We start from the raw sequence: 69995 nt of genomic DNA, 5'->3' as shown, positions 1-69995 counted from the left end.
AGCAGAATACTGGGCTGGGAGGTAGGAGCCAGGCTTCCACCACTATGTGGCCTGGGGAAGAGTCCAGCTTCTGTCTGGCCGTGGTTTCCCACCTGCAGGGATTTGGGGCAAGTATGAGGACTGATGAATGAACAGGATTTGAAGGAGCTCTGTGGGCCATGTAGTGTGGCACACATATGTATCTTATAAACCCCTCAGTAGCCATGCTTGGGGGTGAAGGTAATAAACTTAAGGTCCTAAGAGACCCTCTAGCCCCACACTTCATAAGATGAGGAGACGAACCCCTAGAGAGGGACAAGGATGTGATCAAGTTCACATACAAAGCTCTTTTACTGATTTAAAGTTTGTGCATTTAGTCAGTTTAGAGGGACAGGGGAGAGGACCCTGAACTTGTTCTCAGATTCTTCCCCTCAATCTGGTATGTTAGGCATCCTGGACAAGGCCTTGCCCCATTCTAAATCTTAGTTTACAAATGTATCCAGTGAGCACACTGATCCCTCCCACTGGAGTGCTTAGAATCTCTGACTTTCTGACTCAGGGCACCTCATGGCCTTTTGGACACTTGACCCTGGACCCAAAGTTCAGTCCTGAGTGGAGCAGAATCCTTGATTGAGTGAACTGACCTTGGCTCCTTTCCTGAATCCCAGACAGACTAAACTCTTGGGTATAAGCAGCTGGGCAGGGATGATTTATTGTCCAGACAGGATGGGGAAGGCAATGGGGACTCAGGTGCCAGGCAGGGGCAGGTGGCCCTACTCTGGAAACAGGAGAGAAGAAACATATAGAGTGTGGCCTCTGGAGCTGAACAGACTAGGTTCTATGATCAGTTCTGCAACATACAAGTGGCGTGACCTTGGGTGAGTTACACAGTCTCTCTGAGCCTCAGTTTCCTCATATGTAAAGTGGAGATGATGCCACATACATCATTGGGTTGTGTGGATTCCATGAGACAGCAAGTAAAGCACTTTGTATGTTCTCGGTAAACTAGTAGTTTGTATTATTTTACTGAATTGCTGGGGATTCTGGGGAGATGTGGGCATGGCTGTGGGTCTAGGGAGGACTCTGATAGCCCAGAGACTGGCTGTTCTGCCCTTCACACCTGCATGGCTTCTCCCACCCCAATCTGGGAGCCCCACCTCTTCCTGGCCCTCCAGAAATTAGGTCCCCAGCTGGTAAAGCGATAGGGAATGGAGGAAACAGGCTCAAAGAGGGTAAACAGCTTGGCCAAGTCATGGGCGCTCAGCAGCAAAGTCAGAGTTCCCGCCTTGCTCCCTTCTGAGAGTTCTGGAGCCCAGCAAGGACTAGCAAAGGCTGGGCAAGAGCTCATGTGCAGGAGCCCTTAGCATCCAGTGAGCAGGGCCTCCTGGGCAAAGGGAAGGGGTGGGATGGGGCAGGGCAAGGCAGGGCAGCAGGGCAGGGGCTGGGCAGAGGGCAGGAAGTTGGCTGGCAGAGGCTTCCATGCTCATTAGGGGTGATAGATGTTGAAGGGCAGAGCAAGTGGGCAGTGCTGAGCCAACCTGAGGGGCCCGGGTGGGGGCAGTCTTCCTCGACCCCGTATCTGCTTCCTCTGCAGGGTGCCCTCCCAGGACCTTGTCAGCACAAACGAGCAGGGTTTGCTGGGTCCCGAGGGAAGCCATGGGAATGTCATGGGCAGAGTCCCTCATCCCCACCCCAGGACTTCTGAGCTTTGAGATTCTGAATTCCCATCCCCCCGCTCCTCTTCCCAGGCTCGCTCTTCTGTGCCAGGAAGGCCAGAGTTTCCATGGGAAAGTATGGCCTGTAGCCTGAGAGTGTTTGTGACACCAGCTACCAAGCCAAAGAAAACTATAAGTGGTTTCTGGCCTCAAGTAGAGCTTTGCAGATTCTGGCTCTGTGGTCTCCCTCCACACTGTGAGCTAAATCCCGAGTCCACCAGGGAAGGAAAGGCGGCCTGCGAAGGGAAGAGCGCAAGCTCAGGCCCAGAGCCTGCCACTGCATGGTTTCTGAGCAACAGTGTGACTAAAGCAGAAGGTGCACCTGGGGATGAGGCGGGAGAGGTTTTCAGGGATAAGGCCAGTGCAGGCCATTCCACAGAACTGGAGCTCTTCAACTGAAAGCTCTCCAGGGGGCTGTCTTCCTGCCATCCCGTGACCTCCAAAGGACAGCATCTGGCTCTCTTTACAGCTGGAGCTGCTGACAGTTGCAGAACCTGATGCTGAGCAGCTCTGTGCCTGTCCTACCCGCCATCCTCCTGCTGCCCCAGCCAGTTAGCCCCCCAGGAGGGTTTCTCAACCCTGGGACTACTGACACCTTTGGGACACTGGACTTGTTTTGCAGAAATTCCATACGCACAGTGTTCAGGATTGTCGCCCGCTGCAGGCCTGTGGCATCACCACCTGCAGAGGGCGGGCAGTACCACCAAGAGACCTGCAGGGAGTGAGAAGATGAGCACTTTGACTTGCCTGTCCTGGGCTGGGAGCCTGCAGGGGTGGCGCTGGGGCCTGCGGATTCTGGACCCCACCACCTCCCTGGAGACCCTCCTACTCTTCCACATACTTTCAAAGCGCAGGCCCTGCAGGGATCTTAGGGTGGCCAGGAGGCAGGGGTCCCGGATAAGGAGTCCCCACTCTGCTGGAGCTCCCCACATTCACAAGCCTCTGCCTTCCCTGTCAAATGCATGTGGATCCCTGAGCTTCTATCAGTTCTTACTGTGATTTTACAAACTAGCATCTAGTGGTGAATTTCAAGCAAAATTAGGGCACAGTCTCTGTGTCTTGGAGCTTTCCAACCTCACCCTTAGCCTTCCTAAAGGGCTAATAGTGGAGAATCAGGCAACGTTTCCCCCAGGAGGAGCTGTCTCCACCTCCTGTTACCCTTCTCGGCACAGCTGGTGACGTTCTGCACGCATCGTCTTGCTCTTTGCTTTTTCACCCGACAAGCAACTGTGGCATCTTCCTGTATCAGGACAGGAAGAGCTATGTCGTACATCCCTATGGCTACACAGTGGCCCATGAGTGAATGTTCCATAATTTGTCTAAATGGGCCCTGTTGATGGACATTTGAGTGGATGCCAAGTTTTGGTATTACTAAAAATGATACTTCAGTTAATAATCTTGTTCAGATGTCATTTTGCACAAGTATGAGAAATTCTGTAGCTAACTTCCTCAGCAGTGGAGTTGCTGGCCTAAAAGGTCAGTTACGTTTTTCAATTGTAATATCAATAAATACTGCCTCATTGCGTTTAAGCAGGTTGTACAAAATTATTTTCCCACTAGCCGAGAAAGAGAATGCATAAGCAAGTGCTTCAGTGCGGGGAGCCAGGTATGCTTTTCAAGAAACACACCGAGATGGGTTCCTAAGGAAACACCTTTCCCAATGAGAATACCCAGAATTATCTCTGCTTGTTCTTATTTTCACGTCCAATAAATCCCCACCGAACGAGTGGAAGAAGTTTTTCCTCATCTGGGAAGCAATGGCGCCTCCACCTATGGTCCCCTCAGCCTTTCTGCAAAGGGTCAAGGGTAACCAGAGGGCATACTGGGGGGGTGGGGATTTGCGGAGATCAAGTCCAGGTCAAGGACAGGACAATTTGGGGCTGTTCAGCTTGGGTAGGGCAGATAGGATCAGACCCCCATTGCTGTCCCTTGGGTCCCACCAGGCTGCTCTGAGAGCAGGCAGCCAGGCCTCTGGGGCCCGAAGGCAACAAGAATCCTCAGGGTCATTCTGAAAATTTCAGCTTGGTGACAGGATGAACTTTCATGGTGTCAGAGCTGAGCCAGCGTGGAATGGACTGCTCACGCCTGCAAGGCCTGTGCAGAATTGTCAGGGAGCCTCCTGCCAGGGGCTTAGGGCTTGGGCCAGGGGCCTCAGGGCCTCCAACTCTGATGGCTGTGCCTCCCAGATAACAGGGCTCTGTAAAGGGCAGGCCCGGCAGTTACTGGCAGAGTGGAGCAGGGGTTGGTCACACACACAATCAGTGCCCCGGCAGTAATCTTTGCACACTGAAGCCTGTCCAGTAAATGGCGGGAGCAGCACTTGTTAACTCAGTTCCTCTCCTTCCACCCTCAGCCCACTTTGCCTGGAAGCTGCTAATGACAAACAGCTCTCCTCTCCCACTCCCTCTACAATATCTAGTGGTCTCCCTGGCACCCGCCATGCTGCAGGACTGACCAGACCAGGGCAGAGCTGCCAATGGGCAGGGGAACAGGTGGGTGGATGGCAGTGAAGGTCTGACATGGGGGGAGCAGAGAACCACCAGGGAGACATTTGCATTGTACAGAGGGGTTAACAGGACTAGGGCCAGTCTCCAGGTCTGCACGCTCTTTCAACCACCCCTGATATATCTTGCAAATGCTCACTCCCAGGTCCTAAGCACCAAATTCTCTCATAGGGAGTTTTGTTAAAATAGGGCTCTTCAAGCATAGTGGCACCCCTGTGTGGCCCTTGATGGTGTCTGAACTATACCAATTATAATTCAATGTATCAATTATGATCATCCTGTCCTGTAGTCTTGGTAATTCCATGGCACGCATGGACCTGAGCTTCTCAGCAGTCCTGGGAGGTAGGTGGGACAGGGTCAGATGTCCGCATTTGATAAATTAAAAGCCAGAGAGGGAAGCAATTTGTCCGAAGCCAGCAGCGAGTCTGAGACACAGATGGCACCACAGTCTCCCTAGATGCCTTCAAACGCATATCTCCATCTTCATAAGAGCCTGAGGCTCAGAGAGGGGGAGTAAGTTGCTCAAGGTCACACTGGTGATGGCAGAATCAGGGAGGGCCTGAGATCCAGCCCCGACTCACCAGGTTGCTGTCCCTGCAGCTGGTCAAGACCGTGGAGCTGGACCCCTCCCGGAACTACCTCGCTGGCTTCCACCCCCACGGGGTCCTGGCGGCTGGAGCTTTTACCAACCTGTGCACCGAGAGCACCGGTTTTTCTTCACTGTTCCCCGGCATCCGCCCACATCTGATGATGCTGAACTTGTGGTTCTGGACCCCTTTCTTCAGGGATTACATCATGTCAGGGGGTGAGTCTTCCCACCCCTGGGTAGCCCAGGAAGATGAGGGCTGGAGGCATGGAGGAGGGATCTTAAGGAGGACTTCTAACAATTCTGTGCTTAATCCAAGAACATGTGTAGTGGAGAAGGAGGCTAGACCCAAGGAAGCACTTCCCACAGCTCCGTGCCCAGCAAGGAGCTCGGCCAGGGGTTGGGAAGAGGGGGAGGACTCAGTCCCAGTCCTCAGGGAACTCCCAGTTCGGGGGGGTGGAGCCCAGAGCATATCCTCCTCCACCATCCCTGCCCCCTTCACACCATACTTGACCTTCTTCCTCTCCCCAGGGCTGGTCTCATCAGACAAGGAGAGCGCCGCTCACATTCTGAACAGGAAGGGAGGTGGCAACCTGGTGGCCATCATTGTTGGGGGCTCCCAGGAGGCACTGAACGCCAGGCCTGGAGCCTACAGGCTGCTGCTGCGGAACCGCAAGGGCTTCATCAGGCTCGCCCTGATGCACGGGTATCGGGGGAGAGGGCTCTCGTTCAATTGGAGATTGGCAAGGATTGTATTTTAGTGGGAAGACAGCAGAGATTAATGCAGATCCTATTTTGGCAGGGAGATTTTTTTTTTAATTAATTTAATTTATTTATTTTTGGCTGCGTTGGGTCTTTGTTGCTGCATGTGGGCTTTCTCTAGTTGCGGCGAGTGGGGGCCACTCTTCATTGCGGCACGCAGGCTTCTCATTGCAGAGCACGGGCTCTAGGTGCCCTGGCTTCAGTAGTTGTGGCGCATGGGCTTAGGGGCTCCGAGGCATGTGGGATCTTCCTGGACCAGGGCTTGAACCCGTGTCCCCTGCATTGGCAGGTGGATTCTTAACCACTGTGCCACCAGTGAAGCCCTGGCAGGGAGATTCTCAATCCATTCACAATGAAGATTCTGTGTTGGTGACGATGTACTGTCTCATTCCCAAATACCCAGAGAAGAGTCTAGAAGGGAGATTTGGTGATTAAAGGGACTAAGTGTCAAGGGTCATACTGCTGAAAGCTTGCATTAGATCTGAGACGGAGGGGATCTGGGAGAATGGAGTTTGGGGCATTGCTTAGAACTATTCTCCTACCTTGGAGCTTCTTTGAAGAATACAAGCTAACTGGGGCAGGTCAGACTTTTCCAAAGTTTGCAAATGTTTTTTTTCTATCTGGGAGGACTCTCTGCAGCATTCTAGTCTCCCTGTCATGTTACAACTGCCAGGCAGTGGTCCTGAGAAGAGCTGGGACCTGCCCACAATCACAAAGCAAGGCCATAGCAGGACTGGGAGACACCAGAGGCCTCCTACTTCCGGCCCAGGGCTCTGTTCTCTACCCTAATTCCTGGTCACTGGGTCCCTGCAGGAAGCTAGGTGACAAGCTTGCACCTTCTTGCACCTCCTAACCCTCTCTCCTGTCTCCCTCCAGGGTAGCTCTGGTGCCGATCTTCTCCTTTGGGGAGAATGACCTATTTGACCAGGTTGACAACTCTCCTGGCTCCTGGTTGCGCCGGACCCAGAACCGACTGCAGAAGATCATGAGAGTCTCCCTCCCGCTCTTCCATGGCCGTGGTGTCTTCCAGTACAGCTTTGGTCTTATGCCCTACCGCCAGCCCATCACCACCGTGGGTGAGCCAAGACCCAGGCTGGGATGGGGAAACCTACAGGGCAAGGGGCCCAGGCTGTGTGCTGCAAGGGGACATGCACATGGGCCAGACACATCTTTGACCTTGTGGAACTCACATTCTAGACTGGGAAACAGTTACACAGGCAGATATAAGGCAGTCTGGGAGGAGAACTCTAACAGAGACACAAAGAACAGTAGCCACTACTGAGTACCGAGCACCTGCTGTGTGCCAGGCACTGTATTGGCTCCTTACATGCAGCAGCTCAGTTATCCCAACAACCTTGGAGGCAGGGACTGTCATCCCCATTTCACTAATGGCAAACTGAGACTCAGAGAAGTTAAATCATTTCCAAAAGAACACCCTGCCCTTGAGTAAATAAGTTGAGGTTTGGTCAGGATCTATTTGACTTTTTTATTATACCAAAGAAGGAGGGTTTAATTCTGACCAGATGATCTCATAAGGCTTATTGGAGAAGATGGATACAAGGGAAGGGCATTCCAGGTGTTAGAATTGTGTGTAAAGTAGCAATCAGCAGGCTATGAAAGAGAGCCTGAGGGATTTTCCTGTAAATAATGGGCATGGGCTTCAGTGCATGGACTTAGCACCGTCTTTGCAGCTATTTGGACAGCTCATTTGCTTTCTTCTTGGATTCCACCTAGGTTCCAATGGCAAAGCTTGTAGAGAGAGGTCTGTTCATCTCCAACCACCCAGTCATTCCTTAGTTGAGTACAGACTTGGTTAGTCCCCTACACCATGACTTTCTCTGGGTTGTGTGGTAATATTTTCATGAATATAATTCACATGTGCTGCCTCCAGAGCCATTCCCAAGAGAAGAACACAGCAGCTTCTTCCTGAGCCAGGCAGAACCAGAGGAAGGAGGTACATAGGGCCTCCCGATCCCTCCCTAGAAAGGGGGCACTGCAGGCCAGCATGGAGAGAGAGGGGTGAAGAAGGGCGCTTGGGCTGTGGGCCGCCTCCCCCCAAGACATACAGGCGCTTCCCATCACGGTATCTGAGACTCCCAGAGCCACCTGGCCTGGAGGTTAAGAACACACCCCCAGGGCTTACCACCTGGCACTGATTCTTCCTGGCTATGTGACCTTGAACAAGTTACTTAACCTCCTTGAGCCTCATCGCCTGACCTGTCAAAGAGGAATAATAGCAGGTTCTATCCGTATAGGATTGTTAGGATGATTATAGGAGATATTGCTTGTAAATGCCAGCTGGTGGTATTGTTAATATATCAGAATCTTGGAGTTGCCCTAACATCTTAGAACTTATCACCCAAAATAGAATTGAAAGTGAGACAGTAAGAGCACTTTCCTGCACCGATGACCATTGTGGTGTGAACCCCAAGGGCACTGCAACTCCGGTGGTTCCTGCTCTGGGCCACCTCACTCCTTTGTGTCTTGCAGTGGGGACGCCCATCGAGGTGCAGAAGACACCGCATCCCTCACAGGAAGAGGTGGACAGGCTGCACCAACGCTACATGAAGGAGCTAAGCAACCTCTTCGAAGCCCACAAGCTCAAGTACAACGTCCCCAGTGACCAACACTTGGAATTCTGCTAGTGCCTCCCCAGAGGAGGGGCTGCCCCAAAGGGCAGGGCTGGCATTAGGGAGAATAGAGGGAGGGGCTGTGATCCCAGAAGGCTTCGCGGAGGTGTCCGTTGAGCACATCTCCAAAGCCTTCGATGACTCCTGCGTTTCTAACCCATGCCAGGCCCCGAGTCACAACTGGCAGTGTGGCAGAGGAGACCATACTCTGGCATCGGTGATTTGCACTCCTGCTGTGACCCCTCTGCAAGGAGCCCCCTCCTTGGTCTGCCCACCTGAGAAATGGGAGAGATGCTGGGAGGGAATAATGTACGGGTTCTCTGTCCTCTGTGGTCCTGTCACTCAGTGGGCAGGAAATATTACCAGGTTTTTCTTCCTCTGCCTTGAGTGATAGCTGCAAGAAGCCACCAGCGGCAGCCCTTTCTCCTACAATTTCCCTCATCCTGCATCCTGCCTGTCCCAGCTCCTCCCTCCCTGAGCTGGAGAGGAGGGCAAGGCCACAAAGCCCCTGCACTCACCCTGGGCACCTTTGAGTGTCTGAGTCCTCTGAGCCCTGAAATGGCAGCCAGAGGGGTCCAGAGGTAGGGAAGGAGAATTGCACTCTGTCATCGGCTGAATGCCCGGGAGCGGACTTCTTCGCCGTCCTGAGTCTCAGTTTCCCCGAGTGACTAGGATGACCTCTGAGTCTCAGCTCTGACGTCACATGGGCTGAGAGCTCCATGAGGCAACTCCTACTCCATCCTTTGTAAGTTCAGCCCTGACCTTGGTATAAAAAATGGGCTCCATAAATGTCAATTCATCAAATGAAAGATTCTGTTTTACTTTTTTTCTCATATTCCCCACTTCCACCTGGGAGCGCTGGTCAGAGCCTCACCTTTGCCCCGCAGCCTGGCCCCCCAGCCCTGCTGCCCTGTCTCCCCTTCCCAGATGGTGGATCAGATGGGCCAAAGAATGGCATGTTGCCTCTTTCTTCCTGACCCGTCTACTCCAACTTATCACTTCTGGCCTGTCCTATGGGAGAGAAGGGAACTGGTTATATAAAGATACAGGGTAGCCCAGCCAGAAAACAAAGGCCAGACATGAGGAGTGAATATTCCTATGTGTCTACAAGCAGGGTAGATGGGGACACACCCCTGATGAGAAGAACTCTGGGTTCCTGGGTCTGTGACATGTGTCATTAGTGAAAGGACAGGATGGTAGGGTAGGACCAGTACTGTGAACTCCCACACCTGGAGCAAGAAAATAAGGCCTTTTCCCTCCAGAAGTTATAATCACACCCATAAGTACAAATGGGGGGCGTTCTGAGAATGTAAATTTGGGCATAAGCCTGGCCCAACCCTTTTCAATGACTCTGGGCAAGTCACATCTCTTCCAAACTTCAGTTTTATCATTGGAGAAATAAGGATCACAATACCGAACTCGGTTTTCTAGGTATAGATAGTATTATGACGTAATTAGCCATTTCATGTCCTGTGAGGTATGGTAGGGAGTAGGTGTAATTAGGAGTCGGGTCATAGATGTGCCCAGCATCTCATGATGGCCTGTTCTGACCCTATGAGGTGGGTGCTATAGGGTCACAAGAGAGGTGGGAATCAAGGGCATTGGGGTTCAGAGGGGGAGTGATGGTTTCCACCAGGGGAAGACGGAGGAAGTGGCAGGGGGGCAGGGCTGTGAAGCAAGGGCAAGATTTGCCAAGGAGGGAAGGACCTGCCCACTGGGTAAGGAGCCTCTGCAGACCTTAGTGGCTGAAGGAGGCAAGGATTTATCATGTCCACACTTCTGTGGGTTGGCTGCTGGTTCTTCTCAGTCTTCTTGCTCTCCCACCTGCCATGTCCTGGGACCTGCTGATCCCTTTCCCCAGATGCTCTTTCTCCTCCACCCAATCAAAGGTCACCTCCTTTGTCAAACCTTAGGACACCGCACCCACCCTCGACCCTGCTCTCTGCCCCACTGCCCTGAATCACGGTTGGTTACCCATCCTGTGGGCTAGCTTGGAGGTGAAAAGGCCATGACCATGAATGGGTGAGTGATCTACCATGTTCCCAGGGGACTGGGAACCCCGAGGCCAGACCACATCCTTGTGACCGTCAGTGCCCTGGGACCTGGGGACCTCAGCATCCCTGGTCAGCCTGGGAAGTTGTATAAACGACTCACACCGCACCTCCTCTTGGGCCCTACAGGCCAGGCCTGGGCAAGGGTGAGGGTGAGTCTGGGACTTGCTCTCAGCTGATTAAACTAGTTCTCTGTTGCTGTAGATCAAATACTCTAAAACTTTGCTGCTTTACACACCACCATTTAGTGTCTCACAGTGTCTGAGGACCAGGATCTTGGAGGGGCTGTGCTGAGGGTTCAGGCTCATGTGTCTCATGAAGAGGCAGCCAAGCTATTCCCGGGGCCGTGGTCTCGGAGCCTCGAGTGGGGCTGGAGGATCCACTCCCAAGCTCGCCCCCATGGCTGCTGGCAGAAGGCTTCAGACCCCCGCATGGGGACCTGTCCAGAGGGCTGCCAATTGTCAATGACACTGCTTATCCCAGAGTTAGCAAATCACGAGGGAGGGGGAGAGAGAGAGAGAGGAAAAAACCAAATGCCTTCTACAGTCTAGTCTCTGAGTCACAGGCCATCAGTTCTGCCTCCTAATTCCATCACTTTGATGAGAGGCCCTGAGTCCAGCCCACACCATAGGAAGGTGTGACACCTGGAGGTGAGGTCACTGGGGACGACTTGCTGGTGCTCCCACAGCAACAGCGACAGCAACAGCGCAGGACACTGGACCGGACAAGCCCAACGCTGTGGGTGCTGCCGGACGCAGTCTGCCTGGAGGAGGAGGCTGAGCTGGCCACACAGCAGGGCCCCAGGTGGGGCAAAAGTCAGAGGTGGGAACCATGGCCATGACCCCTGACCTGGCTGGGAGGCGGTACAAGGTGACCATCAGACTTAGGGCACCTGAATGGGAGATGGGGGGAAGGGGAAAGCCTGGCTGGGGCAGAGGGAAGGGGATCCTCCCTCTTTCACAGCAACCTTGCAGGCCCCATGTCGAAGACATCAGTCACACGAGGTAGGAGCAGAGAGCCGGATCTCAGAGGAGGGCTGCCTGGAGAGCTACCCAAATAGGAATATCCACACTGGACTTTGTGGGAACAAAAATGTCCTTTTATGTGTTGAGTGCTGACACTGGGGTGTTTTTTAAGTAGTTGACCTCCCCATCGATACAGCGAGCCAGGAGCTGCACAGCAAGGGTCCAATATTCCACAGCACCTGCTACCTGACACCCCCTCAGGGCTCCCAGCCTGCCCGAGGGGCCTTGCCTCGGAAGATCTCTCACCCAGCACACTGGCCAACTCAGACAGCCCGAGGACCACAGGACTTGTCAGGCGTGGTAGAGAGGCTCAGAGGCCCTCAGGGATGGGCGGAGCTGCGGTCTCCTCCTGAAATCAGACTGCCCTTTGACCTGGGAGAAGTTCTCAGACATCCTTATCCACCGGGGACAAAGCCTGCTGGGGCCCAGCCTGCTGACATGGCTTACCGGTGCCGATGACGGGTGGGACAGGGGTCAGCCAGCACAGCTCTGCCAGCAGCCACGTGGCCCGGCCCAGCCTCACCCTCTCAGGGGGACTGGGCTTTGCTAGGTATCAGGAGGGGGCGAGGCGGGAACATGGGGGCTGCTGAGCGAGCAAAGCAGAGAGGAGGGAGGGGCAGGGCACTCGTGGGTGAGAATTACTGGGGAGGGTCAGGGTCGAGGTGAGGTTTAGGGAACAGGAGGCTGAGGTTTAGGCCTTTGTGCAGCAAACTTCTATTGAGATAGAGGTGGGGCAGGCAGACAGGGTCCCTGACGATGCCTCCTGGGCTGCCGTCTGGGGGAACTGATGTCCAGTCAAGAAGTCAAGAATTGATCCCCCAGGTAGGAAGGAGCCCTGGGAGGTGCTTGAGCTGGAGCGGGTCATGGGCCGGGTCAGAGGGGCAGTGGATGCCTTGGGCTGAACTGGCTGTCTGTCTTAGTGACCCCAGGGGAGGGCAGAGTCAGGTCCCTGTGCCACTTTCTAAGAATCTAGAGTCCAGGTGGATGCTTCCCAGTTGCACTCTGTCTCTCTTACAGATGGTTGGCAGGGCCATGCTCCCTCCTGAAGCTCTGGGGGAGGATCTGTTTCCTTGTCTTTTCCAGCTTCTAGAGCTACATGTATTCCTTGGCTCATGGGTCCCTTCTCCATCCCCAAAGCCAGTAGAGAAGCATCTTCAAATCTCTTTCTCTGTTCCCATTGTCACATCACGTTCTCCTTTCTAGATCTACTCAAGTCTCTCTCTGCCTGTCTTATAAGGATACATGTGATTCCATTTACAGCCCATCCAGATAGTCCAGGATAATCTCATCTCAGGATCCTTAGTTTAATCACATAGGCAAAGACCCATTTTCTCCACATATAAGGTCATATTCGCAGGTCTAGGCATTAGGACATGGATATCTTTGGGGGGCCACCTTTTTAGCCCACCACAGATGCCAAGCAAACTATTCATTCTCTTGGAGCCTCAGATTCCTCGTCAGGGAAAGTTCTGTATGCAAATGTATGTAAATTAGGAGACTTGATCTGCCCCTAAACCACAAACTGGGGAAGGCAGACGCCTGAAGAGCATCTTGTCTTGGGCAGATGAGTCCTGACCCTACTCCTTCCCTGTGTGCTCCTCCGCTCCAAGCTAGCCAAGGTCCATGGCAGGCCAGGGCTGTGTAGGGAAAGGAGCCCCAGCTGGGAATCCTATGACTTGCATTCAAATACCAGCTCTTCCAACGAGACCTCCAAGGTCACTTACCATATCTGGAATATTTTGCGTTTCCAAGAAACTCATGTATGTTAGTCCTGCCTTGGGAGAGGGTTGGGCAGGGACCTCTGAGGTCCCTGTGCTCTGAGATATGATGATTACAGACCTTCACATTCGTGGTATCTTCCTATTGCTAAAGAATCTCGGTCCCTCTCCTAGTAACAGCGATGATTTTCACTGAGCCCCTGGGAGAAGGGCCATCTCTCAACGGAGCGGCAGAGGCTGCTGGAGGTCCATTGTGGGCGGAGGGGAGAGCATCCTTGTTTCTCGCTTGCTTCCATCCAGGCCCACTGGTCTAGACCAGGGTCAGCAAACTACACTCTGTGTCTGAACGACCTATGGGCTAAGAATGACTCGTACAGATGAACGTCTGCCATCATTTGATTGCAGGAGATGCTGACTGAGGCCCAGTTAGGTGAAATGCCACTCTCCAAAAATTCTGCCCTTCTCAAGAGTAGACCTGTAGTACAAAAAACTGTATTCAATTATTTACTCTGATTTTTGTCAACTAAAATTTTGTGGACATTTCTTTCCTCTTTTGTTAAATAAATACTGCATAAAGTCCTCCATTTCCTCTTGGCCTGTAAAACCCCCATCAGCCCCCACTAATTGGCTGCCCTACATTCCACTCAAATCACTCTCAAGCCATCCCCAGATCCACCCTGCACTTTGGAGCAAGAAGGACCTCCCCAGTGTAGGTCTGACAACATCAGTCCCCTGATGAAACTGCCCAGTGGATTCTCTGTGCCCTCAGGATGGCTCTGGCCCCTTAGCCGGCTTACTGCCCTTGCAGTGTGGGCTCTGCCTTCCTTGCCAGCTAGCTGCTCCCTACCCTCCTCCAGCCTTGCTGAGCTTCTGCCAGTTCCCTAGGACATCGAGCTTCCCCTAGTGCCAGCATTTTGCAACAAGGTCTTCCCTCTGCTGGAAAGACCTGTTACCCAAATGTCATTCGTCTTGGTCTTTCAGGAGTCCTTTCAGACACCACCTCCTCCAGAAAGCCTTCCCTGATCCCACCCCCTCCATTTGGTCGATTCCTGACTGTATTTCTTCCTCTTCAACATCATCCTGTCAGATCAACCCGCTTCTGCAGACTTTCAGGGTCTTCTAATCTTGCTTATCTCAGGTAAAAGATTTGCTTTACACCCTTCTTTGTCTCCTGCATGTTCTGTGTCAAAATCCTTGTGTGGGTTAATGATTTTAAAGCCCCACAACGCCAGGCTGAGAGTGGAACCTGGAGCTGCCAGGATACCTCACCCTAGGGTTAGCTCCCATCTGGAACAGCTACTCTTCCCTGGCCCGGCCCACTCTGGTCTGCTGGTCATCCTCATGCTCATGAACTAGGCTGACACTCAAGGGCCTAGGCCTGGGCCAGCTTGGGACTTCAGTGAAGCCACCGGAGAGGGAACTGGTGCATGAATATCACTCCTTCTTGCTAACTCAACCTCAGCTCCTGATAACCAATGCTTCCTTCTCTCCAGGGCCACCCTTTAAAGTATGCGGTTTATACCATTGACCTCAGAACCAGCCAGGACTTTGCAGCTATTATAGAGCATAGGCTCTGAAGCCAGAATACCTGGACTTAAATCCTGGCTATGCCTCTTACTAGCTGTGTGATCCCGGGCAAGTTTTTAAACCTTTGTGCCTCCATTTCTTCAACTGTAAAATGAGACAAATTACAGTAGTATCTACTCCATAGAGTTGTTTTGAGGCTTCAGTAAATCCACACAGGTAATATACCTGAAACCAGAACTGGCAGACAATACGCCCTGAAGTTTAGCACCTGTTACTACCTGCTGTAGTTCATGAAAGCCGCTGCTTCTCCTTTTGGAAAAATAAGGACTGCGCCACCCTACCTCCAGTCTTCCAATGCTTCCCCCACAGAACATCACTTCCCATCACCCCCCAGAAACTACAGGTTCCTCCTGCAGTTTCTCTGAGATGCACTGTCATCTCCTCAGTGCAAAGCGGTTCAACAGTGATTCTCCAAGAGTGGGCTTCAAACCAGCAGCTTTAGCGTCCACCCAGGAACTTGTTAGAAATGCAGATTCTCAGCCCCATCCCAGACCTACTGAATCAGAAATTCTGGGGGTGGGACCCAGCAAGCTGTGATTTACCAAGTCCTCCAGGTGATTCTTTTTTTTTTAATCTTTATTGGAGTATAATTGCTTTACAATGGTGTGTTAGTTTCTGCTTTATAACAAAGTGAATCAGTTATACATATACATATATACCCATATCTCCTCCCTCTTGCATCTCCCTCCCACCCTCCATATCCCACCCCTCTAGGTGGTCACAAAGCACCAAGCTGATCTCCCTGTGCTATGTGGTTGCTTCCCACTAGCTATCGATTTTACATTTGGTAGTGTATATATGTCCATGCCGCTCTCTCACTTCGTCCCAGCTTACCCTTCCCCCGCCCCGTGTCCTCAAGTCCGTTCTCTACCTCTGCATCTTTATTCCTGTCCTGCCCCTAGGTTCTTCAGAACTATTTTTTTTAGACTCCATATATATGTGTTAGCCTACGGTATTTGTTTTTCTCTTTCTGACTTACTTCACTCTGTATGTCAGACTCTGGGTCCATCCACCTCACTATAAATAACTCAATTTCGTTTCTTTTTATGGCTGAGTAATATTCCATTGTATGTATGTGCCACATCTTCTTTATCCATTTATCTGTCAATGGACATTTAGGTTGTTCTTCCATGTCCTGGCTATTAGAGCTGCAATGAACAATGTCGTACGTGACTCTTTTTGAATTATGGTTTTCTCAGGGTATATGCACAGTAGTGGGATTGCTGGGTCATATGGTAATTCTCTTTTTAGTTTTTTAAGGAACCTCCATACTGTTCTCCATAGTGGCTGTATCAATTTACATTCCCACCAACAGTGCAAGAGGGTTCCCTTTTCTCCACACCCTCTCCAGCATTTATTGTTGGTAGATTTTTTGATGATGGCCATTCTAACTGGTGGGAGGTGATACCTCATTGTAGCTTTGATTTGCATTTCCCTAATGATTAGTGATGTTGAGCATCCTCTCATGTGTTTGTTGGCAACCTGTAACTCCAGGTGATTCTGATTTACAGGAAAGTTTGAGAACCACTGCAGCGGAGTGTAGCATAGTGGTGTATTTTGTTAGCTCTGGCCCAGAGTGACTGCACCCTCCTCCAGGAAGTTTTTCCTGATTTACACAGAAGCCCCTTTCATTGACCCCCCCAACTTCCTCCCTGCATTGCAGTCATTTGTGCCCAGAGTGCCTCCCCAGATTGCAAGTTCCCTGAGAGCAGGGTTGAGTCTCACCTATCTCCGTGCCCGCACTGGCCTTTGCTTAGAAAGATAAGCTAGATCAAGCACACCGCATCTCCAGTTTCCTCTGACTGAGGCTACTATTACTGGGCTTCTGCTCTCTGGGACCCTCGCTCACATTGTGGTTTTCCTCTGGGTATGTTTTCATCTCCGTGCTGGGATGCCTCTTTGTCACTCCTAGTGTCCTCCAGTTTTAATGGTTACTCAGGACATTTTACCCTTCCCTCCCCCATTATGTTTGTTCAAACCTGTTGGACAGGTTGCCCCATCTCCTGGTAAATCTGGCCTCCCAATTTCTGTTCCAATCATAACTCTTCTATTGATAACATCTGTCGAGTACTAGATGCTAGGCCCTGTGCTGGGCACTTCGTTCATTCTTTTAGCCCTTACAACAACCCTAGGAAAGAGATACTTTACTTATTCCCACCTGGATAGAGCATAGGGATACTGAGGCCTGAACACAGTACGTAACAATCACATGTCATCTGTGTCACCTTGTGGGCTTCTGAACAAGGCTGCATTTGAAGAAAAGAGTTCACTGCTAAGGAAAGCTGGGAAAACTACTGATGAAAAGTAATTGTCTTTTTAAAAATATAATTAACATATAATATTTGTGGGCTTCCCTGGTGGCGCAGTGGTTAAGAATCCACCTACCAATGCAGGGGACACGGGTTCGAGCCCTGGTCCGGGAAGATCCCACATGCTGTGGAGCAGCTAAGCCCGTGAGCCACAGCTACTGAGCCCACGTGCTGCAACTACTGAAGCCCACGAGCCTAGGGTCTGTGCTCTGCAACAAGAGAAGCCACCGCAATGAGAGGCCCGTGCATCACAAGAGTAGCCCCCGCTCGCCACAACTAGAGAAAGCCCACGTGCAGCAACGAAGACCCAATGCAGCCAAAAAATATATATGTAATATTTGTTTCAGGTGTACAGCATGATGATTTGATATATGTATACTGTGAGATGATCACCACAATGAGTCTAGTTAACATCCATCACCATACATAGTAATTGTCTTTTTTTTTTTTTTGCGGTACGCGGGCCTCACACTGTTGTGGCCTCTCCTGTTGCGGAGCACAGGCTCCGGACGCGCAGGCCCAGCGGCCATGGCTCACGGGCCCAGCCACTCCGCGGCATGTGGGATCTTCCCGGACCGGGGCACGAATCCGTGTCCCCTGCATCGGCAGACGGACTCTCAACCACTGCGCCACCAGGGAAGCCCAGTAATTGTCTTTTAATGTGTCTGTTTCTTCCCCCAGAATGCAGGCTCCCAGAGAGTAAGGACTGCACCCCCAGATCAGCACAGGGCTAGGAGGGTCTCCAGAAAGGTGAGCAAGAGGGAGGGATGGATAAAAAAGCACGCATGAGGAGCTCTCAGTGTGAGGGGAGATTTACTCCCCATCCCTTCCCTGCAGGGGAAAGGTCCTGGGAGACTTGAGTAAAATACTTACAGATGGAATGATGCAAGGGGCACTTTCTGTATGTTTTGCAATAAAAACTTGCTAAAATGGGGCAGGGATTGTTCTGAAGGCTGGTTCCCAAGTGTTTCAGGCCTATTCCTCTCCAGTCGTCCAGACCTGTCCCACAAGACAGGGCCAAAGGCCACTACCGAGCCCGTACCCCCAGGTCAGGCATTAGAGCTGGAGGTCAGTGCTCCTGGGTTCTTGTCTGAAACCTGAACTTATCTTCAATCATCTCTTTGTGCTTCAGCCCTACCTCCGTGTCACCAAGTCCTAGATTCTAAGGCCTCAGCATCTCTCCAGCACGCCCTTCTTTGCGGTACGTGGGCCTCTCACTGTTGTGGCCTCTCCCGTTGCGGAGCACAGGCTCCGGACGCGCAGGCTCAGCGGCCATGGCTCACGGGCCCAGCCGCTCCGCGGCATGTGGGATCTTCCCGGACCAGGGCACGAACCCGTGGCAGGCGGACTCTCAACCACTGCGCCACCAGGGAGCCCCAGCCCTCCCTTCTTACATTTCACCCACCACTGCTTTAGTTCAGTCTACATCCTCAGCACCTCTCCCTTCCTTCCTCCCTCTCTCCTTCCCTGCCTCCTTCTTCCTTTCTTCCTTCCAACATTAGCCAAGTCCCTCCTGTGAGCCAGGCCCGGTGTCGGGCACTGGGACACAGAGAGCACACTAATTCTACCTTTGCCCTCACGTAGCTGCTTCTCTGCAGGACATGTGTATGGACACTCAGAGTTATAGATGCTCTGAAAGAAAGAAGCTAGGGGTCTAATGGGGACACAGAGGTGGAGAGGGCCCTCCTAGGGCCATTACCCTCCAGACCCACTCTCCACCTTTCTCTACCGTAAACTCTGCCTGGATTCTCTGTATAGACTGTGTCATTGGGCTCCTTTACCTTCTGGCCATTGGAAAGTCCTGGCAGAAGATGGGAGGGAGGGAGGGACAGAGAGTGAGTGACCTTGCTAGGTCACTATGGGCTGTCTGTGCCACAGCTGCCATCAGGCAGCCCTCCCCACACACCTCCCACTCCAGCTGGCCTCCTCTCTTTGCCCTTCAGGCCACATGCCCCCCAAAATGTCACTGGCCTTGGGGTACTGCACCACCCCTTGAATTTTTCCCTGTATCCTGCCTACAACTTCGCAAACAGTCTTTGTATTAAAATTTCCTCAAATTACCCAACTGCAGCTATGCTGTTGCCTGTGGGGACCCTGACTAATACAGGGCAGAGGTAGTCAGGAAGGGCCATGGAGGTGACACTGAAGGTGTTCTTACCTGGACAGTGATCCTTCTAAAGCCAAAACTGACCTTATGTCATCCCTGCTAAAGCCCTTTGTGGCTCCCCATTTCTCTGAGGATAAAGTGCAGACTCCTTAGCCTGGCACCTGAGACTGTACACCATCTGGCCCCGATGGACAACCAGCATGTGGTGAAATCACTCAGACGGGGGACAGGAGAGATTTAGAAGGGAGGGAGGGAGTCCCGGGAGGGAGGGAGTTCCACGCCCCAAAGCAGCCCTGCCTGGCAAATTCCTGGATGGGGAAGGAGGAGGTGGGTGACATGTGGCACTGCAAAGCCACACCAGGCCCCCCTCCCCTTGCCATCACCTCTGTCCTCCAACCCTCCAAGTGAGCCCAGCACCGGGAATGAGTTTGACCCAGACAAGCCCTAGCCTTGGGCCATGAGAACTGGTTCAAATCCCAGCCCCAGCACTGACATCTGGCAAGCTTTTTGGGTCTCTGAGCCTGAGTTTTCCCAACTACAAAATGGCAACAACCTCACAGGGCTATGAGAGAAGCTTAAAGGAGGAAAAGGATGGGAATTTCCTTTTGTCAAGCAGTTCCTGTGTCAGGAACTCCCCGTCTCCCCCATCCCACCCCAGCCTTGTGAAGCAGAGAAAGCACATGGACTTGGGGCTCAGGAAGACTTGGATGTGAATCCCAGCTTCGCTACTTAGTCACCGTCTCATCTTGGACAAATCCCTTTATCTCCCTGTACCTCATTATCAAAGCAGGGTGGTAATCACTCCTGGAAGGGTGGCTACGTGGACCGGGTGAGCTCACACAGGCCAGGACCTGCATGGAGCAGAGCGCTTGTAATTGTTTGTTTCTGCCTTTCGCCCTGTGCCTCTCTTAGGACAGGTGTCCTCTCTGCCTTGCGGACCGGCCACTCACCTCCTCCTCTGTGCAGTGGAGGGGCTGAGGCTGCCATCACTGTTAGGGGTCTCAGAGGTGCCAGTATCCAACCCCTCACAAACCATAAAACTGCACCCATAATTCCTAATGGCAGCACAACCTTCCTGACTGAAGGGGGCGTTGGGACGTGCCACCTTTGGGGGAGCCCACCCTGGTCAAACCCAGCTTGGTGGCTTGATTTGACCTCTCCATCTGGGGTTTGGCCAAAGCACTGTGGGAAAAGCCCTGGGTTGGGACATGATGCAGGAAAGGTGACCCAGGTCCTGGAGCTGTCCTGCCCACACTCTGGCAGGAGCAGCAGAGCAGTGCATTAGGACGGGCATAGAGGGGTGCTGGAATGAGTGGGGAGGGGCCAGGAGAACTCAGTGCCTGGTATGAGCTCCCCATACCCGCCTCGTGCAGGAAAGAGCAGTCATCCCAGGACACAGAAAACTGCTAAGAAACATCCTCTCTGGGTTACTCTACCTCTGGGTCTGGTTTTCCATCCAAGCCAAAGTGGAGTGAGCTGTTTAAGCAGGAGCCCTGGGCATGGCAGCTGGGGACCAACGGGAGGGAGTTGTCACTCTGTGAGGTGACCCAGAAGGAAGCAAGTGCCCCTCTCAGCCCTCGGACTTGCCTCAGCATCCTTTGGTGAATATTCCCATGTATGTGAGAAAGGCCCAAATTGGACTATGTGTTATTGCCCCATCCCAAGCCCTCACACCACCAAACCACCCACCCACCTGATCTTTCTAACCCTCCAATCTAATCAAGGTGCTCTGGTCATACTCCTCCTTTTGTCCCGTCCCACAGGGTGAAGCCCAGGTGGGATTACACGGCCCCTCAGATCTGGTCCAGTCAACCTCTCCAGCCTGATCTCCTCCCCTGCCTGCATCCCTCTTCCAGCATCCTTCCTCCAGCCATATCAGGGTGTTCATGGTTCCCACCTCCAGGCCTCTGCCTAGGCTGTAGCCTCTGCCTGAAGGCCTTCTCCTTCCTTTCTGCTGGGCAGAATCCTACTCTGCATCTCAGGTCCAGCAGCAAATGTCATCATCTCTCAACCTTCTCGATTACCATTCCCTCCTCGGTGCTCCCCCATAGCACTTTGTCCATGACTTTGTTGTACTTATTCACTGGTCAGTCCACTGTTAACTGAGCCACAAATCGGAGCCAGGCCTGCACCGGGGCACAGAGTGATGAAATTCCTGCTGATCCTGGGATAGCTCCTGGCCCACGGGAGAGGCAGACACTGCAGACAGTGACAGCACAGAGGAAAGGACGGAACTCGGCACAGCCTCCCACATTGCACTGCACCATAGCCTGGCTGTCTTGCTGCAACCACTGACTTGGGGACACTGCCTCTGGGTTGGGGCTCCTCAATGTCTGATTACCATCTGTGTCCCAATGAGAGCCGGGCCCAGGAAGGCGCACAGGAAAAATGTGCTGAAGTAGATGAACCTGGGATCTGAATGTTTCAAGGGGACTTGGTCTTGATCCAAAGTCTTGCCATTTCAGTAGCTTACTTTCATAGCACAGTGGTGACACCCTTCTACATTCTGTGGTTTCATTTGCTCCTCAAATATGGGATAAGAACCGTCACCTCCATTTCATGATGCAGAAACTAAAACCTGGGCTGGGAAGATGACTTGCCCGAGGACACACTGCAAGTCAATGGGACAGGAAAGGCCAGAATGCAGGCCTCCTGCCTCCCAGCCCAAGCTCTGCCCCTTAGATCATACTATGAGGGGAGTGGGTGAGCCATGAGTTCTAGCCCCAGGCCTCCTCCACAGGAGACCCTTCTGGAGAAGGCACAAGCCACACACTGACTTGGGGTCCTTCCAGGCCAGTAGGAGTCTTGCTTCCAAGGGGACCCAAAACACCTCTGGGGAGAGGACTGAAGAATTCACAGCACCTTCAGCATCCACCTTGTTGCACTGCTCTTTCCCCAGAAATACATCACACCTGTCCCAACCTCCCAGCCTTTGCACATACCAGACCCCTATGTCCCCTGCAAACCTGGAAGCCACTAGCTTTACCTCAGTTTCCTAAAAGGCACCAAGCTCTTTTCAGCATCAGAGCCTCACCACATGCTGGTCTCTCTATCTGGAATGCTTTTCCTTCTACTCAGCCAACTCATGCCTCGGGGCTCCATGACTTTTTCTCAAGGTTTACTCCTATGGCCTTGAGTGGGTTGAACAAACGGCAGTGTTTCTAGGTCCCATCAGTGGCATTTGTCACATGCTGCCTTGGAACTGTGACTTCTGACAAGAAGAGATGGTAAAGACTTCAATGGCAGAGACTCCCTCTCCTCTTATGCTGTGAGCCCACACCCAGTTTGCTCAAGCTGTCCCCAAGGAATCCGTCTCTTCACTCACATGCTTTTTGCCCACACACCTCCCTTTACCCTCCACATCCAATAATTCATTCCACCACATTCCAGTAGATCTCACCTCCTCCTGCACTTTTCTCCAGACCAGGCCTTCTTTCCATCCTTCCACCACCATCCGAGCTCAGGGATCATTCTCTCTCACCTGGGTCCCTCCCGCAGGCTCCTCACTGCCCCCTAGCCTCTAGCCTCTCCCCACACTATGGCTGAAGGATTCTTAAAAACATAGGTGACCACTGGCATTTCCCTACTCGAAGCTATACCCCCTAATGTCTCAAGAGTGGCAGTCAAGAACCTTCCTAAGATCTAGTCCCAGTCTCATATCCCACAGCTGCCTGGGCTCCAGATACTGCAGGTGCCCTAACCCTGCCCCAAACATGCTGCCTTTTCTAAGACTTTATGCCTTACCCCTACACCCTCCGTCGTCTACAAAACTACTCATCAAAGGGCAATGAAAATAATTTTGGAACACTTTCTATGTACCTGGCACTATACTATTTTTTTCACTTTACCTCATTTAGTTCTCAAAGCACATCACAAAATAAGTGTTATTGTTCCCATTGTACAGATATGGAAACTGAGGTTCAAGAAAGGGAGGGCCAGAACTGGGCTCCGGGTTTGCCTGATTCCAGCTCTGCTGTGCACTAATCTCTCTGGGAAGTTCACCCAGCCCCCGGCCCGCAGCCCGATGAAAGGACCTCTCTCCTCTTGGTCTATAGCCAGAGGTTTCTCTCTTGCCCTAGCATTGCTGCCAGCATCCGTATGGCTGCCTCTCACTAACGTGAGCACCCCCAGGGCAGGGCCGAGACTGACTGGTTTGGGTCCCCAGCACTCAGCAGTGTATAGATTCTCGGCGAAGTTTCTACAGAAACAGATGGAAAAGTAGAGGCAGCGTGAGGGCTTCAGGAGCCCACCCCTACCTAACTAAGCCCGATACAACCACCAATCAGAGGCGGGACCTCAGCATCTGTAGCCAAGGCGAGGCCTTGCCCAGAGCAAAACACAAACCCACGCCCGGCCCCGCCTGTCCTGCCCATGCCGGGGCTCCCGGCCCAAGTTCCTGCTGGCGGGCTGCACCAACCGCCGCGGGGGTGCGGCGAGGGGCGGGCGGAGGGAGCGGCAGGAATAACCAGGCAGCCCCTTGCAAGGAGGACTCGGCTTCGCGGGCCGCCCACCCGCGCCGAGCAGGGGCCTCCGAGCAGCTCTCCCGCGCCAAGCCGAGCCCGGCGCTCCCCCATCCCAACGCAGCTGGTGCGGCAGAGGTTGGAACAGCCGACCCCGCCCCTGCCGCGTCGGCCCCGCCCCCTTATGAGGTTACAAAGTGCCGCGCGCCGAGCCGCGGGCGCAGTGGCCGTGGCCGTGGCCGTGGCCAAGGCTCCAATTTCGGCCGGCGCTCGGGCCCGTCTGGCCGCCCACCCCCCGCTCCCCGGGCCGTAGCCGCCCCCGCGCTCCCGTGCTCGGCGCGAAGCCCTGGCCCAGGCGGCCGGGGCACGGGCCAGGGGCGCGGGGTCAGGCGGCTTCACGCGGAGCCCCGACTGCACCGGCTTCGCCATGAAGACCCTCATAGCCGCCTACTCCGGGGTCCTGCGAGGTGAGCATCGGGCCCAGCTGACTGGAGGGAGAGCTTTGACTGAGGAACCGTGCTGTCCCGTGAGAGCTCTCGGAGCTGGGCTAAGGGTCTGGGACATGAGCTGTTACAGCCCAGGGTCTGCAGGGCCTTGCGGGCTTTCTCCTGGGGCAGTGCAGCTGCCAGAAGGTTTTCAGGAAAGGATGTGATGAAAGGCTGTAAGGCAGGCAGGAGTGTGTTGGTAAGGTGGCGGCACGTTGCTGGAGGACAGGCCGCTATGGGGGCCGAGGTCCCAACCCCTTTCTTTTCTTTTTGGGATGGTTTGCCGCCCTCTCCCCTACCATCACTACCATTCTTCCCCCCAACTCACCTGGGTCTGAGATGAGGTTAGAATAATGGTTACCGGGTCTGATCCAGGCAACCTGGCATGGTAGTCATGTGGGCGCATTCTCCACTCTGGCACTCATCGATTTTGGGGACCTCTGTTACATCACTTCTCTTTCTCCAGCCTGTGAGATGGAGTGATAGCTGAGAACTCCTCTCCAAGCCCCAGCATTGCTCCTGGCCCCTGGCAGTTCCCACCCTCTCTCCTCACCTGGTGGATTAAGCTGTGAGGCACTGGATGGGGCAGAGCGGCAAGGGTTTTGCAATCCCCTGAGGCAGCCACCAGACAAGGAACATGCCTGGCTGGGGCAGGTGTGCTCGCACTGTCTCCTTCCTCACACCCATTCTTCAGCCCAGGCTTGGGAGCCCACTCAGCAGCAACTGTGAGCCTGGCACACTTAGAAGGTGGGGCAGAGGACCCTGGGTGCCCTCCAGTGTGGCCCGGGCCCCTGTTCCACCGGTGTGCAACTGAGGCCCTCCGTGAATCAGGGGCAGAGTGGAGATCAAACTCCAGAGCTTTGCCCCCTCAAGGAAGAGCATCCCTTCCATGTCCCCCACCTCTCACCTGTACTTGGAGAAACTGAGATGGGAGGAGGCATGACCCACCCAAGGTTTCCTTAACAGGTGCCTTGGCCAGGGGATTAAATACAAATCCAGGAGAGCCTGGGACATTCTCACAGCTGTCCTGGTCTTGCTTGAATCCTCCCTCCCTCCACCTAAGTCTTTATTCTGCTTGCTGAACCTCTCCTACTTAGGATTTTTCTTCAGTAACTAACAGTAGCCTACTCGACCCATCTTCATTATAAAAATAAAACATATGAATTATTGGAATTTTGAAAAATATAGAAAAACAGGAAGAAAATTTAAAACTCCTGGTTAATTGACTCTCCAAAAATAGCTTCCTAAGAGCATTTTAGTATATTTCTTTATAGTTTTATTTGTACACATTATTTAGATAAAGTTCAAAGCGTGATGTAGATATAGTTCTGAATCCTGTTCTCTCCCTCTTAATGTTAAATCATGAGTATTTCCTTCTGGTACTCCAAATCACTTATAATATTCTAGTGGCTGCCAGGTAAGCACCCTGGAGCTGTATCACAGGTTAACCGTGTCTGGGGCATTGGCGTTGTTCCCCGTGTGACTGTTGGTGTGATTATCTGCCCCTCTTGATCTGGGTGCTGCTCGTTGCCCTTGGAGAGGTACCGAGCTGCTGTCACCATCTTCGGCACAAGCAGCCTGAGCTGCCCCAGACACCCAGCCCTACAGCCTCTGACAGCCCCTTCTCTAACTTTAAAGAGCTTGTCTGTTCACTGTGCCATTTAATGCCCACAACAGGGGAAGGAAGGGACCTAGCCATGTTCATGCTTTTGAAAATGCTTTTGTCTCCAGAGAATGGGATAGGGATGCTCTCTGTGGTGGTCCTTCCTGGAGATCCCCTTCCCTCACCTCTGCTGTCCACAGGCTGTGAGCTCTATCTTCCAGGAGCAGGCGACCCTGACCTCCTCATTTTTGACCTAGGATTTGTAGTTCAGGAGGACTTCCAGTGAATGATTTTGACCAAGTCACTTACTATCCTGTCAGGAGCATTTCTCCATGTTGTTATCAGGTCTTGAAAACATTAAAAAAAGAAAAAAACTGGCTGCAAACCGTTCCATCATGGGATGTAGCAAGGGCTGGTATGAAATGCAAACCAATTACTTTAGGTGTCTGGGCTCCGCTTTGGTGAAAGACTTGGGTGGGGAAGGGAGAGAGCTGAAGGAAATCTTGTGTTATCTGGCATCTCCATTAGACCTGCTTTCTACATCCTTGGTCTTTGAAGACACTCCCCAGTGGCCTGGTTTGCCTCTGCCAGTGAGGTCCCATTGTTGGGAGGTGGTGAACACCCTGTTGGTGGTGGTATTCAAGGAGACCCATGGCTTCTGTGAAGGGAATACCTGTGATGGGTGAGATTGAAATAGATACCTTGGTGTCTGGTTTCTTGACCAAAAGCAAAGGCCAGCTGTGGGTGCATGGGTAGGTGCGTGTGTGCTGGAAGTGTCGGGGAGACAGGCGTCTCTGTTGGTATCTTCTAATATCTGAAGGATTTACCTGTGCCAGGGGTGGAGAATGCAGAGTTAGTCATATTCGCATCCCTGCCTTTGCCCCTGGATGTGAGGCTCTTCAAGTCAAAGCCCTCTGGTGCCTGCCTCTATCCCCAGGGTTCACCACAGGACCCAGCACGAAATGGTGGCAGCCCAGTAAAATCCTGAGCTGATTTGCTCTGTGAGGCTCCGAAAAGCAAGGCCAGGAACAGGGGTGGCATCATGGGGGGCAGATTTGATGTAATGGAGGAATCCTTTCTGATAGCTATTGAGGATTGCAACAGGTTTGGTGTGGGTGGGGATGGAGCTCTCCATCACTGGGAGTGTGCAAGCAGGATCTTGGTAGGAGGTGGAACTAAGAGGCTGGATTGTTGGAGGCTAACTCTGGAACTCAGGATTGACAGTCACCTAACCCAGTCCTAAATCATAGGATGAGAACATCATTCTCATGTCCCTCCCTCTCCCAATTCTTTATAGCTTTCTTTCCTTGCATACACCACTTCCCCAAATGCACAAACGCCACTTTGGGGCTATCTGCGCTACTGAGGGCTCTTCTGGGCTGGGAAAGGAGAGCCAAGAGTAAAATTTTATTAGCAGCCTAGGTGATTCACTAGCCAGTGTGGAAATCCTGCCACACCCCCATCCTCCCACCCCTGATTTCAGCAACAAGTACTTGAGTCATAAAATCAAAGCTCTCTGGGAACGCTGCATCTGGCACGGCCCTCACATGACAGATGGGACACTGAGGGGCCCAGAGAGAAGGGACTGGACCAGGGTTATCAAAGCCAGGGTTAGAACCCAGATCCATCTCCCAGTCGTTGGCCACCTTAAACCAAGAGAGAAGTGTGGTGAAGCCGTGAAGGGCTGCGTGCAGGGCTCTCGCCACTGTAGGTGGTCGTTTCTTGAATGAGTGTAGGTTGCTCCCAGACCATGATGGGAGTGGCAGATCACCCCTTCCCAAGCTTTTTCAGGAAGCTCCCCCAGCTTGCCTTGATGAGTACATGCACCACGAGCCCCAGAGTTTTGAGGCCAGGGGAACAGCCAATTGCCCCTCATCGTACTCCAAACCTTCCAAACTCCTCCTTGTGGCCGTGGAGCCCCCTGTGAGCAGTCCTCACGGCCTCACAACCTCGTCTCCTACCATGTCGTGCTCTAGAACTGCCAGGGGTCTTCCAGTTCCCCCAGCATTCCCACCAGTTCAGTCCTACCTCAGGGCCTTTGCATGTGCTGCCCTCTGCCCAGGTCACTGCATGGCTGGCTTCCAACCATTCAGTCTCCTCTCAGAGGCCTTCTCTGACCACACCATCTGGAGAGCCGCCCCATCTTGTTTTATTTTTTATAGCCCCTCTCATTACCTAAATTCTCATGTGTACTTATCTGTTTAGGTGATTGTCTCCCCCAGAAGAACGTCAGCCCTTTGGTAACAGGGACCCTGTCTGTCTTTCTCAGTGTTTGTCCCAGCATTTAGCACAGTGCCTGGTGTATAGTAGGTGCTCAGTAAATATTTGTTGAATGAATGAATCATTAATGGGACCTCAGCCCTCCTGAGCACTGCTCCTTCCTCTTGGCAGGAAGCCCTGCTTTTTGCTTCAGTGTGATTTCTCAATTCTCCCTCAGGCCTCCTCTGTGCCCACCCGTGCTGGGTGCTGGGCCTGCAGCTCTTCCCTGCTCTGGAGACACCACAGTCTCACGAGGAGCCGGTTCCAGGGCTGAGTGCTGAGGGCAGGGGGCTCACCACAGTTTCCCCCATTACTCCAGGGCTTAGAAGCCAGAGAGCCAGGATTCCAGCCCTGGCTTCACTTCTGCTCTGGGTATCTCACTCCCCCTAAATGGAAAATAGGATCAGAAAATCTCAAACTCTCAAGGATGTGAGGGTTTAGGTTAACACGAATGGAAAGCGCTTTGTAAACTAACTTGTGACTCGCCTGTTAGTCCTTGTCATTCATTTTGTGTGACACGTGCAACAGCCTCCAACACTATGGAGAGTGGCAGACTCAGCTCTGGGACATCCAGGAAGGCTTCTCACAGTGGGGACTCGCGTGTGGGCCCTTCAGTTTATTCATGGAGCACCTCTGTGTGTCAGACTCTGTGCTGCACACAGGTCAATCCATGGTCCCTGACTTTGAGGAAGTGAGACTAGGGGGATGACAGTGCACAGTGGTCCACATAGTGAAAGGGGAAGGAAGCATGGGTGGAGGCCTGGAGGTGAGGGTTAGGCAGCTAAATCATCCTGGGGTCAGGGAAGGCTTCCCGGAAGAGGCGACAGTCAATCTGAATATTGAAAGATGAACAGGTGTTACCAAGACAGGCAAGAACCTTCAGGTACAGGGACCAGAATAAATAGAGACATGAGATTTGTGTGGGAGGGAAAGTCTGACTGCAGGGTCTCTGGGCTACCAACCTGAGCTGAGGTCCTGGTGTGCTGAGAGACACGGGAGATAGAGGTTGCTGTATCCAGGCCTGGGGTGGCTCGCCTATGCCCTTTGCAGGGGCTGGGGGTGGAGATTTGAGAGCTGCTGGGAGAGGCCCCTGGTGCACAGAGCTTCTTGGCCTCCACCACTTCTGGAGCCTCCTGGGTGTGGAGTTGCTGCTGGCAGTTTTGGGGGTTTAGGGCTACGAGTCTCAGTATCCTCATCTATAGAACGGGCAAATGCATGATAAGAATATCTGCCCAGGTTATGGTGCAGACCCAAGGAAGCTGAACACACAGACCCTTTGGGCAAATCGACAGAAGCAGGAAATGTGAATTCATTTCACTATTAGAGCAGATTTAGGGGCCAGGAGGCTCACCCGGCATCTGCTTCCCGTGTGACCTTGGGCAAGACCCTGCCCTCTTGGGGCCTCAGCCTCCTCGTCTGTACAGTAAGGAGGGCTGCATAAGGCAGCCCCCTTGGGTTCATTCCAGCTCTGCTGCAGAAGTGTGATTCTGATCGTGCCCCTGACGGCTGTGGGATCCTGGGGGTCAACCTCCTACTCATTCTTGTCCCCAACTTGTCCTTGTGAAAATGGGCTCATGTCCTGCTTGGGGCCCAGGTAAGTGCCCCAGAAGAACCTAGCTCCCCACACTTGCCCATGTATTGTGATAAGGGCCTATTTTGAGGACTCCTTGGTGGTGACATACCCACAAGTTGGTGGTGTTGCCATGGCAACCCCTCCCACTTCAGTAGCTATTTTTTTGATGTGTCAGAAGGTGGGGTAGTAGAGAAAGCAGGCCATTGTGGTCCTCAGCAGTCACCTCCAGGGTCCTCCAGGGACACCTTTGGGTCAGATGTCCCAGTGGGCCCTGTTTTAAGGACACCTAATTTGCTTTAAGGTTACCTACTTAAAGAACACCTAACCCTTAAAGGGGAGATTATTAGTCTTTCGAGAAAAGAAATCACCAGTGTATTGGGACCAGGTGAATGGCTGGCTAGTTGCCTCGGGGCCCTTAGCCACCATCTGAAGCTGGTGGAGGGAATGGAAGGGGTGGGCAGCAATTTTCCCTGCTTTCAGGATGGAGCCCAGGACTCCTCAGCCTGGCATTTCCAGTCCTCCATGGCTCACTCCCCCTGCACGTTCTCGACTAGCTTCACCCATTCACACGGTTGCTATGCTTCAACCTGGTTGAACTATTTGCAGTTAATTCCTCAAAGTTGTGCGCTCTCTCCCTTCCAGGCCTTTTCCAGTGCCATTTGTGGGACTCCAGTACCTGGGGTCCTGACCCTGCACCCCCCTCCTGTCAGCCTGGCAAACTTACTCATCCTTTACATCTCACCTGACCCATCCATGACAGCATCCTCCAGGCCAGTTGGGTACCTCCCGTGGATTCCCCGGCCCTGGCCTACCCTCTGTGCCTCGTTGTTCACAGCCCTGTCTCCCCAGCCATAGCTGAGGTGGGCAGCCCCGGGGCGGAGCTCTTCCTCCTACAAGAGCCCAAGAAGCAGAGGCAGGGCAGGGTGGCAGCTCCCACCCTAGAGCAGCGCCTAGCCTGGCCTGTGAAGGATACTCAGAAAGTACTCGCTGAATGAATGTTAATGTTTGGCCTCCACCCTTCTCTCCCTCCTTCTGGAACCTTCCACCGTTGCCCCTGCCTTTAATCGTGATCCCTCCAGCTAGAGGAGACCTTTCCCTCCTGATTCCCCAGAAAGTTCCCGTTTGACCCTCTGCCGTGGCACAGGTCCATCATCTCTGTTCTTGTCCAGGCCCTGTTTATTCATCGCAGGTCCCTCGAGCATCCAGCTGGCAAACCTTGACCAAGCATCTGCTCTGTGCCTGACCCCATGCTGGGCACAGGGACCCAGATGAGCAAATGCACACTCTCTCCCTGAATGAGAAAGGCTGAGTGCAGGATGAGGTGGGGCACATGGGGTGGGGGAGGAGGGCTTCCCCGAGGAAGAATCAGCCGGGAAGGATGAGGCCCATCTCTGACGGACCAGCTTTCAGGGCCTGGTAGGTACCCAGTAAGTGTGAGCTCAGTGACTGAGCAGATTGGGCCTGGAGGTGACAGGACTGTGTTTGGAGGGATGGCAGGCAGGGCCAAGAGTGTAGGGAGACTTCCTCGAGGGAAGAAGGGTCTGGCTGAGCATGTGGTAAGGCAGAGAATGGGCACAGCTTCGTGTGCAGGGCTAGTTGGAGCCCAACCCAAGGCTGGGCCTCTGAGATCAACAGGCATGACCCTGCAGAGCCATGACTGTCCCCCATCATCACACGTGAGGACTCCTGCTGAAAGGTGCTTGGCGGGGAGGGGACCCGGAAGAGAGCTTGCCTCTGGCCTTGAAGATGTGGCATTTCTTTGGCACTTGGACTAGCTTCCTGGACCTCAAAGGGTCTGCCAGGAGTCAGAATGTCCATCTCTCTGCCTCTGGCTCCCCTATACCCCTGGGCCCAGCCCTCTGGAGTAGCTTGGGGCGACTTCCTCACTGTCCACTTGGTAGCTGCTGGACCAGGGCAGAGCTTAGGTCGGGCTGGGCCCAGGTGTGGCATCCTTGGGGCTGCAGACGTGAGCAGGGTGACTCCCCCACTCGGGAACCTGTGGCGGCCGTCCACATCCCTGTGACCTCTCTGGCACCTTTCTAGCTCTCTAACAGAGGTGCCAGACGCTGTTTGCCCCTTTGCCGTAAGTTGTTTGGATTCCTCCCAACAATTCTGGATCATAACAGAGGAGGATGCCGAGTCTTCGACAGGGGAAGTGACTTTCAGGGTCTCACACTAAATACTAGTCAGAGCCAGGGTTTGAATCCTAAGTCTACTGAGGCCAGTGCCTCTGCTCCAAGCAAGGCAGGGGTTGTGAAACCCACTAGACAGGGGAGGAAACCCAGGCTTACTTGGTAATTACCCACCATTCACCCGGGTCTTTACTTTTTATGATACTCTTGCCTATACATCATCTCATTTAATTCTCCCAAGAATCTGGCAAGGTAGGTATTAGTCCCACTGTACAGACGAGGAAACTGAGGCTTGCACAGGAAGTGACTCACCAAGGCTGCACTTCCTGCGAGTTGGAGGTCAGGTTCTCCTGATGCCCGTCCGCCTGTCCTCTGCACCTTCTCCAGGCTGGTGAGCCCCTTCCCAGGATGCCAGTAGCTAAGGAGGGTAGAGGAGGCAGTGTGGGCCACCCAGAGGCCTGACCCAAGAATGTCATGTGTGCTCCAGTGTCCCCGTGGAGGGGAGTCAGCCTTGCTCCATGCCTCCCCTCCACAGGGGAGGATCCTCTTGCCTATCCCTCTAGCTTATTTTTCTTCATAGCTCTCATCACTGCCTGATGTTACAGCCTACATTTATGTGTCGGTGCTTTGTCTCTCCCTCAGCAGAATTTAAGCCCCCTAACAGGTGAGAGTTGACCTGCTGCATTCACTGCTATTTCCCCGGTGGCTGGCACAGTGCTGGGTACCTCAGAAGTGCTCCATGCTTATCCCTGTCCCCACCCACCTCCTCCAGGAGCCTACTTTGGGCTGCTTGAGCCCTTTCCATCTTTCCTATTCTCAGCATCTGTTTTGGGTAAATGTGAACCCCCGTTCCTGGGTCACTGAACATTCTGGGTTTGGGCCTGCCTCTTTGTAACTCCGTCTGAGTCTCTATTCCGGCAGTTGCCCCCAACCCCGAGTGCCCACTTTCCTCCTCTTCGCCTCCCAGATCTTGTCTTCCAGGCCCTGCTGAGGCCTCGCCACCTCCTTGGAGCCTCCCAGGCCAATGCCCCCGCTCTGCTCCCGCTCCTCGTAACACACAACCTCATGAGCACACACATCTTGAAAAACTTTGTGTTTGCTCATCAATTCCCCTCCCACTCTGGTCAGTGGTAAAAGCCATGACGAGAGCTAATCACCTAACAGGTGTCAGTCACCTAAGAGATGCCAAATGGACCTACATGCATTTTTTATTTTTATTTATTTTTTTTACCTTCCCAACCACCCTGACAGCTAGGGGTTCTTACCTTCACTTTACAGATGAGAAACTAAAGCTGAGAGGGGCTAAGTGACTTGCCCCAGGTCACAGAGTTATGCAGGGCCAGGGCTGGCCCAGGGCCCTTTCTCAGATTACGGGGACTGGGGCTCAGATGCTGCCCCCTCAAGCCTGTGCGAGAGGAAGCCCTGGTTGCATCAGTCCTGGATGCGGCCTGGTCACTTTACCATCAGATGTTGGGCAAAGAGGCGATACACACCCATCCCCACCTGCCATGAAACTTGGGACATGGTTGGGACAGAGAGGCAGCCCTCCCTTCACCAGGGGTGTGTTCCTGAAGTCGGGGTGTAGACTGGCTTGTGTAGTGGGGACCAGCCCTCAAGAGCCTGGCATCATGGAAATGATGAGGGACTCAGAACTCAAATGCCTGCCGAGAGTCCTGGCTCCCCTATACCCTGACCTCAAGCAAGTGGCTTAACATCTTTTGGCCTCACCTTGCCTCAGTTTCCATCTCTGTAAAATGGGGCTGCCCATCCCTGCCTGTCTACCTTCCCGGAGAGTGCTGTGGGGCAGGGAAGCTCCATATAGACATGGGGGCAGGGGGTTTCTCTCTGGGGGTAAGAGAGCTGCTCTGGGCCTCTCTGGCAGCTCCACTCCCTCTGCCCTCCCCAAGTCCAGGAGCAAAGGAGCTGTATAAAATAAATGGTGAAATCAGTGGTGCCCTGGAGCAGCTATTTGGATTGGTTACTGCCAGTTTCTCTTCATAGAATGAGTCAAGTTACTCTGTGGCCTGTCTCGTCTTCCTTCATGAAAATAAGACATCTGTAGGAAGTGGGTTCTGTTCTTATCGTGGGGTGAGGGAAACTCATGCTCAGAGAGTGCGAGAGAGGCTCACTTCCCCACCCCATCTCTGGGGTCCTCAGTGATAGGGCTGGGGGCCTTCCTGTCAGGCAGCTCAGTCTGACCTGGGCATCCAGGCCTTCAGCTGCCTCTGGGACTTCGGCATTTGTTGATTCATGCAATAAACCCCTATGAGCTCCTTCTCTCGCCAGCCTGGCTGAGCTCTGGGCACATGGATGAATCAGGTACCAGCCCTGGAACCCAGGAGATGCTGGCCAAGGAGGATGACCAAGGAAATAGACACTGGCTGCAGTGGGACCGGCGCTGAGAGGGTGCGCAGAGGGTGCAGTGTGCTGGCGGAGGCTGGGGGAGGGGTGACGAGAGAGCAGATTGGAGCTGAGACTTGGCCAGGCTGTGGCTCCCTGCTGGTCACACCCAGGACTTGAGGACAGTCAGGCTGGGTATGAAGGTAGTGGCAGTGGTGACATCTGATTGTAGCACTGGCATCTCTTACCAGCTTCTGCAGGACCTCTCCCAGCCAAAACTGGGGCAGAGGAGATGCTGACAGCTGAGTGGTGAGGTCTGGCAATGACCTGGGGGTGCCCAGCTGAAGCCCCACTTCCCATCTGCCGAGCAGCTGTACCAGGGCTATTGCAGGGTGGTGAGCCGCTAGGTGGTATCCTCAGGAGGGTGGACACCAGAATCCAAGCAGTCAGAGAGATCATAAAATTCATCCTCCCCACCACCATTTTATATATGGGGAAACCAAAGCCCAGAGAGGTGAAGTGACTTGGCCAAGGTGACACAGGAGTTGGTGGTACAACTGGGACTGGAACCCCAAGGCCTGCTACCATTTAACTTACTGCACAAGATGCCTGCTCCTCTAGAGGAAAATAGGTCATGCATTTTCTCCTGTCGCCTCCCAGCGTTCCCCCACTTTCTTTTGGGGAGAAGAGAGAAGGAACGTGGGTAGACCTGCAGCACAGGGACAGAACGCAGGCCTAGAAGTTAGGCCTGAATTGAGTCCAACTTTGCCACCCTCTGGCCAAGTGACCTTGGCTGTGTCACTTCCCTGAGCCTTTATCACCATCAAAATGGCAGTGATGATGCCAAACTCACAGGACTGGTGAGGAACCAGAGTGCCTATGGAAGTGCATTGGAGGCCCTGAAGCTGCATGGGCCGTGCGGGCCGCCTACCTGCCACCCAGCCCTACAGAGAGAGAGCCAGGGGTTGGGGAGGGGGGCCTGAGGATCAGCCAGAGCAGAGACCTGCTCGTCCTTTTGCTCAGCAAACCTTGCTGAGTGTTGACTCTGGGCCAGGCTCCGAGAGGCCACTGGGAACCAAGCCATGGATCAGACCTAGGCCCTTGGGCAGCTCCCAGTGTGATGGGAGAGCGGACTTGTAATCAGCAGTCGGTACCAGGTGAGGGGCTGTGGGAACCTGGAAGGAGGACTCCAGTCCTCTCTTATTTCTCTGTTCTGCTGGCCTCTCCCAACTTCATGTACTGACAGTTTCTCTCCAAGATGGGTGGGGGCTGGTGAGATGGCCCTAGAGGGTTCCACGCTTGCATGGACCTTAGAGCTGATAATGCCAGAGAAGGAAAGGTTACCTCTCTCCAAAGGCTCGCCTGTTTGGGTTTTGAAGGACGAGCTGCCTTATCTCATTGTTGGGGGTCATCAGGTGGGCAAGGCAAGGAGCGGCTTTCTAGGCAGGGGAGCAATGACTGGATATTTCTTAGATCCACAGGGGGCTTCCACTGGGCCTGTGGTTCAGCATCCTGGGCAGGCCAGCTCCCAGGGCTGGGCTCTGTGGTCAGCCAGGTCGGGATGGTCTGGCCAGGAGGCAGCCGAGTGGGCCCAGGCCTGAGGGGCACAGAGGGGCAGCACCCTCCCGGCCTCCCCCTCCAGGCAGCCCCCTCACTGTGCCGCCCACAGGAACACCTGCCACTCCTCAGTGGACTTTGCATTTCCTAGTTGGTTGCAGCGCGGGCTATGGGCGGTAGTTGGGCCGAGGCAGGGAGGACAGACTGGGGAGTGTGGGAAAAGCCTAGCTCTGGCCAAGCTGCCCTGGGGCTTGTGGGAGCCCTTCAGGCCTTCTCCTTCTGTGTGGATAATAGGGTGACGGTTGAATAAGACAGTCTACATTTCCTGCACCCTGACTTTAGCTAATTGTGAGAGACCTGTAATAGCAGATGGACTTGGATTAGGAAACAAGGAAGAATTTTCCAGTTGTTTCAGTGGGGGATGTGTCACCAATGTGGACTTACTCTGCGTACCCCACCTCCAAAGCAGGAGAGCTCCATGTAGTGAGTGCGACCAGCTCGTTGGTCCTGACCCAAAGGCAGGGGCTAGACAGCCCTTTCTCTGAGCACTCCTTAGACATTCCTCAAGCACTCTTTGGGGTCCTGTTTGCAGTAGGAAGTGGTCAGATGAGACAACGTCTGATGCCTTTCCTTCCATCACCTTTTTTCCCCTGCCCAGTAGAAGGTGGAGGCCCCCAGCTCCTCCCTGCATCCTTCCCCCACCCCAAGCTTACCCTACCTAAGACTTTGGACTGAGTGTCCTGTTAAAATGCAGATTTTGGTTCAGTAGATCCAGGCTGGGGCCCTGCGTTTCTAAACAGCTACGAGACCACTCTGAGTAGGAAGGTGCTGGAGAACATTCTATCCTCTCTGCAGCCAAGGCACCCAGCCTGCCCCAGACCCAGGGCAGGGACTCGTCTCCCATGGCCCCTGCTTCCCTTCATCCCACACATTCCCAGTGGCGAGGGAATGACTTGGCAGGCCGGCCCTTGGATTGGGGTTCAGGCCTATGCCTGACCTTACTTCCCTCCCGCCTGTACTCCCCCAGTACACTCTCCCCACTTCTGAGCACAGGCCACCCTTGGACCTGCTGTACCCTGAGCAGGGGGCAGGGATCCTGGGTTCTGGCCCTGGCTAGGTAACCCTAGACAAGTCACTGCTTCTGTCCTCAGCGTCCCCAAATGTTCAGTTGGGCTGTACCAGATGACCCCAGAGGGCCCTCGGCCTCCAGGATGGGGTGTTGGAAAAGTGTGAAGGTAGAAACGGCTGTGATGGTAGGATATTTACGTAGAGGGAGAAGGAGCAGTTATGCGCTAAACCCCTGGCATGCCTGTGTAGCTCAGCCTATCATCTGCTTGGGTGAGTTCACATACTTCCACCTCCGCCCCAGGTGTCCTGTGGAGCGGCAGATGCTGCTGGGCACCCAGTATGTGCCATGCCCTGGGGATGTGGCTGTGCGCCCTCGAGGTCTTGCCTGAAGTCGCATAGCGAGTGGAGCCACGGTTGGCGCTGGGATCCGACGCTTCTGCCGTGCCAAGCCCCCTCCTTCTGCTCCACTAGACCAGGTGAAGGGGACAGGACTGACGTGTCTGCCTTGAGGCCTGGCGTTACTTACATGCCTCCCGAAAGTCAAAGTAATTGTTAACTTTCGGCAGATGAGGGTTGTGTCCCTTTCTAATCTCTGCCGTAACCTTGTTGAAATACAGATTTTGAAGAAACACAAGGGCTTGAGTGTAAGCCCTTATACCGCTCGCCCTCCCACTTCCGCAGTAGGCCAGGGAGAAAGGTCACGAGACCCTCAAGGACAAGATTGTGACTCAGCGGGGGGCCTGGCAGAGTGGGTCGTGTGAAGGAATGTTTGACCGGCACACGGTAGGTAGGCACTCGGTGAAGATGTGCTGAGCAAAGGACGTGCAGTTGGGGCTCAGCACATGTGGAGGTTTGAAGGGGGGCACTCCTTTGGCCCAGCTGCCGGAAGGAATGGGCTATGTCAGGAGCCTCGCCCATGCTCTTCCCCAGCGCTGCCTCTCCTGCAATCGCCAGGCTTTCCGGTCCCTCTGCCCATCAGCCGCTGGAGTCCAGGGCGTCATCCTGGGGCCACGGCCACAGAGCCAATTAACTGGGCACATCTTGTCCTAATTTATAGGCTTGCACTTGCTTGGTAGCAAACAGAATTGCAGCCCTCAGTGTTCCGAAGCTCACTGGCCACTGGAAGCAGGGGTTCCTGGCTGGTTCCTCTCTGGGCCCCAAGCTTTGGGCACTGAGATGAAGCTCAAAGTGTGAATCCCTCTGCAGGTGGTATCAGTGGCGTTGGCGGTGGGGCAGGAGGGCTCAGCTCACTGGGAAAGGGTATTAGTCCTGGAGATACAGGGGTGGGGCGTGGGTCAAGGATTGGGGGTGCGCAAAGTACACTTGGAGGAAAAAAACATTGCAGGTTGGATGTTGGCCCTCTGTCCTTGGCCTCACAGACACAGAGAGCAAAGATTAAATATTTGTACTAGATCCAGATAAAGGATAAAGACAGGAGTTTGATTGGGGTGAAGGGGAGGGAAGAAAACTGGCAACTATGGCAAGCCTCCCCCTAGCCTCTTCGGATACCCTGTTTGTTCTCCAAAATGACCCTTTGAGGGGGGACATCATTCCCATTGGGTATACATAGAAACTGGGGCACAGGGAAGCAAAGCATGTGAACAGCCCAGAATTATCAATACAAAACTGTTGTGTGGCAGGGCTGGGATGTGAGTCCAGATCTGTCTGATGTGTTGGCCCGTGCGCCTCTCATGTCTAGGAAGGTGTCTGTGGGAGATGGCTTGATGATGGGGACTCTGAGGCTGGAGGGAAGGGTGGACAGGCTGACATCTCTCTTCTGTCGCAGGCACTGGCTCCAGCATCCTCTCCGCCCTCCAGGACCTCTTCTCCATCACTTGTCTCAATAGGTCCAAGGTGGAAAAGCAGCTACAGGTCATCTCGGTACTCCAGTGGGTCCTGTCTTTCCTCATGCTGGGTAAGCCGGGGCTTAGAGGGTGAGGGCAGGCAGGGGCCACCTCCCCAGCAGATGTTGGAGAGGTGAGGGGTAAAAGCATCCTCCCACCTCCCACCTTTTGGGTCCCCGATCAAGTGCTCTACCCCAGGCACGCGTGAGGACTCACCAAGATTCACTGGGAGGTGGTGGTATGCTTCCCATTTTAGAGATAGAAAGCGCAAGTCTCAGAGAGGGTAAGTAACTTGTCCAAAGTCACACAGATTTGGGTCCAGGTCTATAGGACCCCCAAAGCGTGGGCTGTTCCCACATGCTGCCCTGCCTCCCAGCAGACATTTTCCCACAGGTATGTTGCTTTGCCTTTGGGTGGTGTGGTCCTGGGATTGAGTCCTGACTCCACCACAAACAAGCTCTATGACTTTACACAGGTTCCTTGAACTCCCTGAAAGTCAGTTTCCTCATTTTGAACGTGAGGAAAACGCTGTCTCACATGTCGCACGGGGCCAGGGCGTGGTGGGCCCCCAGTGTAGGGAGCTGCTGTCGGGAAGCGCCCTCAGAGCCCCCGCCCAGGCCTCATCCACCCTCTGCTGAGCACGGTCCCCAGCTGCTTCCTGCAGCCCATTCAAGGCTTCTCCTTGTCTCTCTCAACACCTCCCACTTCAGTGCTTTGGTTGCGTCTCCGGCAGGTCCAGGTTGGTGCCCCCGTCCCCTGGGTTGCCATCCAGACCGGGGTCAGGGTACCACAGGTTGTCCAGGAGGAGGAAAGGGCCCCTGGCCTGGGCCAGGCCCTGCTCTCCCAGCAGCCTCTCCTCTTCCCCAGGCCCCAGTGTCCTCAGCATAATAAGTGACTTCCCCAGCACCTCAGGGCAGACAGATCTGTTGCCGAGCATTGTAGAGTGAGTCTCTCGGGACAGCCTGCTCTTCAGGATCGTTCGGGCCAACGGGGATCATCAGAAATTACCGTGTCAGTGCTGAGCCGCATGCTCCCAGTAGGCGTGGGGGCCTCTGAGGACACATTTCCAGGGCAGCAGCTGCCCCTCCCTCCCTCGGCAGGGCAGAGGGATGGGACGGGGCTTGCTATCTATAGAGCCCCCTCAGTGGACCGGGCACTTGATGTGTCTGTCTTTCCTTGACTTCCCACTTCACAGGTGAGGAAATAGGGACTCACAGAGGTTCCGTGACTCTCCGAGATGGTGAAGCTCGTTCAGAGGCAGAGTTAAGGATTAAGCGGAAGCCCAGAGCACTCACCAGGGAGTCCGGAATTAGTGGACCTGGTCTGAAATAGCCAGTCTTCACTTTGAGGCCCAAGAGCGGGCTTTAGGCGGTTCCGTGAACCCCTAAAATTAGGCGCAAAATTATATGTGAAAGTATGTTCGCATTTTTCTGGGGTGAAGGACCATCACTGTCCTCAGATTTGTGCAGAGGCATATGGGCCTCAACAAGATAAAGAAACACTGGCTAGGGAACAGAGCAAATTAAACTGGCTCCCTGAGGGCTCAAACCTGCACCTTGGCCTGCTTGGCCAATTTTTAGAATCCCGGGAGTAGAGAGCACCGTGTAACCCCTCCATTTTCAGATAAGAAGCAGGGATCCAGTGAGGGAAGAGCCTAGCCCAGAATCACATGAGAAGGAAGTCATGGGGCCAGAACAAGACCCCCATGGACTCCAGCCTCCAAGCCCCTCCCTCGTCTGCTGTGCCAGCTCCCTTAGTCCCCATCTGCACCCAGAAGCCGCCACTATCCCACTGTCTTAGTGAGTCGGGGCTTGGCTGGTGGGGCGCTGAGCAGCTGGTAGAACCCCAACCCGTGCAGCGCGTGGCAGGGACTGGCCCCAAGCTGTAGGTTAATAATAAATCGAGCCTAACCACAGCCCAGAGACCAGCCCGGCATCTTCCCGAGCCCTTGCATAGGTGGGATCCAAGCCTGCTTGGATGGGCAGGTGTGCTGAGCTGCTGCTAATTATTGTCCTGAGCAGCCCTGGCCACTCGCTCCCGCTGCCGCCCCAATCTACCGGCAGGCGCTCGCCTGGAGTTGCAAAGGCTGCTGTGGCCCCACGGGCCTCCCTCTCGAACAAAGTGACTCACCTCCATTTTTGTGCCACGGATCCCTCTGGTATCTGGTAAAGACTATAAACCTTATTCAGAGTTTTAAAATGTGTACTACAAAGTACACTGGATTTCAAAGGAAATCAATGGTATTAAAATATAAATACGTACACATTAAGACATCGAATTCCACATACAGTGACACATTCTTTTTTGTTATTACGTTAAAAAGATCTAGCAGCAGGCATAATCATTACTATAATTCTTTTTCTTTTTTTTAGCCGCATTGGGTCTTTGTTGCTGCGCGCAGGCTTTCTCCAGTTGCGGCGAGCAGGGGCTACTCTTCATTGCGGTGCGCGGGCTTCTCATGGCCGTGGCTTGTCTTTGTTGCGGAGCACGGACTCTAGGCACGCGGGCTTCAGTAGTTGCGGCACATGGGCTCAGTAGTTGTGGCTCACGGGCTCTAGAGCGCAGGTTCAGTAGTTGTGGCGCACGGGCTTAGTTGCTCCGCGGCATGTGGGATCTTCCTGGACCAGGGACCGAACCTGTGTCCCCTGCATTGGCAGGTGGATTCTTAACCACTGTGCCACCAGGGAAATCCCACTATAATTCTTTTTTTTAAAAATAAATAAATTTATTTATTTATTTATTTTTGGCTGTGTTGGGTCTTTGTTTCTGTGCGAGTGCTTTCTCTAGTTGTGGCAAGTGGGGGCCACTCTTCCTCGCGGTGCATAGGCCTCTCACTGTCGCGGCCTCTCCCGTTGCGGAGCACAGGCTCCAGACGTGCAGGCTTAGTAGTCGTGGCTCACGGGCTTAGTTGTTCCGCGGCATGTGGGATCTTCCCAGACCAGGGCTCGAACCCATGTCCCCTGCATTGGCAGGCAGATTCCCAACCACTGCGCCACCAGGGAAGCCCCCACTATAATTCTTTAGTGATGAGAATAAATGATTTTTCAAGATATCCCCAACTGCCATAAATGTGATACGGAAAAACTTTTGGTTTCTATTGGCGTCACTGCCTACAGGGGCTGCTGCTAAGACTACCGTGGTCTGGTACATAAATGAAGGAAACATTAAATTTCTATAAGAGATGGGTGAAAATTAAGATGTTGGTTTTTTTCCGTATCCAAGTCCATGGATCTGCAGGTTGGACACTTATCTTTGTGTTAAGTCCTCTTCACACACTATCTCTTGTCGTCCTCCCAATACCCTGTTGGAAATCGAGGCTCAGGGATGGGCCGTGGCCAGTGAGCGGCAGGGCCCCGGCTTCATGGAAGAGCGTGTCCGTGCTCTTCCTGGGCTCCACTGCTGCGTCCCTGCAGTGAGCAGCCATAGGCTGCCCGCTAACGGGCCTTGGGGAGCAGAGTTTTGAATCATCAGCTTGACCATGATGTGTGGGGTGGGGTGATTGTAAAGGTGGGTCCTGAACCTTCCGCATGTGGAGCCAGAAGTTGTTTGCATCTCCTGGCCCCAGGGGGGTTGGTTCCTGCTGCAGCCGCGTGATCTACAGGGATAGATCAGGGAGCCCCCTGTTCATAGTACTGGGATTAGACTCTGAGAAAGGCCGGTTGTTTGGTGGGTGTCATTCATTTTTGCCCAATAAACCTTTCCTGTGTTGGTTGCTAGGGCTGGAGAAGTTCATCTGACCTGGTTCCAGCTCCCAAGGAGCTCAGGGGCTGAAGGGCCGTCTGCTGGAAGGAGTCCAATGGGGGACGCAGATAACGATGAGACAGATGATAGGGGCTGTGGACACACAGGGGTGAGAGGGAGCGGGGCCCCCCAGCTGAGAAAGTCCAGAACTAGAATGCAGTCTCTGGACCCTCCATCTGTTCTCTTTCCTCCTCGCAGGCTGCCTTAGCACCACAGTGAGGACAGTGGGTAGGGACTCCCACCTTCCCAGAGAGCCCAGACATCTGGGCAGGGCAGCCTGGGGCTCTGCCCCCTCTGATCCTGCTACCCCTCAGCCAGTGTTAGGCGTTTGATGGCAGCTGGGTTTCCCGGCTGCTCAGACCCTAGCCTGAACCTCATGGCCCTGCCCAGGCCCACCCGGAGCACCCATCTGGCCGCTGAAGGCGCTTGGATACCTGTGACGTCTAGGGGGCTTGTGACCCCTTTTCTAGGCCTAAGAATGGGGACCAGAGGCAAACTGCTCAACAATGTGAGTGACTTTGTAAGTGGTCTTAACTTAGTCACAGCCATTCACCAAGCTGCCTCCAGTACTTCACAGTTTGCCTTTAACAGGGTTTTACAGGCTGCAAATGCTTCCCTAGAGACTCACCTTCCCTGTCTGTGACATCACACTCCTGAGCTGGTCCTGAAAAACTGGACACCTGGCCACTGTATGTTCACCGCCTCTCCCAAGATAGTTGAACCACTTTTAGCTACCTTGGGGAGAGGCTAGCTCAGAGGCTTAGAACAGGACCGCATTGTGGATGACAAGGGACCACCATTTTCCTGCCCTTAGCCTCATGGAGTGTCTGTGTCCAGCCCTCCCCTCTCCCTCGGGAAACCAGAGGAGGCTGAGCATGGTGGGAAGAAGAGAGCATGAAATGCAAAGCCAGGCAGCCCTAGAGCACCCGTGACTAGTGCAGCGCCCACCAGAGGGTGTGCCTACAACCAGGGTTGGCTTCCCTTCCTAGGCAGTGGAGGGGATGCTGGACGGAGGCCATGCTTCTCCCAAGCATGAGTACCTGTTGTCCCTGGTCCTGTGCTAAGTGACAGGGGGCAAAGAAGATGTGACCCAGCTAGTGTGGAGAATTCAGAGGTGAGAGGTCCGTGTGGGAGGACAGTATGATACCGGAGAACAGTTCCTGAGGTGAGGTCTGAGCTTAGCCTTGAAGGCTCGGTAAAAATTGGAAGGATAGAAGCTCTGATGAGGGCTTTCTGTGCCAGGTTATTCAACCTTATGGCCGGCAGGCCCAGAATAAAGGGACCACTGGAAGCTGGTCCCAGGGAGTCTTCAAGTGTCCTGCTGGGGGTTTTGAGAGAGGGACTGATGGGCTCTGGGCTTTGGCCTAGGACTGCCTGGTGCTTGGTTATACTGGAAGGGGGCCAGCCCTCCTCCTGGGGCAGGAGTCCCACTCTCCCACCTCCCTCCAGTGGCAGTCTGGGGCTTCTAATTTTTAGTGAATCTCTAAAGCCTGGTGCAGATTTTGGACTTAATAGTCAGACTTGAGTTTGAATCCTGGCTCTGCCTCATTCCTGCTGGGTGACCTTGGGCAAGTTACCTCCCCCTGGAGCCTCAGTGTTCTCATCTCTAAAATGGGGTAAAAGTCACGCTGCCCCACACTTGAGACAGTGACTCATCCCAAGTCCTGAGACATAGAGGCACTTGGCAGGTCCCTCCCCTCGTCCACAGTCACTATGCTGGACACTCGGGTGGGGAGAACATGCCAGGAGGGGCAGAAAGAACAGCTCTAAGGACAGCTTCACAAGAGATCCACCACCTCTGGCACTGCTGCCCAGACAACATGGAGCCCACGTGCCCCTCGATGCCGGGACAGCCCATCAGAGCCTAGGAGATGAGGCTTGTGTCCCCATGAGCCGGCTCCTCCCCTGCACCCCCACCCTGCCCCCGCCATGGCTGTGGGCTCCCTCTGCCCAGGGCCCCAGCTGTGCCTAGCTTAGTGCCATGGTAAACACTCAGTCACTTGGTGACCCCATGCCCAGAGGGGACTGAAGCCCACCCAGGGAGGACAGGCCTGACCGGGAGCCTTCTGCCTCCCCCCAGGAGTGACCTGCAGCGTCATCCTCATGTACACGTTCTGCACCGATTGCTGGCTCATTGCTGTGCTCTACTTCACCTGGCTGGTGTTTGACTGGAACACTCCCAAGAAAGGTACGAGCACAAGTCGCCCTGTCCGACCCCCTCGCCCTCGGGACACTCCCTCCTGCACAAGCTGAAGTTCCTCATCGTGGGTGCTACCCCTTTTTTACTTAGCACCTACTATGTGAATAGCATTGGGCTAAGCCAGGCTGTGGTTCTGGATGGGGGGGAGGGGGGAGGTTAATAGTGGCTCTAAGGTCACATAGTGGTCCTCACGGAGCTCACACTCAATCCAGGGTTTGCAAAACGTGAGGGAATGAACTTGGAAAGGGGCCCAGGGGGAGGGAGGAGGATGCTGCATAGGGCGCTGGTCACCTAGCTCAGGGGTTCACAGTGGCTCTGCCTGAACATCACTCTCTCCCACTCCTACTCCTTCCCAACGCTGTATTTTGTTCCCTGGAAGGTGGCAGGAGGTCACAGTGGGTCCGAAACTGGGCTGTGTGGCGCTACTTTCGAGACTACTTTCCCATCCAGGTAAAGACTTGTGGGTGTTATCTTGGGAGGGTGGGAATGGATGGGAAATCTGACTTCAAGCCTTAACCCACCCCTGCACAGTGACCGCATGTGCTGCGTTGAACCGTGTGACATCTCCCACTATGAGCATCTGTTGATACTCTACCCCACTTTATGCAGGATTTGAGGCAATTTAGGATACGTATAATGCTATACCAGGTAAAAAGAAAAATCAGGACTTCGGGGAAAATATACAAGTATTTCACCCATAAGGGTCAACAGAGTTGCAGTGGTTGAGCTTCATGGTCACCTCTGAGCTTCCTGGCAGCCAAGGCAAAAGGGGAAACATGATAGTTATTGGTCCTCATTTTGGGAAAGGAAGACGTTTGTTTCTTCCTTGCGGAAACAAGAGTTGTTCTAGCATTTGGATCTAAAAGGTGTTTCAGATACTGAGATCCTGGGTGATGTAAGGAGCAGGTATAATAGCAAATATTATGGCTATTGCTTGTCTGCCTTTCAGTGAATATTAAAGTCATAACTTAAAATGGAAGTGATTGGGAATTCCCTGGTGGTCCAGTGGTTAGGACTCAGCACTTTCACTGCTATGGCCTGGGGTCAATCCCTGGTCAGGAACTAAGATCCCACAAGCCACAAGGCGCAAAAGGAAGTGATTTATCAGGAGCAATACTACTAAGGTAGTCCAAGTTCATCTGGGCTGAACCAAGGATAGCAACAGGTGTGAGGGGCTTCCTTTCCTTCTGAAGCTCTTACAGAAATATCACTTCCCTCAGTCAGTCATGGGTAGGTCACTGGGGGTCCTGGCCATGGGAATTAGGTTCCAGAAAATTTGGTGGGCACTGAATGGAGAGTGAGACCCTAATTGCAGAAGTGCCTGGGGAAGGCTTCTGGAGGCACTGCTGCTGGAACTCCGTCCTGAAGCTAGTAGCACTGAAGGGGCAGGGAAGACAATGAGAGCACCTGAGTTTGAGAAGAAGCCTGGGATGTGGCAGATGGTGAGTAGGTGGAGTGGAGAGGGAGGATCTCCATTTATTGGGAGCCTTCTAGGAGCCAGCACTTTCCCCCAAGGAGTCTGTCCTTTAACCATCACAGTACCCTGTAAGGCGGGTATTAATTTTATCCCATTTTTACAGAAGAGGAAACTGAAGGTCAGAGAGTAGCACAGCAGAATGAGCCTGATAGGGGGTTGAGCCAAGATTCCAGTTGCTGTCTTGCCTCAAAGTCTGGGTTCTTCCCACCACAGCGTGCTGCATCCCTATGCAGCAGAGCTGTAGGAAATAAGCTTGGACGAATCCTCAGGCTTCCCTCAGGCTTGGAGGACGGAGGCAGGAAAAGCAGGGCAGTCAGACCCTGGGAGAAGCCAGGGTGCAGTCTCCCCATATGAAGCTGGTTTAGACCAAGTTGATCTCTGGGTTTCCTTCCTCCTGCACCACTGGCTGCTCTGGGTCCCCCACACTGGTCTTCTGAGCACCTGCCTTCTCTGGGGCCAAACTCAAGGTCCTGACAAGATAAAAAGTGGCTTGGTCTGGCTTTCAGTTAACATTCTATCAGACCCCCTGCTGGTGGTCTGCAAGCTAGGTTGGCAGGGCAGAGGCTTCTGGGCCCTGGTGCATGTTGGTGACGCTGGTGGATTGTGGGTAACTCTGGCAGAATCCTGAAGGTTTTCCCTGCAGGGGAAAGACATGCCTATCCAGCTCACTCAGCACCCCAGCCCCGGCACACCCTAGCTGCTGAGGTAACCCAGCAGAAATCGGTGGGGTTTGAAAGTGGAGGCAGCGTGTGTGCATGCGGAAGTGTGCATGACACGGGGTGGTGTGTGTTTGCTGTTGTGAGTCAGCAACTGAGACATCCTGGCGTGCTGCCTGGGGGAGGTGGCCAGGTAACCCTACATTTCTCCGCTGCACTCACAGGACCAGCTCCCTCTGCCCATTCCAGCCTGAGCCCAGTTTTCCCAGGACCTTTGGGGTCAGAATTCCTGCTCCTCCCTTTCCCTGACCCCATCTCTCTGGCTGCAAGGAATCCAAGGCTGTTGTTCCTGGGAGGATGTTGCATCATAGGACCCAACCCTCTCATTTTGGAGGTGAGGAAACTGAGTCCCAAAGAGGGGCAAGGACTGGTCCCAATTGCACAGTGACTCCATGCCAAGGCCAGTACTAGAATCCAGGCCCCAGGTTCTTTCCCACTGGATCCCTACTGCCTGTTTCTCTGCGAAAGATCCAATCCCAGACTTCCCCACTGGACTGAGCCCCACTCCGTGGGTCTTCCTCCTCTGCTTTGCTGTTGGAGACCTGGGTTGAGGTCCTGGCCCGTCACTCTATTCACTGGCCAGCACTGTTGCTCCCCGTGTACTGCTGGGCCCCTGCAGGGCATGGGGACACAGAAGAATCAGCCCTGGTCCCTGCCCTTGGCTGGGCTCACCCTCTGATGGATCTTGCTAGATTCTGTCGCTTTCTGCCCATGGGACCGTGGGCATGCTTTCTCAAGCTCACTGAGCCTCATTACCCTCATCTGTGAAATGGAGCTGCTCATATGCTAAAAAGTGGTAAATTATGGTTGGATGTGAGGGATTATGTATTCTTTCTCTCTGCTAGGGCCCTTACCTTGGGGGCCGGGCCCCAGAGTGGCCTGCCCCTCAGGAAACCTCTTCAAGGCCAGTAGCTCCCCCCATCCAGAACAGGATGACCTGATGACCGCTGGTCAGTGCTGGGACAGACAGGTACCCTTCCCCACTGATCTCTGCCCTTCCCGAAGAACCAAAAGAAAACCCCGTGTCCCTTATCTCACCTCTGTTCCAAGAAGACAGCTGGGAGTTGGAGCCACGTGACCCATGTGAGCTGGCCCTGGGAGGGCCCCTAGGCACCAGGACCAAAGCCAAGCTGGGCCTGAGGCATCTATGCCTCAGCCTGGGCTCTGTGCTTGCTGCTGGTTGACCTTGGCCAAGCCCCTGCCCCTTGGGGCCTCAGGCTCCTCTTCTGTGTGTGGAGGATTTGGCCTTAGTGACCTGATGTCAGGGCTGATGCTCTGTGGAGTCGTGTATGACCCTCCTGTCCCACCCCCTTTTCCCAGCCTCTTGCCAATGGTTGGGTAATGATTTCTAACTGTGCCCACCCACCCCTCCCCACTCCCTTATTGGTGAAGCTCTTTGCTCTTTGCCACCAGGGCAGCTCAGCTGGCCCAGAGAGCATCCCTTCTCCCAGCAGAGGTGGGGCTCACGTGTTAACAGCAGCCACCAGGACCACCAGCTACCTGGAAGAGGAGTGGGCAGTGCCCGGGTCACCTCTCCTCGAGAGATGGGCAGGATCTTTGGAGAAGAGACTAGGAAACACTGTCTGAGCTTATAGTCACCTATCTGTCCAACTGCCTCATTTCACAGATGGACCTACTGAGGCCCAGAGAGGAGGGACTGTCCCAAGGTCACAAAGCAAGTCAGTAGCAGGGCTGGTATAGAAACCAAGGCTGTGTCTGCTTCAGGACCTGTGTTCTCATTCCTTTGTTCCCCTGCCGTGGTGCCCCACTGTGTCAGCTTAGGCGAGCCTTCGTTCCTCTCTGGTTCTGAGTTTCCTCCTCTGTATGGTGCCAGGCTGGGACAAGGCTACCTGAACACCCTACCTGCCCGGGGAGGCAGGGTGGGAGGGGCGACTTGCCAGGAATGTGTCCCAGGCTCATGTCAGCCAGCAGGCCTGACCTGGGCAACCCCTTGGGCTGAGACTTTGCCATGGGTAAACAGTCAGGGGACACGCGAGCAGGTATGTCAACAGAGCCTTCATCAGCAGTGTCCTTCCTCCTCCCTCCTGAATGGACACTCTGTCCACCCATGGCGAGGGGAGTGTGGCATGAAGACAGATCAAAGCCGTATCAGAGGCCCGTCCTTTTCTGGGTGCTGCCCCAAGGGCCATTAACCTGCACTGTGCCCCAGGGCACCTCATTTAACCAATGTCCCACCAGAGAGAGGCTTGGGGGAGGGAGGAAACGATTTAAAGAGCTAGCTGGGGTTCCGCCAGGTGGCCCATCTGTATCCCAGGTCCAGGGAAAAGCACAGCTGGGTGGCCTAGTCTAGAGGTGGAGGATGATTTGCTGTGACCTCTGGGGAAGCAGCAACTCCTTTCTCTAGGTCTTAGTCTCTACCTTGTAATCAAAGGAATGGCCCAGATCAGGGGTCTTCCACCCCATCCTGTGCTGGGGGCTCCCAGGCCCAGCCATCAACTCAGGAGCAAGTTTCCAATGCGGTACTGGCTGCCTCCGCTCTCACCTCAGCGCCTTCCTCGCCCATGGAAACCGGGACAGGGTGCTTTCTCCTTCTGGCTTTCCCGAGAGCTAACGCGGTAGGGCAGACGTGCTCTCTGCGGCAAAACCTCGGAACAACCACTTCTCGAAGCGCGTGTGAAGCTGGGCTTCCCCCACCTCCCTGGCCGTGGATTCAGCTGCTGCTCTTCCCCATTTATGTGGCGGGCAGCTAAGGATTACTTGGGGATTTGAGCGGCTTTAATCTGCTCGCCAAAGGCAAAACGGGAGAAAGAGTACAAATGCCCCAAGCAACAGGGTACAACACGGGGTCTTTCTCACAGTCACACGTACGGGCAGTTACAGAGCTGGGAGGGGTGCCAGCCACCCTCACTCCCATCCCCTTCTGGCCTCCATCACCTGAAGATTCAGATTTCAGTTTCCCGGAGGCCAACTGCACCCCACGCCCCCCAAACTGAGCGCGAGGTTCTTCCCTCAGTCAGGGAGTTCCCAAATCTGGAGTCATAGAAAATCCAGGCTCTTGACATTCTGCCAGTGGCCAGGGGCTCTGCTCCAGCTGGCACCAGCGCGGGGCAAGGGGAACCTTGAAGCACTGCAGGTGGGAATGTCATCAGTGCCTCTTCTCCAGAGGCAGGGCAGCCCACCGGACCAAAACGGTCATACCCTTTGACCCGGGAACTGTCTTTCTTGATGTTTGTCTCAAGAATGCAAGCAGACATGAGGACAAAAATAAGGTATTTATGGAAGCATTATTTCTGAGGGAAATTTTAGAAGCTTTTTAAAGGCCCATCAGTCAGGGTTTGATTACAATTCTATTCCGTGTAGCATAGCCGTGAGAAGACATGTTACTGAGGGATTTTGATAAGGAAAAATAGCTATGATATGCTTGGGAGGTAATTATTTCAAAATCATATCAACCATAGGACCTCAGTTTTGTGTTAAACAGAACATTTGGCTATTTGAGTAGAAAAAAAGCTCACCAGAGTCAGAGCGGTTTATCTGGTTGGCGGTGTGACAGGTGCTTTGGATTTTCTCCCTACTTGCCCATAGTTTTAAAATTCTCTGATTATTCATTCGTTTTCTAATCCTAAAAGAAAGTGATGTTTTTCTGAACAAGATGCCAATCCTCTCCATCCCTCTCGGCACCCTCCACCCCATCATGTTTCCTGTGATACTGGGTCGGTGCCTCTTGCTGCTCAGGGTTTAGGGAAACTTTGCACCATCCAACCCACCGTCCAAGCCACCAGTCCCAGGGCGGGAAGGCAGTCATCCTTTAGAGCATCCAGGACACCTTTGTTGATGGCGCCACAGGTGAGCGACTCCAGCTGTACGGCTGACCTCCCCTGCCCGCAGTGTGGCTGGCACAAGGGCTGTGGCCCGTCCTTCTGCTTCCTGCATCAGAGCCTGAGCTGAGTCTGGCTGTCTGGAAGGAGGTTTCCATTCAGGCCAGCTGCACTGTCCCTTCTCTGGCCAAAGAAAGGGACTTGGACTTTATGCCAGTGGAAGCTGGACATCCCTCTTGATCTGAGAGTGACAGGAGTTGCACTGGGGTTTTAGAGCAGTCACTCTGGCTGTGGTGAGGAGGATGGGCCCAGAGAGAGGGAATGCAGGAGGCTGGCAGAGTGCAATTAAGAGGACCTGGTGTGTTCGGCTGGAGAAATAAGGGGAATGAGGGAGAAAGTTTCCCACGCCCTTCCCAGGGACTCGAAGTCCAAATGGTGACTTGCAAGTACCCGGCACTGAGAACCCAGTGACGAGAGTCTGAGGTCGGAGGAGAGAGTCAGTCCAGTCCTTCGGGCCCAGGCTTCCAGGGGCCAGGGCACACCTAGTGCCTCCCCTACCTCTGGGTGTGCCCCAGTACTCCTCTCTCGGCCAGCTTCCTCTGACCTGAGGTCTTCCCTGCAGCTGGTGAAGACACACAACCTGCTGACCACCAGGAACTACATCTTCGGATACCACCCCCACGGCATCATGGGCCTGGGTGCCTTCTGCAACTTCAGCACGGAGGCCACAGAAGTGAGCAAGAAGTTCCCTGGCATAAGGCCCTACCTGGCCACGCTGGCCGGCAACTTCCGGATACCAGTGCTGAGGGAGTACCTGATGTCTGGAGGTGAGAATCCAGACATGTCCTGCGTGTCCCTGCCTGAGCCACTCCATTGGCCAGGAAGCCAACCCACCGTGCCCTGGTGCCTGGTCCTGTGTTGGAGACGTGGTCTGCTGAGGCACAGTGGGTCAGGGCTGAGTGGGAGAGCTGTTCATACAATCTTCAGGGTTCAACTAGGATAACATCTTCCCTAGAAAGCCTTCTCTGACCCCTTTTCTGGGCATCTCCAGCCCCTGTGCTGCCCTTTGCACGATTTAATCATCGTCCATGACTCTCATTATCCATCCACCTTGATCCCCACCAGCCTGACTTACTGGGATTCCCTAGCACCTGGCACCAGCATGACACAGTTAGGACCTCAGGGAACGTTTGCCAAATGAATGCATTCCCTAAACAACCTTGTGTCATTGTCCCCACTTTACAGATAAGTAAGCTGAGGCTCAGAAAAAGGAATGGCTTACGTGGGGCCATACCTCCAAGTGGCTGGGTTAGGTCTGGGACCCAGGTTCACGGCTCTGTCTATATTTGACCATGTGCAGGGGGTAGGGAGTGCATCCATGGGCAGCCCTGACTGTGTGTCCCCCCTCCACTCCCCAGGCATCTGCCCTGTGAACCGGGACACCATAGACTACTTGCTTTCAAAGAATGGGAGTGGCAATGCCATCATCATCGTGGTGGGGGGCGCGGCCGAGTCCCTGAGCTCCATGCCCGGCAAGAACGCAGTCACCCTGCGCAATCGCAAAGGCTTTGTGAAACTGGCCCTGCACCATGGGTGAGTGCCTCCCAGAACACGTGTGCGCGCACATGCGCACACCTGTCAACAGTTCTGCGCAGCCCAGGGCAGCAGCTCCTTGCCTCCTGAAGGCAGAACCCAGACCCCAGGAAGGCAGAGAAGGGGGTTAGCTATCCTGTGGGGAAGGGGAGGTTGGAGCCCAGAGGTTCAGGCCAGGGTTGCCCAAGCTCAGGCTGGGCAGCCAAGTGGGCAAAGATGCAGCCTGGGTCTCCTGGGCCCTGGCAGGTGGGCTGAGAGGCCAGCCAAGCCCAGAGGCAGCACTGTGCCCCAGGACCAGAGCGTGTCATGCAGCTAGGAGAGCGAAAGGCCAGGAAGGAGGGTGTTGTGGCCCGAAATATCAAGGAAGCCTTCTTGGAGGGGTAACCCTGGGGACAGGCAGAGAAGAGCTAGGCAGCTTGATTTCTCCGACCTTTTCTAGGGGTACATTCTGGATAACCACCTGTTCAGCACATTTCACTGGACAAAGCTCATTTACTTCTATGGTCCCGTTTGATTCTCCTGCAAAATCCTGCAGGGATGCCATCCCCATTTTCCACTTGAGAAAACCGAGTGAGGCTATAGTGGCCTGGTCAGGGCCACATTGTAAAGCCCTGACATGCTCCCCAGTCACTAACAGGGGCAGAGGGCCTGTCCCCGTCTGGCAGCGAGGGGACATGTGGTCTGGGGTCCCCCGGGTGATTCTTGTGCACCCCTGACGGAGGGGAGTTCAGCTGGCATCTGGGGCCTCTAGGGCCGCCAGGAGGAACTGAAGCCAGTGATTGGGCTATGACAGACCCTGGCCTCTCCCTTCCAGAGCCGACCTGGTTCCCACCTACTCCTTCGGGGAGAATGAGGTGTACAAGCAGGTGATCTTTGAGGAGGGCTCCTGGGGCCGATGGGTCCAGAAAAAGTTCCAGAAGTACATTGGCTTCGCCCCGTGCATCTTCCATGGCCGAGGCCTCTTCTCCTCCGACACCTGGGGGCTGGTGCCCTACTCCAAGCCCATCACCACCGTGGGTGAGCCCCCCTTCCTCCAGACCCTGAACTCGGGTGCCACAGCTAGTTTAGTGGCAGAGTTAGGATTCAAATCCATCCCTGGCTCTGATGTCCATGCCCTGAACCATGAGGACGTGGACCTGTTTGGGTGCTGATGGGAATGATCGTTGCGGGAGGGGGATAGGGGATAGTTCCATTACCATGAGCTAAGCTGTGCTAGATGAGAAAACAGGACTCAGCAATTCTGTGTTTTCAGAGCCCAAGTCTATCAGGGAAGACCCCCTTACAGCAAAGACCAATAGGGGGTGTGAGGAGGACGTGCAGGGTGCTCTGGAGGGTCATAATGGACCCCAGGGAGGAGGTGACTCTTTTTTTTTTTTAATAATTTTATTGTTTTACTTTTGGCTGTGTCGGGTCTTTGTTGCTGCGCACGGGCTTTCTCTAGTTGCGGCGAGCGGGGGCTACTCTTCGTTGTGGTGCACGGGCTTCTCATTATGGTGGCTTCTCTTGTTGTGGAGCATGGGCTCTAGGCACATGGGCTTCAGTAGTTGTGGCACACGAGCTCAGTAGTAGTGGCGCACAGGCTTAGCTGCTCCGCGGCATGTGGGATCTTCCCGGACCAGGGCTCGAACCCGTGTCCCCTGCATTGGCAGGCGGATTCTTAACCACTGCGCCACCAGGGAAGTCCCTGTGACTCTTACACTATTGGCTGAATAGGAATTATCCTGAAAAAGAGGGGAGGAAGAGACATTTTGTCAGAAACAATAGCCTAAATGAGGTTCCTGCAGCAAGATTGTATAGATATTTGAGGAACAGATGCAAATCAATATACCTGGAGCAGAAGCCTGTGAGAAGCGTAGCAAAAAAACTGGCTGCACTTCGCCCCCAGCTGTGTTGTTTTGCGTTCATATGAGACAGTTTAGAGGATTCCAAAGAATTATCTATTGTAGGAGTATGTGTGTCTGTGTGCATCTGTTAATGGTTCACAATCTAGAGATCACATAAGAGCATGGAGGCCGCAAGCCATGGACTTCAGGGGCCAAAGCTCACATAGATACTTTGAGTCCTTATCAGGGCCAGATGTTTTGCTTTGTACTTTTTCCAGAGAGATCAACTTCCTGCATTTTAGGTCACACGATCCAGACTCACCCTTGACTCTTGTTACACACAAATCCCATACCAGGTCTGACGTCTGTGAGGCAGCGGGGACATTTCCATGCACGGGGTGGCTGGAGAGGGACGGGGTCTAGTGGACGGCGTGAAGGCGTTTGCTCCTCACCTTAAGAATAGAAAACTGGGGAGTTTCCTGGTGTCCTAGTGGTTAGGATTCTGGGTTTTCATTGCTGTGGCATAGCCCTATAAGGAAGGATCCCCATGTGATAGGTGAGGAAACTAAGGCGCAGAGAGGTGAAGTGATGTGCCCAGAGCGGGGCAAAAGCAAAGCCATTACCTGATCCCACACCTCTCACAGGAGCTCCCAGCTGAGTACTGGACTTGATCCTATCTGCTGCTTAGTGGCTATGCGGCCTTGGGCAGGTCCCTTCCCGTACCACTGGGCCCCAGTCTTCTCACCTGTAAAAGGGACAGCCTGCAATGGAGCACATTCAGCACAGTTCCTGACAGGCGGCTGGCACGTAGTGCAGGGTCGCTACCATCGGCGTTATGGTGGATGCCCGGGGAGCGTGGGCCGAATGGCACTGACTAACCAGAGGCCTGTGCCCCATCCCTGCAGTGGGTGAGCCCATCACTACCCCCAAGCTGGAGCACCCGACCCAGCAGGACATCGACCTGTACCACGCCATGTACGTGGAAGCCCTGGTGAAGCTCTTCGACCAGCACAAGACCAAGTTCGGCCTCCCGGAGACCGAGGTCCTGGAAGTGAACTGAGCCTGTCCGCGGGGGACAGCTTCTGGGAGGAACCAGCTGCAAATCGTTTTCTACCAAGTTCTCTAGTGCTTTTTGTTCTGTAAATGTGAAAGCGTCATGGGTGTCTGTGGGTTATTTAAAAGAAATTATAATAATTTTGTTAAACCATTACAATGTTAGGTCTTTTTTTAAGAAGGAAAAAGTGAATGTTTCAAGCTCTTTCACTTCCAATTTGTCCTGTTCTAGGTGGTGGCTGACCCATCTGGGCCTTTATGGTTTCTCAACCAACCCCTCTTCTCTCCTTCCCAAAATTACAGAGAAAACTCAGTCCTGGTTAACTGGGGAAGAAGGACAGCCATTAGTGACTCAGGCCAGTTAGATTATTTGCCCTTTGTCCCTGGGGGATGAGGGTCCAGAATCTTCCTCTAATACAAACATCTCTACAGCCGGCTACCCCACGCTTGACTGCACGACCAGCTGCTTCTGCCAAGGGGAAGACTCAGAGGCAACAGGGGTCCCCACTTTCAAAAGCTCAGGGATAAACGTCTGGAATATTCAAGCTCAATTCTCCTCTCTGCCACCCCCCACGGCCCCAGTCTCTGAAATCTGAGCCTGGACTGGCCTCCAGAGAGAGGATGGAGGTGGCGGTGATCCCAGGCTGGGGGATGGAGCTGCCCAGTTTAATCATCTCTTGGATTACCAAGCCCCACCACGTTCTGGTTGGAGTGCTGGTTTTCCTCAGGGAGCTGATGACATGGACCCAGCACAGACCCCGCATTGGCCTAAATCACATACTTCTCAGTGGCCTAGGTTTGTTTAACCCACACCCTCAGTAGTGGATGTGGGCGAGGGGTCCCATTTCCTGTTTCCAGAGGGACCTGGCCTTCTGAGCAGCAGATTGGTCCAGAGCAGAAGTTCCCCAAACCCAAACCTCATATATTTGTGCCTTTCTGAGAGGGGGCCAGGGAGGAAATCTAGTCCTTTGTGTATTCTGTTTTCTCTTGATGAGATCATTATACCATGTCAGACTTTTGTATATTCCTAAATGAATAAATGAAAATGAGTGTCCTCTATGAGTTATTGCAGGGGCCGCATCTGCATCTTGCCGCTGACACTTGGGGAGACCACCGCCCCCACCGGGCTGCCTGCTGAGCCCTCTCCCCCTTGCTTCTTTGGCCCACATGGCCCTGTGTGGTGTATTAGTTATTAATTGCTGTGTAATAAATTACTCCAAAACTTAGTGGCTGTTGGGACTTCCCTGGCAGTCCAGTGGTTAAGACTCTGCACTTCCAATGCAAGGGGCACGGGTTCCATCCCTGGTTGGGGAACTAAGATCCCACATGCCACTGCAGCACAGCCAAAGGAAAAAAAAAAAAAAAACAGAACTTAGTAGCTGCAAACAACAGTGTCCACTTTCTGAGGGTCAGTAATCAAGGTACAGCTTAGCTGGGGCCTCTGCTTCAGGGTCTCACACAAGGCTACAATCAAGGTATCAGCCGGGCTGTGATCATCCCAAGGCTTGACAGGGGAGGATCCACTTCCAAGGCCATTCTTTTGGCTGTTGGCGGGATTCACCTCTTCACTGGCTTTGACCAGAGGCCACTCCCAGTTCCTTGCCACACGGGCCTCTCAGTAGAGTAGCTCACAGCGTGGCAGCTGCTGCATCAGAGAGAGTAAGCAAGAAGAAGCAGAGAGAGTGCAAACAGAAGCCACAGCCTTCTAGAACCTAATCTTGGAAGTGATAACTTATCCTTTTGCCATATTCTCTTCATTAGATGCAAGTCACTAGGTCCAGCTCACGCTCTTGAGGATTACACACGGAGTGAACGCCAGGAGGCAGGGCTCACTGGAGCCCCTTCACAGCTGCCTTCCACCTGTGGTAAAGGCTACTGTCCTGCTGTAAGGTCCTAGAATAGCTGAGCTGGAAAGGTCCATATGGGTCACTCAACCATGTTCCTTGCCCCTGGCCTCAGTTATACCACAAAGAGGGAGGCCTGGCCTGCTGTCACTCTAGTGATTTCATACCACACCTGGATCTCACAACATGCCACCTCTCTCTGTTCTAATTCCATTCAGTTCAATGAGTACCAAGTACCTGGGGGAACCCTTCCCACCTGAGACTGAAGTGACTTTCCCACTTCCCACTACCTAATGCCTGTCTTTACCATTCACCTCAGGGACCATTCCTCTGGGCCAGAAGCTGTGAGCTGGCTGCGTGGGAGCAGAAACAAACATTGGAAACAGCTGAGGATATGCAGGGTGGTCAGAGCTGTGATGGAGAGGCCCCTAATCCAACCTGGGGTGCCTCATTGATCTGGGGCCCCAGCCTGAGCTGGGACTCAATGCGTGACTGGAAATTTGCCAGGAAGGAGCTGAAGGGCAGAGCAGCAAGTGCAAATGGGGGAGGCTGCTGACTTGAACCACTGAGAGGTGGTGGTGGAGAGGTCTGCAGTGGGGCTTCCCATGGGAGGGCAGGGAGCTGGCTTCTCCAGAGTTTTTCGGTGGGGAGGAGGGCAGGGCAGAGAAGAGGTGCCCTGGAGGCCAACAGAGGCTAGATTCTGTAGCTCCAAGCAGGTCTTAGGCCTCAGGCCACAGAGCCCAGGTTAGAGGACAGACATTTCCTTTAGGATGGAGGAAAGGCCCGTTTTCTGATGCATCTCAGCCCCATACCAGCCCCAGCCTGAGGCTAGCCATGACCCCCATCGTCTGGCTCCAGGCTAAACTAGGCCAACCCACAAACATAGGCCGTTATTCTCAGCATTAATTTTGTGAAGATTGGATACCCACTGTGCATCAGGGAACTCCACCATCTCTGCCTAGGAACGGGAACAGTAACCAGGCCCCAAGTCTTGGAGGGGCCACCCAGGGCAACGTAAGCTCGGCCCTCTGTATCCATGGGTTTTGCATCTGCAGATGCATAGCGCCAACTGTACTACTCTATTTTATATGAGGGACTTGAGCATCCTCTCATTTCGTTATCCACTGGAGGGAGGGGAGTGGAGTAGGGGTGGAGGGCTCTATAACCGATCCCCTGCAAATAGCAAGCGTGTCTAGCAGCCAGCTGTGCAGAGCAGAGGCATGCCTCGCTCTAAGCTGTGTGTGGTGAACTCTAGGTAAATGCTGTGAACATTGCCTTGGGTTGGGAGTTGTTACCTTGGGAGAGGGAACTGGAAACTCCTTTTCCAGAAGACCCTCTGCCTTTGGACGGTGGGAGTGCGGCTGCTGTCTCAGCCTGAAGGTCAGTTCCATGATGCTGCTTGTTGTTCCCAGATATGGCCACTAGGGGGCACTGAGGACAGGTCTGAGGCGAACGCTGCGCAGCTTCCTAAGCTTTCTGTTCTCATTATGACGCTTATCTAGCTCCTACCCAGGGCTAGAAGCTAGAGATAAATAAAATCACAGACTCCCGAAAGCTGAGAGATAGACAGAAATTTAACATTCACCGTGAGCAATTCCTCCTAACCTGGGAAACTTGGCACAGAAAGGCCAACAGACTTGCCCCTAATTACTCAGCAAATCAACATTCACTGAATTCCTCCTCTTGACAGGGAACGAGGGGCTTCCAAATTGAATGTCCCCGGTTCTCAGGTGCTTGAAATGTAAAAAGGGCGACAGAAACGTAAAGCACTCATCTTTTAAAAAACGTTTGCCTCTTTTATATTCCCTGTCTGGTTCTAGATGTCACTACTGCCCACCATCAGCACAACCAGCCTCCAGTCGTGGTGGGCTCTTCGCTCCTCCCCCTTCCCTGCCCCCCACTCCCATAGCTGCTTGCTGATGCTGATGCTGACATTTTTGTCTCTCAAATCATTTCCTCCTTTCTCATCCCTGATAACATATACGAATGAGTGTGGGATCCAGCCTGTGACATTGCCCTTACCAGCTGCATTATCATGTCACTTAACCTTTCTGAACCTCAGCTTCCTCGTCTGTAAATGGGAGTAATCTATATTCCTGAGTAAATGAGATAATAGGTATATAAATATATGATATAAAAATAAAATATATTCATCCAGCTCTCTCAACAGGAAATAATAGCTGTGATCATCATCATCATCATCATACCCTTACTGGGTCTCCCGGACCTATTAAATTGAGCTCCCTGTTTCCAGGCCTCTCTCCAGCTCGCTGTTCCTGCAGCAAAGTGGCCAGTCTTCCTTATTTTTTTTTTTAAATAAAAGCTTTATTGAGATATAATTCATGTATCATAAAGCCCATCCTTTTAAAGTATGTACTACAGTCAACTAATCTATGACAAAGGAGGCAAGGATATACAATGGAGAAAAGACAGTCTCGTCAATAAGTGGTGCTGAGAAAAGTGGACAGCTACATGTAAAAGAATGAAATTAGAACACTCCCTAACACCACACACAAAAATAAACTCAAAATGGATTAAAGACCTAAATATAAGACCGGACACTATAAAACTCTTAGAGGAGAACATGGGAAGAACACCCTTTGACATAAATCACAGCAAGATCTTTTTTGACCCACCTCCCAGAGTAATGGAAATAAAAACAAAAATAAACAAATGGGACCTAATGAAACTTAAAAGCTTTTGCACAGGAAACTATAAACAAGACGAAAAGACAACCCTCAGAATGGGAGAAAATATTTGCAAATGAATCAGTGGACAAAATCTCCAAAATATATAAACAGCTCATGCAGCTCAATATTAAAAAAAACAAAAAACGGGCAGAAGACCTAAATAGACATCTCTCCAAAGAAGACATACAGATGGCCAAGAAGCTCATGAAAAGCTGCTCAACATCACTAATCATTAGAGAAATACAAATCAAAACTATAATGAGGTATCACCTCACACCGGTTAGAATGGGCATCATCAGAAAATCTACAAACAACAAATGCTGGAGAGCGCGTGGAGAAAAGGGAACCCTCTGTTGGTGGGAATGTAAATTGATACAGCCACTATGGGGAACAGTATGGAAGTTCCTCAAAAAACTAAAAATAGAACTACCATACAACCCAGCAATACCACTACTAGGCATATACCCTGAGAAAACCATAATTCAAAAAGAGTCATGTACCACAATGTTCATTGCAGCTCTATTTACAATAGCCAGGACATGGAAGCAACCTAAATGTCCATCGACAGACAAATGGATAAAGAAGTTGTGGTACATATATACAATGGAATATTACTCAGTCATAAAAAGAAATGAAATTGGGCCATTTGTAGAGATGTGGATGGACCTAGAGCCTGTTATACAGAGTGATGTAAGTCAGAGAGAGAAAAACAAATATCATATATTAACGCGTATATGTGGAATCTAGAAAAATGGTACAGATGCACCGGTTTGCAAGGCAGAAATAGAGACACAGATGCAGAGAACAAATGTATGGACACCAAGGGGGAAGTGGGGTGGTGGTGGTGGTGGTGGGATGAATTGGGAGGTTGTGATTGACATGTATACACTAATATGTATAAAATAGATAACTAATAAGAACCTGCTGTATAAAGAAATAAATAAAATTCAAGAAAAAAAGAAATAAATTTGAAAAAAAATGAAGTATATAATTCAGCGGGTTTTAGTATATTCGCAAAGTTGTGCCTCAATCACCACTCTCTAATTCCAGAACAATTTCATCACCACCGAAAGTAATCCCATACCAGTTAGCAGTTATTCCTTATTACCCTTCCCGTCAGGCCCTGGCTAAAAACTAATCACTAACCTACTGTCTGTCTATATGAATTTTCCTGTTTTGGACATTTTCTACAAGTGGAATTATACAATAGGTGGCCTTCTGTGTCTGGCTTCTTAGATGTAGCATAAAGTTTTCGAGGTGTGTCTGTGATGTAGCATGTTTCATGAATCATGTACCATTTGTCCTTTGGAGCATGAAAGTTTTAAATTTTGGTGTAATCAAATTTATCTAGGTTTTTTGTTTTTTGTTTTTGTGGTGTGTGCTTTCATATCTAAGAAGCCACAGCCTAATCCAAGGTCACAAAGATTTACTCCTATGTTTTCTTCTAAACGTTTTAGAGTTCTTAGCTTCTACATTTAGATCTCTGGACTATTTTTTTTAATAAAGTTATTTATTTAATTTTTGGCTGTGATGGGTCTTTGCTGCTGCGCACGGACTTTCTCTAGTTGCAGTGAGCGGGGGCTACTCTTTGTGGCGGTGCACAGGCTTCTCGGCTTCTCGTTACGGTGGGTTCTCTTTGTTTCGGAGCACAGGCTCTAGGCATGCGGCTTCAGTAGTTGTGGCACCCGGGCTCAGTAATTGTGGCTTGAGGGCTTATTTGCTCCACGGAATGTGGGATCTTCCCGGACCAGGGCTCGAACCCGTGTCCCCTGCACTGGCAGGATGATTCTTAACTACTGCGCCACCAGGGAAGCCCATCTGGACGACTTTGAGTTAATTTTTGTGTATGGTTGAGGTAGGGTCCCACTTCATTCTTTTGCATTTCCATTCTTTTGGATATCCAGTTATCCCAGCACCGTTTGTTGAAAAGACCATTCTTTCCTCATAAAATTGTCTTGGCACTTTTGTCCAAAATCAATTGATCATAAATGTAAGGCTTTATTTCTGGATTCTCAGTTCTATTCCACTCATCTCTATTTCTATACTTACTTTAGTAGCACACTGTCTTGATTAGCTTTGTGATAAATTTTGAAATCGGGAAATGTGAGTCCTGATTTTGTTCTCTTTTAGATTGTCTTGGTTATTCTGTGTCCCTTGCATTTCCATATGAATTTTAGGATTGGCTTGTTAATGTTTGCAAAAAAGGCAGCCAGGGTTTTGATAGATGTTGCATTTGAAGCGACAGATCAATTTGGTGAATGTTGCCATTTTAACAATATTAAGTGCTCTGGATGTTTTCCCATTCACTTAGGTTTTCTTTAACTTCCTTTAATGGTGTTTGTAGTTTTCCGTATACAAGTCTTGCACTTCTGTTAAATTAATTCTTAGGCATTTTATTTTTTTGTTGCTATTGTTAATGGAATAGTTTCCTAATTTTGTTTCAGATTGCCATGTTAGTGTATAGAAATACAATTGGTTTTTGCATATTGATCATGTATCTTGCAACTTTATGGAACTTGTTTGTGTCAAATGCTTTTTCTGCATCTGCTGAGATGATCATATAGTTTCTGTCCTTTATTCTATTAATATGGTGTATTACATTAATGGATTTGTATATGCTAAACCAATCTTGCATTCTTGGTAAAAAAAATTTATATGTTTGGATTTAGTTCACTAGTATTTGATTCACTAGTATATTGTTGAAGATTTTTATGTCTATATTTATAATGAATAAGGGATATTGGTCTGTAGTTTTCTTGTCTTTGCCTGATTTTGGTATCAGGGTAATGCTGGCCTCATAGAATGATTTGGGACGTCTTTTCTTCTGTTCTTGGAAGAGTTGTGAAGGATTGATGTTAATTTTTCTTTAAATATTCGGTAGAATTCACCCCTGAAGCCATTTGGGCCTAGGTTTTTCTTTGTGGAAAGTTTTTGATTACTAATTTAAACTCTCCTTGTTATAGATCTCTTTAGATTTTCTTTTTGTTCTTGAATCAGTTTTGGTAGTTTGTGTGTTTCTAGGAATTTGTGCATTTCATTTGATAATCTAATCTGTTGTTATACAATTGTTCATAAGATTCGCTTCCAATCCTTTTTATTTCTGAAAGGCTGGTAGTGATGTCCTCGCTTTCAGTCCTGATTTTAGTAATTTGAGGCTTCTCTCTTTTTTTTCTTGATCAGTCTAGCTAAAGATTTGCCAGTTTAATTGATCTTTCCAAAGAGCCATCTGGTTACACTGATTTTCTCTGTTCTTTTTCTATTTTTTATGTCATTTATTTGTGCTTTAGTGTAAACGTATTTAGCGTATTTTCCTCTAGTATTTCCTCTGAGTTAGTTTGCTCTTCTTTTTCCAGTGTCTTAAGGTGGAAGTTTAGTTTATTAATTTGAGATTTTTTTTCTTGTTTAATATGGGTGAGTTATAAGTTTCCCTCTAAGAACTGCTTTAGCTGCATCCCACCGTTTTAGTGTGTTGTGTTTTTGTTTCATTCATCTCAAAGTTTTTTATAATTTATCTTCAGATTTCTTTGTTGACCCATGGTTATTAAGAGTATGTTGGTTAATTTCCATGTATCTGCTATTTTTCCAAATTTCTTTTGCCATTTATTTCTAATTTGATTTCATTATGCTCTTAGAACATACTTTGTATGATTTCAACCCCTTTTAATTTATTGGGACTTTTTTAATGACCAAACATATGATCTATTTTAGAGAACATTCCATGTGCATTTGAGAAAAGCATGTATTCCGCTTTTGTTGGTTGGAATGTTTTATAGATTAGGTATCTATTAGGCCAAGTTCGTTTATTGTATTGTTCAAGTCTCCTTTTCCTTGTTGATCTTCTGCCTAGTCGTTTTATCCATTACTGAAAGTGGGGTATTGAAGTAACCAAGTATTGTTGTTGAACTGTTTATTTTTCCCTTCAATTCTGCAAGTTTTGCTTCATATATTTTGGGACTCTGCTGTTATGTGCATATGTTTATAATTTTATATCTTCCTAATGAAGTCACCCTTTTACCATTATAAAGTATCTTTACATCTAGTAACAATTTTTATCTTAAAATCTGTTTTGTGTAGCCTGTATTAGTATAATATAGGCACCCCAGTTCTCTCTTGGTTACCATTTGCATGGAATATCTTCTATCCTTTCCCTTTCAACCTATTTGTGTCTTTAAATAAGAAGTGTGTTTTTGTAGACACAATAGTGTTGGACTTCTAAAAAATACATACAGTACTTCTACTTTCTGCCTTCTGATTGGAGCGTTAATTACATTTAATGCAATTACTAAGGTAGGGTTTACATCTGCCATTTTGTTGTTCTTTCTCACCTTCCATTCCTGCCTTCGTGTTAAACATGTATTTTCTAATATATTATTTTAATTCTCTTGTTGTCTCTTTTACTGTATATTTTTGAGTTATTTTCTTCATGGTTACTCTGGAGATTACAACTAACATCTTAATTTAAAACTATCTAGTTTAGATTAATACCAACTTAATTTCTCCATCTTTTGGGCAGGTTGGCCTGAGAGAAAAGAGGGGCAGGCCGCACATAGGAATGGTGTGATGGGTTAAATGCTGACCCACAAAATAATATGGACATGTCCTAATCCCTGGAACTTGTGAATGTGACTTTATTTGGAAAAAGTCTTTACAGATATAATTAAGGATCTCAAGATGAAATAATCCTGGATTATCTGGGAGGGCCCTGAATCCTATGACAAGTGTCCTTAAAAGTAAAAGAAACGAGAGACACAGGGAAAGGGGAGAGGCCATGTTAAGGAAGCAGGGACTGGAGTTATGTAGCCACAAGCCAAGAAACAACTGGCGCCACCACAAGCTGGAAGAGGCAAAGAAGGATTCTCCTTAAGAGTCTTTGAGGGAGTGTAGTCCTAACACCACCTTGATTTTGGACTTCCAGCCTCCAGACCTATGAGAGAATAAATTTCTGCTGTTTTAAGCAAGCTAGTTTATGGCGTAAACTAATACAAGCAGTGACCTTCAATCTTCTAGAGGGGCTGTGCCAGTGGATGGCAGAGTCTGGTCTTCTTATCCGTGAAGCATTTCACTTTACTTGGGGTAGGCTGCAAATCTGACGCTTTTTTCTAATACTTCTGAGAAGGTGGAAGAAATTCTCATTTAATGGGTTACAATGGGATCACTAGGAGGAGAAAAATAGGAATTTCCCCCACCCCTTGGCTTCAACCACAATTTTTATGACAAACTTCTGCCCCGTATATATTCTAAACTTCTTTTGCGTAATCCTGTTTTTCTTCCTTGTAAACTCTTTTTAAGGCTATTTTTCACCACTTATTGCTTAGGGAGTTTTGGTTTGTGTATTTTCAGCTCATATTTTATCATGCATACACATAATTGTATCTCCTACACTTTTTACATAACATTACAATGCCCTTATGCACATTTAAAAAGCACCTTTTCTCATTTCTAAAATACCAAATGATTTTTGAGATTTCTAATTACTTTTGATGAAAACCAATACAAAGTATTTTTCCTCTGATTAAACACACATGATGTATTTCTAAAATTTCCTGTATATGATATAGAAATATATTCTGAGAAAAACATGACTTCACTGTATAAATAAAATTTAAAACATACGCTATAATACTCTTTTATTAGAGGCAGTAAAATGTAGGATTAACAACATCGGAGTTAGACTACTTTCAAACCCCAGCTTAAAACTCAAAACATGTGACCTAGGGCAGGTGACAGAAATCTTGCTTTAGCTCTCTAATCTCCAGCACTGTGGTGAGTGTACACATGAACTGCTTACAACAATGCCTGGCACAGGGACTTCCCTGGTGGCCAGTGGTTAAGAATCGACCTGCCAATGCAGGGGACACGGGTTCGAGCCCTGGCCTGGGAAGATCCCACATGCCATGGAGCAACCAAGCCCGTGAGCCACAACTACTGAGCCTGCGCTCTAGAGCCCGTGCTCTGCAACAAGAGGAGCCATGACGATGAGAATCCCGCGCACCTCAACGAAGAGTAGCCCCCACTCGCTGCAAGTAGAGAAAGCCCGTGCACAGCAACAAAGACCCAACACAGCCAGAGGAACAAACAAAAAAACAAAAACGAAAAAGAAAAAAAAATAATGATAGGTAGCATGTATTGAACACTTAGGAGACTATTTCAGTTTTCTGCCATACCCCTAGGCGTGAGTGCCAGCTCTCCTAGGGTTTGTGGCATGTAGGTGGAAAAGTCTGAGAAGTGTTATTTACCTCAGTTCTGTATATCTGGTGTCTAGTGATCTGCCTGATGCAGAGTTGAACCTCAGTAAAGGCTTGTGGAAAATCGCTCCTGCTCTCTGTGCTGGAACATCCTTTCTTCCCTCCCTGCCTGGTGAACTCTTATTGGTCCCTCAATACCCAGGCTAAATGTCACCTCCACTGTGAAATATGACTGTCTTCTCTGGCTCCCACAGTCCCTGGACTTCTTCAGACCTAGCACTAAGCCCCTTGATTTGGGGCTTCTGGTCTCTAGAGCTGTGAAAGAACAACTTTCAGTTGTTTTAAGCTAGGCAGTTTGTAGTAATTTGATACAGCAGCCTCAGGAAACTAATACAGCTTGGAAACAGACAAATGTTTTCTGTGAAATTCCACCAGATCTTGGAACCAGGTATTTGGGATTTCTCAATTACTCCCTTCTCAGCAAACACCTGACTGCATACCCTAGGCTCTAGCCATGAGGAACTACTCAACGTTTCAGAATAGGAGACGGTGTGACATACATCTTAGCCAGCTCTGGGATCAGATCCAAAGTGTCTTCAGGCTTCTGAATACCCTAGAAAGATAGTATGCTTACCTTTTATTAAAATATTTTTAGTGCAATTATTATATACCAGGTCCTGCACTGGGCACTATACTTAACATTAATTTACTTAATCCCCACAGCAACCTTGTTACTATTTTACAGATGGGAAAACTAAAGCTGAGAGAGGGAAACTGGCTTGCCTAGGAACATATAACTAGAAGGTGGCAGAGCCAAGATTCCAAAAGTTCCTGATTCCTGTTGTGTCTGACTCTGAAACACTGTGCTCTTTCTGCTAGGTCAGTCCAGGTGGTGGAGAAATTCAGTCTAAGGGGGAAAAAGGCAGATCATTATTCTTCAGAATGACTCAATGATATTTATTACAGAAGCAATTACTATAAATGCTATCATTATGATCAAGGAGGTGTTCATGGAAGAAGTGGCATTGGAACTGTGCCTTCACTTCAAAAACACATGTCCTGATTCTCTGCGAGGCACCGGGAATCCAGAGATGAATCAGACAAGGTTCTTTTGCTTGAGAAATTCAGTGTGTAAGTTTGTGTGTTTGCAGGAGGGGTATGTGTGGCTGCACATGTGTGTTACAAACTTATTAAATGACAGTAGAATGCAATAGAATAATCAGGAATGTAGTAGAGGCAAGTTTCCTAACTCAGGGTCCCAGAGTGTATCTGAGAAGCCTTTTGGGATCCCAACCCCAGATGAGATTTGATGGGTAAGTAAACATTAGTCAGGAGGAGAAAAGTAGCAAAGGCTTTTCAAGAACAGCATAAACACCCGACTCACAGAAGTGAAACAGTGTCCCGAGGTGCCTGGCTCAGCCTACCAGTTAGTGGAGTGTGAGGACGGGCGGGGACTTGTGGGTTGGAACTGGTCGTGGGTGGAGCTGGCAGGACTGCTCGACAAGTTTCTGGTCTTGGTGCATCCTGCGTAGTGGTTTTCTGTCTAACCATAAAGTATTCCTTTTCAATCCTCACACGTTGACAAGAGTCCCTCAGGAAAAGACAACTACAGACCGGCCACCACGACCCAGCTGGCGCCAAATACATCCCCGCCCTCCTAGGGAGGCCGGTTACCATGGCAACTAGGTCAGGGCGGAAGTGGCTCCCAAAACTGACTCTCACTAATCAGGTGACTCTCCTGCCTTCTGCACGTGACACCACAGCCCAGGCGCAAGGTCTACCTAATCAGACTCCTCCCCTCTTTTCCTTTACTGACAACTGACAGCGACCTCGAGCAATGGTCCTTGCGGCTCCCCCAGGAGACCCCGCCCCGTGGTAGTGGAAGAACCAATTAGACTGGGAAAAAATGAAGCAACGCCCCAGGTTTTACCTCCCCTTGATAGACGCAATTTAGGCCATCCCTGGGTTCCTCCGCCCCCAGCCTGTTCCTGCCGGCGATAGACAGACCTTCTGTCCAATAGCGCGTCCGTTTTCTGTGATTGGGTCCCGCCCCCGTGGGAGCTGAACCAATGGGCAAGCCAGGTCTCAGCGAGTGGTGGGGGTTGCACTGCGGTAATATGGCTCTTCCTTAGCCAGCGGCGGTGGCCGGCGGTGGGGTAGAGCGGTTCTGCCTCCCGGGTGGCTGGTTTCTGGGCTTCAGAGGCTCAGCGGGTCGTGACTAGGCTGTGGTGGCGGATGCCGGAGGAGCGCCGGCCCCGCCGCTTGGCGGCTCCCGGGTCAAGATGAGCGCTTCAGCGTCGGTCGGGGGACCGGTCCCCCCGCCGCCCCCGGGCCCGGCCGCCGCGCTGCCTCCCGGTTCTGCCGCGCGGGCCCTGCATGTGGAGCTGCCGTCTCAGCAGGTAACACCGCGGGCTCGCGGCGCTCGGGAGGGGCCGGGAGAAGGCCCATGAGGGGACCCCGTGGGCGGCGGGCTGACCCTGTACAGGCCGGGAGACCCTGAGAAGTGACTGGGAAGAACTCTGAGGACCGAGGAGGGCTGTCCAGAGGTCTTGGGAGGGTAGGAATCCAGGGATGGCCGAACCTCTGGGGGATCCTCGAGTCCCAGGAGACATCCCGTTACAGGAGATGGGCTGGGAAGAGGCGGGAAGGGACCCAGTGAAACTCCCTGGGGGCCCTCCTGTCCCACTCCGTAGGGAGCTGGGGATTCCCTGGCGCAGACCCTCCCCTTTATCCCTCTTGGGAAGGGACCCGGGGAAGCCCCGGTGTCCCAGGAGAGACGGGGGAAAGCGCTTTTCCTTTCTCAACTCACTGACTTGCTGACAAACCAATTGATACTCTGTGTTGCAGGCGAAGTGAGAAGTCTTTAGGGTTTCCAGCATTTACTTTTAATCTCTCCTTATTATGAAGTACTCCCTTAAACTCTCAAGCAAAATCCTTTGGGACTTTGGGTTTCCTTCCTAATTCTCCGACCCCCAAGGAACGCATTTTAGCAATTTGAGGGGGGGGGTCTACTGCATTCCATCAAATGAGTATCCGTGGAGGCACATTTGCTGTATACATTCATGTCTTCCCCCCATCCTTTAGCAAGGCATAAAGGGTTTCTTGGATCCAACTTGGATCCGTCCACATTGTAAGCGGATAATAAAGAGAGAACACCGAGTTTGGGGACCTGACAAAATTCTTTGTATCACCCACCTATCTGTAGAGTACTTCTTCTTTCCTTCTCTCCCTTGCCTTCTTGCTCTCCCCCAAGAGGAGACTTTGCAGGAACTTTAGCATTAAAGAGGCGGAAAGAAAGTACCTTTCATCTTCCCGCATCCACGAAGAGGACCTAAGAGAAACGGTCAGTCGTTGAGAATTCACCGTGTTGGGTTTGTGCCAGGTGCTCAGCTGGCTGGTAGTTGATTTAACCTCACAACTCTGGGAGGCAGCTGTTTTTATTAGCTCCATTTTGTAGTTCAAGAGACTGAGGCTTACGTTTGTAAAATCGCTTGGCCAAAGCCTTGCCATTAATGAGTGGTGGGGCGGGCTTTCAGAATCCAGCCTCTGACTGTAGCCTCAGCACGTGGTTGTTGTGCTGCAGACTTGAACAGTCTTTTCTCCACCATTTCCACACAGGACAGAGTTCTTTCCTACCCTTCCTCCAACTTCCCATCCCTGTCTTAGTACTTAGGAAAGAGTCAGATGGAAGAAAGCAGAGGCTGGGGGCAGAGGGGGGATGGGCAATGGGATGGATTTGAATACAGGAAAGTGTGGGGATGTGGGGACCCCTAAAGGGAAGGAGACTGGAGATCAGAGCTACAGTGGTGGCCATGGAGCTGAGTTGTTTGCAGAAGCAAGGGCTTTCTGTGTGGTAGAAGAGAATCTAAAAGACTGGGGTAGCATGGGCCCTGGTTTTGGGGCGCTGTTGGGAAGGGAGTTTGTGGAGGGTATGAGTTTGAGGGTACTGAAGTTTGGATTGTATTTGCAAGGTGCTGGGGGAGAGTGAAAGTCTGGTGGGGGAGACTAGCCTCTGGAGTGAGCATTAATGTGAATTTTCATGTGTGTGGCGGGAGGTGGACTGTGAGAGTGGATACTGGGAGAGGCAATGATGGACACTGTTACAGGCATCCTGGAGAAATCCTAAAGGAGTCAAGAGCCAAGAGGGGTTTAGTTTGGGAGAGCTTTGGGAAAGTGTGGGATTAGGAAAGAGAAAGCATCATTTGTTTCATAGAGCCTGTTCTCTGATAACAGTTCCCAGTTTAACATTGGGGGAAATAATCCAAACAAACTGTCCGTGGAATAAATCCAACTGCATTTGTAAGCGTTTGTCCAAGTTTTGGATTTGTGCCAAGGGATATATAGTGGCTTAAGTGTACGGCTGAATGCTCTGTGATCGCTGGGTATGGTATTTACAGCTTTCTGGGGGTGTCATCCTTCTTGAATTCTTGGAAGGCAGCCTGTATAACAAAAGCACTTTACTTTTGCTCTTGACATTAATTTCGCTTTCTGGGTCAAAATGCTCAAGTTTTTAGGATATAAATATATACCATTTAAAAAAGTAAACATTTTTATTAAAGGGTTATCTGTATACAGTAAAATGTACCAATTATTAGTACAC

General features: G+C 51.8%; 3 protein-coding genes across 4 annotated transcripts in view; all 3 read left to right on the top strand.

Moving 5' to 3' along the window:
* The window catches only part of MOGAT2 (monoacylglycerol O-acyltransferase 2), a gene marked incomplete at its 3' end in the record, with an annotated part of 13065 nt that extends 4874 nt beyond the window's left edge, over positions 1 to 8191 (top strand). Inside the window, exons 3-6 of the mRNA XM_082660931.1 lie at positions 4799 to 5003; positions 5316 to 5490; positions 6423 to 6622; positions 8037 to 8191. Of these exons, the coding sequence (XP_082517057.1) occupies positions 4799 to 5003; positions 5316 to 5490; positions 6423 to 6622; positions 8037 to 8191 (735 nt within the window). The remainder of the gene's footprint in view (positions 1 to 4798; positions 5004 to 5315; positions 5491 to 6422; positions 6623 to 8036) is intronic.
* A 15533-nt stretch (positions 8192 to 23724) lies between these two features.
* DGAT2 (diacylglycerol O-acyltransferase 2) lies at positions 23725 to 55888 on the top strand. Its single transcript, XM_082659393.1, has 8 exons — positions 23725 to 23900; positions 38237 to 38365; positions 44116 to 44223; positions 44615 to 44685; positions 50830 to 51034; positions 51626 to 51800; positions 52615 to 52817; positions 54529 to 55888. Exons 1-8 carry the CDS (start codon positions 23861 to 23863, stop codon positions 54681 to 54683), a joined length of 1086 nt encoding a protein of 361 aa, XP_082515519.1. The 5' UTR covers positions 23725 to 23860; the 3' UTR covers positions 54684 to 55888.
* Positions 55889 to 67523: 11635 nt separating this feature from the next.
* The window catches only part of UVRAG (UV radiation resistance associated), a 315025-nt gene continuing 312553 nt past the window's right edge, over positions 67524 to 69995 (top strand). For both annotated transcript variants that reach the window (XM_082661187.1, XM_082661186.1), the window contains exon 1: positions 67524 to 67794. In XM_082661187.1, coding sequence (XP_082517313.1) covers positions 67678 to 67794 — 117 coding nt within the window. In that variant the 5' untranslated portion in view covers positions 67524 to 67677. The remainder of the gene's footprint in view (positions 67795 to 69995) is intronic.

The sequence above is a fragment of the Grampus griseus genome, assembly GCF_964374135.1.
Source record: "Grampus griseus genome assembly, chromosome: 8".
Lineage (NCBI taxonomy): Eukaryota > Metazoa > Chordata > Mammalia > Artiodactyla > Delphinidae > Grampus > Grampus griseus.
The sequence above is the reverse complement of the archived record's forward strand: the minus strand, read 5'-3'. Positions and strand labels throughout refer to the sequence as shown.

What these genes read in the sequence shown, in the direction of transcription:
- DGAT2 (XM_082659393.1), top strand. Translation starts at nt 23,861, where the DNA reads ATGAAGACCCTCATAGCCGCCTACTCCGGGGTCCTGCGAG. An exon ending in CTACTCCGGGGTCCTGCGAG is followed by an intron (nt 23,901 to 38,236) that starts GTGAGCATCGGG and finishes CTTCTGTCGCAG; the next exon opens with GCACTGGCTCCAGCATCCTC. An exon ending in GGAGTACCTGATGTCTGGAG is followed by an intron (nt 51,035 to 51,625) that starts GTGAGAATCCAG and finishes TCCACTCCCCAG; the next exon opens with GCATCTGCCCTGTGAACCGG.